This window comes from Quercus robur, chromosome 4, assembly GCF_932294415.1.
Source record: "Quercus robur chromosome 4, dhQueRobu3.1, whole genome shotgun sequence".
In the NCBI taxonomy this organism is placed as follows: Eukaryota; Viridiplantae; Streptophyta; class Magnoliopsida; order Fagales; family Fagaceae; genus Quercus; species Quercus robur.
The window spans coordinates 36,696,811-36,768,899 of record NC_065537.1 but is presented as its reverse complement, the minus strand read 5'-3'; the positions used below and the strand labels follow the sequence as shown (position 1 = coordinate 36,768,899).

Below are 72,089 nucleotides of genomic sequence, written 5' to 3'. Positions count from 1 at the left end.
TCCAGCCCAGAATCCTCTTCATTCCGGTGCTTCTTCTTTGTCTAATCCTACTCTATCTCATATCCGGTTCCGTGATGATGATGCCTTTAAGGCATTTTCAGAGAACTTTTCTAGACGAGGCATTCATTTGGAATGCCAAGTCATTTTGACGAATTTTGCAAACACCAACCTTCCCTCTGTCATTCACAGTAGGGGATAGGAGTCACTGTGTGACATCCCAGTCACCTATCCTCTCGTGCTTATCCAGGAGTTCTACTCCAACATGCAAGGGATTGATCGGTTAGTACCTCTTTTCTTTACACACGTTCGAGGTACGCACATTCCTATCACATCGTAGTTGGTTGCAGATATGCTTCGGGTCCCTAGGATAGAGTTTCCTGACTATCCTAGTTGTGAGCGTCTGAGGACTGTGTCTAGGGATGAGCTCATGTCCGCTTTTTGTGAGCGCCCTACTGCTTGGGGTGAGCATCTTTTTACACCATGTCAACTTTTTGCTAAAGGTCCTAGATTCATGAACATGGTGATAACTTTTGTTTTGCATCCACTCTCTCACTATAACTCGATCACAGAGCCTCGTGCTCGATTTTTGTTATCACTTCTTGAGCATCTTACCATAGATTTTCCTTCTCATTTCATTTTTTCTATTATAAATGTTCATCTAGATTCGGCGTCCCGTGATAAGCTCATCTTTCCTTCCGCTATCACGAGGATCTTACGCCATTTTTTCATTCCTTTTCCCTCTTCCGACCATTTTACAGTTATGTGTGCCATAGATTGCGCTACCGTTAAACGTAGCGAGGCCTAGCTTCAATCGTGGTAGTCGGATTCAGTAGCTCCTCCCTCCCATTCAGCTCCATCCCGTTCGGCTCCATTCACATCGGTTCCTCCTTCTTCTTCGGGCGATGTGTCTCTAGGAGACATCATGGCGCAGCTGCAACGCATGGATGCTCGCCTCGATACACTCTCTACAGAGTTGTATCAGGTGAACGTTCATGTCGATCGTATTGCACGACGACAGGCGTCCATGGGTGGTTTTGCTCCTGAGGCTACTCCTTCACCACCTTCTCCCATGGCTTCTGATTCTGAGGATAAGGATGATGATGATGGTGATGACGATGATGCTTCGGATGATGCTAATGGAGATACTAGCTCTACCGATGAGATGTCTACTTGACACTTTTACCCTTTGTCATTCGTGACAAAAGGGGGAGTAGTTTTGGTATAAGAGTAGACCATCTTAGGGGGAGAGTTAGTATAGGACCATTTTGTTAGGGAGAGTGTTGATACATTTTGAGAGATATAGTGAGGATAGTATGTATCTTTTCTTTTCTGTCTTTTTAGATACATCACTCTTGTACATGAGGTCTTATGACCATTTATAGACATACATTGTACTTATCTCTTTCTTTATATTGATGTATGTTTTTCTTTCACCTACCCTTTCATGTGTTATTTCATTTCTCCCTTAAAACACATGTTTCTTATACTTGTATACAATCTATTATTTTTGTTTCACACAAAGATACCTTGATGAGTTTTGTTTAAAGTGTTTCAGAAATACAGGTTGTCAAAGTCTACTTGCCATAAACTCTCTTCTTGCAAAGTTTTTCAAGAGTTTGTATTAGGATAGATTTTATTGTATTCAACAAGTGAATATGAGTTGAGTGATTTATGACTTGTCTCATATGTTCATTTGTTTGTTGTGGTTTTGTCACGGATTGCCAAAGGGAGAGATTGTTAGGACATATGTGTTTCACATGTTAAGAACATATGTTATGATTTTATGTAATTGGCTTATCCTTTGACAAAACATACTTTACTTGTATTTGGGTAGATTTAGGATGTCTTTAAATACTTCAAGAAACCTTGTTTCAAGATCAAGTATTAAAGTCTTCAAGTCTGTTCAAGAAAACAAGTTCAGAGTGCAAAATCATTAAAACTCGACAGCTGCATCTATCAAGCTTAAGGAAGCTGTTCTACATTCGGTGTGCTCGATACCTGCTATCTGTCGAGATTTAAGATTCTCAGAATTCCAATCTGATTTTCTTGGGATCCGTGAATGTGTCTTTGTGCTTTCTTTTCTCCTAACCCTAGACATATAAAAGGATCAGTTTAAAGGCCGTCAAAATGTTCACAAGTTGCACAAACTTTGAGCAAACTCTATTCAAGCAAATTGTGACCGGAGACGAAGTTCTTGCCCTAGTTCATCTCTTTCTCTTGAAGAAGTTGCTGTGTATGTGCACCATAGGGTTTTGTGACCAAGCATCTTCTTGATCTTCATCGTGTGGATGAACTGAAGAACTTCGCAACCAACAATCTTCTTAGTTGGTAATTGAAGTCGCGTACTGGGATCCGCGCAATTGGTTAATCACGTACTGGGAGTCGTGCATTTGAAAGAGGAACTGTCACTATAGAACAAGTCCAATTGGGTATTGGGGTAAGGGTTCAACTGTAAGTTGGTAAGGTACTTGGATTCCTTTACTTGTAACCGCTTATTGTGATAATAGTGAAGTTTCGGGAGTGGTGACCTGAAAATCAACCGGTGGGGTTTTTGCCGTTAGGTTTTCCCCATTTGTAAACAAATCACTGTGTTATTTATTTTCTGTTGCATAAGTTTGTTGGTGATTTGTTTGTGCTACAACGCGTTTGCATGATAAATTGATTAATTAATAACTTAGCTAATTAATTAATTAAATTCTATCACAAGGGATCACTCAGTTTGTGGCCTATCAAAGAGGTCATCTCTATTTATAGGAGAAGGGATGACTTAGCTTTAAAGCTAAGTTATTAGCTTTCTTCTAAAGCTAAGGGAGGAGATAACCTGTTTAAATGAGCTGGAACGGATTTGGTGTTGATCCTTATTCAAATTTTGAAATGATGCTGCACCTGCTTTGTATTTTGGCTCTAATTTTCCACTCAAAATTCCAATTGATTCAAAATGGTTTTTTTTTTTAAAGGAAAATCAATTATCTACAACTTTTTCAGAAATAGACAAAGCCAAATTTCAACGTTATCCATGCCAAAAATGTGTTTCAAATTGTTGCTGAAAATAGTAACGTCTTTTGAGCATTTTTGAATTTTTTCACAGGATGTATCTGTTTCTTTATCCAATTTAGTTTTCAAAAATATTTCTTCTGAAGGAAAGGGAAAGGATAAGTCTATTAGATAGCCTTGAACAGATTTGAGGTTGATCCCCATTTGAAATTTTGAGAGAAAATTGAAGATAATGCTGAATTTGTGTTATCTTCTGCACCTGTTTCATATTTTGACCATAACTTTCTGCTCAAAATTCCAATTGATTTAGGATTTATGTTTTTTGAAATTAAATTTAATTCTCTACAACTTTTATGGAAATAGAGAAATCCAAATTTCAACGTTTTTCTGACCAAAAATGCGATTCAAGTTGCTGCTGAAGATAATGATGTTTTTTGAGCTTTTTTTTTTTTTTTTTTTTTCAATTTTTCACGGATCATAACTCCAAATTTTTTTAAAAAGAACAAATAAGATGCCATAAAGAAAAACATTTTTTTATTATTTCTTTAAAAAAATGAAATAAAATGAAATCCAATCAAAAAATCACACTTAATTAATTTTAAATTAGTTCTTGTGAGAACCAATCAAAATTAAGTGTTTAGAATAGGATGTGATCAGGCCCATCGTATAGGCGAGCCATGATCATTGAAAATTGTTTGTATGATAACTTTTGATCAAGTGGTCCGATCAAAACCCATGACATACCATTATGATCATTAGAACATCATGATTTGTTTTGTATCACAAATCTAAAGATCTACCGGTTGGTTAAATGCAAGTTGTAAAATTGGGTGTTTACAAAATGCCCCTCATTGACAGAGCTTGAAAAGCGAATGTCAATGTAAAAGAAAGACATCAAATTTTGCAACTTGAAATTTAACCGATGTGTGATGAAAATTTGTTAAAGCTTTGGAAACTACTTGGTTTCCGAAAATTTTTGATCCAAAATGTGTTGGCATTTTCTCAAAAAAAAAAAACTTGTTATTATTTTTTTTTTTGGTCGAAAATTTTGAACCTGTAAATTTTTTTTTTTAAAACCTTGTCATTTTTTTTTTATTTGAAAATTCTGTTGGGTTTTCTTGTAAAGATCTTGGCAAATTTTCTAAAAACTTGTCTCTCTTTTTTTGAAAATTTTTGAACCTGAAACTTGTTGAAAATCTTGTTGAATTTTTTCTTGAAAATTTTAATATTCTTATCAAAATTTGTATTTGTGAAAACATGTTGGGCATTCTTGAAATGATCATGTCTTTTGGAAATTTGATGAAAACCTTGTTGGGTTTTCTTATGGAGATCTTGGCAAATTTTCTAAAAACTTGTCTGTTTTTTGAAAATCTTGTTGAATTTTCTCTTGAAAATTTTGATATTCTTATCAAATTTTGCATTTGTGAAAACATGTTGGGCATTCTTCGAATGAATTTTTCATGTCTTTCGGAAATTTGATAAAAAACTTGTTGAGTTTTTTGTGAAAACTGTGTAACATTGTCAAGCGTTCTTTTTTTGAGAGATGTTCGAAGATCTTGTAGGATTTTCCTTGACTTTTGAAAAAGATGCTAAAACTTTCTGAAAATCTTTTTTGATTTTTCGAGAAAGTCATGAAAACCTTGTTTTGAAAAATTGTTGACAAACCTTGTTGGGTTTTTTGAAAATTTTGTTCACAAACCTTGTTGGGTTTTGAGAATTTTATTAGAAAACCTTGTCTGGTTTTTTGAGATAGATGCTAAAATTTTCTGAAAATCGTGTTTGTTTTTTCAAGAAATTCATGAAAACCTTGTTTTGAAAAATTGTTGACAAACCTTGTTGGGTTTTTTGAAAATTTTGTTCACAAACCATGTCGGGTTTTGAGAACTTTATTAGAAAACCTTGTCTGGTTTTTTGAGACAAATGCTAAAATTTTCTGAAAATCTTGTTTGTTTTTTTGAGAAATTCATGAAAACCTTGTTTTGAGAAATTGTTGACAAACCTTGTTAGGTTTTTTGAAGATTTTGTTCACAAACCTTGTTGAGATTTGAGAATTTTTTTTTTTTTTGAAAATTTGTTAAATAAAGTATGAAAAACTTGACGGGTTTTTGTTGAAAATTTGTAAGAATTTTGAAAAACTTTCAGTTTTCCTTGAAAAAAGTTATGAATTTTCTGAAAATCTTATTGGATTTTTTTTGAAAACTTTTTTGTGACTTTCAAGAAAAAAAAACCTTGTCAACCCCTAGAGCCTGAGATGTTGGACAATACTATTCAACTTCAATGAATGCAAGAGACACCTTAGTTGAGCCTTGTGTGATGTGGGAGACTTCTTAGTTGATCCATGTGAGATGTGAGACTTCTTAGCTGATTTGGTGATCTGGACTTGAAGCTATTATTGAATGCTGAAATGAATGAGAGATTTTTGCTTAATTCCTGCAATGATGAAAATTTTCCTTTCTCAAGCTTGTTAGAAACCAGTTAATTTGAACCAATGCCCCTAGTATAAAAATAGATGAAAAGCTTGCATATGAAAACTAATGTGCCAATGCTCATAATTTAGGCATGCTTAATATAGATAAAAAAGAAAATGGGCAAATGCCCCTAGTTTAAAGCTATTTGCAAACAACTTTGGGTCATTGTCTTGATTTGGTGCCTATTGTTTACAGAGCCTTTAACAGGTTGCCTACGCACCTTTCTTCAGGAGGACCAGGTTAGACATAGTTCAAGTCTGTAGGGAAGACATCTAGTCCACCCAAAAAATGATCATGGCTTCCAACCAAACCTTGCATTGCATTTTCAAAATGGACTTGATCATGAAAAATTTTGTTTTTGAAAGAAATTGATTTTCTTCTTGAAAAACCATTTGGCGAATAGTGGTGCCTTTTGAGAAAATTCCTTTTCTTTCCCAAATGATCATGAGATAATCCTTTCAACAACTATTTTAGCATATCATACTGTTTAAGAGTCAAGTCAATCTTTTTGACTGAAAGGGATCAAAGTCATTGAATGCATGTAATCAAATTTGCTTCTTCTTTTTAAACAATGTTGGATTAGGTCTTCAAGGACAATCGAAGAAATGAAATGTAGAGATGTTTGAGAGTCATGTGATTTTTTTTTTTTTTTTTTTTTGAGTGCTTCAAGTTTGGGGGACACTTTTTTTTGGGGGGGGATAGAAACAAAGAGGAGTGCCCCAAATTTGGGAGTCACATTTGTTGGAAACAAACAAAAAGGGAGTGCCCTCCATTAGAGAATTCTTTCAAGTCATTTGAGAATTTAAGAAACTATATAATGGATATTACTTGCCAGTGGGGCTTGATAACCTCAAGCATTTTTCCTTTTTAATCCAAGAGAAAATATTGTCAGAGTTAAGGGTGTGCCTATGACTTGCAAAACTTCAAGGAGGTCTTTATGCATGGGTTGTAATGTAGGCTAGGTTCGGGTTATGAAAGAAATGGTATAAAAAGGCTCAAAATCCCCTGTAGATATTCCCCTCAAGTGTGCAATATTGAAAAGTTAGGCATTAGAAGGATTTTCTTGTTTCTCCCTTTCTTAACATTGCGCTGAAATTTTCATCATTCTTGTCATCTGCTCACTGGTCATCATGGATCATTTGTATCAATGTTATATCATGCTTGTTTGCCTGTATTCCTCTTAGGCAACTCTTTTTTGAGCTTTCAAATTTTTCTTCTTTGATTTGAATTTGTGCTGAGGTCTTTGTTGTGATTGAATTTTTCTGCCTTTCTCTTCATTGATTTATTGTATGAATGTGCTTTCATGCTTGTTTTTCAAACCTCTAGAATTTCATCTTAACAAATCTTTCCTCTTCTTTCGGAACTTGTGACTAGGCCGCCTTTTCAGTTTTCGACCTTCTTTGTTCTTCTTTTTTCTCTTCTTTTGAAACCTATGACAAGGTTGCCTTTTCTTCTTCTTTTGGCAATTGTGACTAGGCCGCCTCTTCGATTTTCGATCAATTGGACTTCTTTTGTTCTTTTTTATTCCTCTTTCTTTGATAGCAAGTGAATTTTTTTTTTTTTTTTTTGATATGACCGTGCTTGAAAAAGCTGCCTGCGTACCTCTTTTAAAAGAAGGATCAGGTCATCCATAGTTCGAAATAATTTTTTGTGCCTTAATTTTTGCCTAGACTGCCCTTTCGGGTTTTCAATCTAGCAAGCTCTCTCACACTCGATTTTTTTTTTTTTTTTTTTTTTTTGTCTTTCCTTTTATGTAGACCGCCCTTTCAGGTTTTCAATCTACCATTGTTTTTTTTTTTTTTCTTTATTTTTTTTTAAATTTTTTTATCCCTAATTTATGCCTAGACTGTCCTTTCAGGTTTTCAATCTAGCAGGATTTTTTTTTTTTGCTTCATGCTTTCTGACTTGATGAGCTCTCATCTCTTTCCGTATGATGGAATCTCTTAGCTTTCAACTTGATGAACTCTTGTCTTCTCACCTTGATGGAGTATTATCATCTGCATTCTCAAATGTGATCTTCATTGTTTCTTCTAATTTTGATGGACTCTGCTTTTCTTGACGTCTTCATTGAAGCTATGAGATTGTCCTCCATAGCATAAAATTTGAGTATGCACACTCGAATTTTCCCACCCTAGGTTTAGGTTGTTATGGGTTCATGAAAAAAAGGCTAACTGTTTAATAGCTCAAATGGGCTAGCAATGGATAATATTTGTAATGGGTGTCAAGGAATAATGTGGCTAAACCAAAGATGGCCTCCTATCCCTAGTAAGGCTTGTTTATAGGCACAGTAACTCGAACTCTTTTAGTAACTTCCTCTTGGAATAAAAATTATGAATGCTCCAATATTGTGACACAAAAAATGTTCTAAGATTTGGATTGAGTGTACATTGTTTGAGAATTTCTAATCGGTGGAATCTCTTTTTGTTGGATTTTCTAATAACTAGATTTTCTTTGATTGCCTTTTAGGACCTTCTCTTCTTATGTTCTAAGTGATTCAGCAAAGATCCTTACATGAATCAGATGAAATTAATTCTCTCTTGGTGCACATTGATTGGTTGGCCCATTAAGCATTATGATTTGCAAAAGCTTTGCCAAAGGAATTCTCACGTAGTACTTGAGGAAAATAACATTTGAAAATTTTGACCTCTCACACTCTTTCCAAGCAAACTGGGCTTTGATGAGAGGTTAAACCTTACATGATTTTTGAAAATCCACTAAAGGGCCCAATGCCCCTGGTTGGAAGATTTTTTTTTTTTTTGGAAAGTTTTCCTTGATTTTTTTTTCTTTATGAAGAAAAGCATTTTTGTAAATTTTGAAGGATTATCATGAACAAGTCCATTTTGACATAAACTGTAGGCCTCAAGGAAACCATTTTCAATTGGGCTTTGAAGGGAGTTGGAAATATCACTAAAGATCCCAATGCCCCTAGTCCCAAGTTTTCTTTAATTTTTATTTTTTTTGAGTGTTTAAATTTTTATTTAAAAAAAAAATTGCATCAAACAAAGCATGAACAACAAAATGCATCAAACAAGAAATGAAGATAAGAGAAAAATGGAAACAAGTAAAGAACAAACAAAGTTTGTAAAAGAAAAGTTCTTGAAAAACCCATTATGGCTTAGCAACTCATGAAGTAGAGTTGGATTGATTGGTAGATGCTAGTGCAGCAATGATTCGTTGGTCCATGAGATCTTGGATAATCCCACCGTTATTGATGGCATCTTCAATTTGGGTTCCAACAGTAATTAGGGTCTTGAAGTTGGGAAAGTATCAAGCAAATAGATACTTGTTGTAGGTCAGGAGGAGATTCTTCACAATCATGTTCAATTGTTCTTCCTTATTGGGCCTAATGGTCATCTAGGTTGCTTTTGTCCTCCACCTTGTGATGAATGCATGAAAAGATTCACTGGAATCTTGCTTGGTTGTCTTAAGGTCTCGCCAAGTGATGTCCACCTCAGTATTGTACTTGTATTGCTTGTAAAATTCATGGCACATATCTTCCCAAGTCCGAGTTCGAGAATCCTCCAAATTTAGGAACCAACGTAGGGCAGCTCCGAAGAGTGTATTTTGAAACATTTGGGCCAGTAACTCTTCATCAGCTCCCAAAGGTTGCAATGCTCTTATGTACATTTTTAGATGGGCTTTAGGGCAGCTCATTCCATCAAACTTGTCCAATGTTGGCATCTTAAACTTTGGTAGGCTTGAGGAAAGAGTGAAAGTGAATGCAAATCCATAGCTTCTTCAACCCTTCTAGATCTCATTAGGAGCTTTTCCATTTGGTCCATTCGTTCAACCATCTTCTTCTCATTTTTAGTCAACACCAAGCCATGGCTTTCTTTAGAATTTCTGGGTCCATTATCATTTTGGGCCCGAGAGGATTCATGATCGTTCTTGTTCCCCATCTATTGGATCAATGCTTGGATGTCCTTTTGGAATTGGGCTTGACCTGCTACCAAAGTGTTGAGTAAATCTTGAGTGGTGAGAGGCGGTTGTTCCCTATGATCATTCATGTGTCGATCTTCTTGGTTGTTGGCTATTTCTTAATTGGAAGCCTTGGTTTTGATGTTTGCTTGGGCCTTGCACTTTAAGATTGGTGGCTTTAATCTTGATGTCTTTAAGCTTGATGATCTTGAGCTTTTAGATATGCTTTGAACTTGGTGGGCTTGAACCCTGATTGAGATTCTTTGGTCTCAACCAAAATGCATAAGTTAGATTTTATTTTTTTTAAGAAATCTTAAACAATTATGATGGGCCTAAGCATGACTAAGGCACATCATGGATCAAACAACGGCCAAACACATTCATGTGATGCAATGTATTTTATGGGATTGACCTAAAGATTAGTTCTATGGCTTCTTACATGAAGGTAAAAGGTAGGCTAATAGGTTCCCCAAAAGCTAGGACGTTGTACCTCCCAACTTGTGATGTACGAAAGCCACGTTAGTCCAAACAGTAGAGTTTGTTCTTTACGAAATGCAAGAAAGATCAAGCGAGTCTTAGGCAATGGGGTGGTAGGTTCACCACTGGGTACACGAATCCAGGAGGACCGCGATCCATGGCTACAATTACCATGGTTTCCGGGCAAAAAACACAATTCATATCCAATTCCAATTATGCAAATGATGTTATGGCAAGCAAATATGACATATTATTAAAATCAATAAACAAACAAATGACATGGTTGGCCGCCATAACCTAAACTAGAGTCTAGCCTTCAACATCCCCAATGGAGTTGCCACTGTAAAAATGTGCTCTCCCCTAGATCGAGAGTTTTACATGGAGTCACCACTTATTTAATTTAAAATGAAAAATAAGAAAACCTTTAATGAAAAATACTTCTATTGTATTAATGTATATGACAATTTACATCGAATTTTGTAACAAAAATTTACAATGCTTTTTTGTCCTAGATACAATCTAAGAAAAGTAAATTACATTGCTTAATTTCCTAGTTACATTCTAAAAAAAATGTAAAATTGTATATACAAGAGTATAGTCTAGAACCCTTGATCTTGGTTCGAAGGCTAATTTACGAGATGAGAAGGGATTAAGCACCCATCTCGCCCGGTAAAACCGATCTCCTAGGTTAAGGTGGCCAATGTCATGTCATGTCAAACAAATACAAAGAACATGTCATATAAACATGTGATTTGTAGGAATTGTAAATAAATATGTGTTAGGGGAATTTGACATAAAGAGAAAAAAAAAAAACCTGTTAGATAACAATTTTAATGTAGAAAAAAATGAAGGTAATGGCATGTTCATCCAAGAGATCAATATAATAAAGAATTCCTAGCCTAGACATGTTCATCTAAGCATGTGAAGGAAAAACAAAATTGTCATGTTATTTGTCATCAACATAATTGCAAAGAGAAACAAATAAAAATAAAACCTTTAATCATATTTGATCATCCAAGCAATTATGAAGAAAAGTAAAGGAAAAACCCTAGACATGTTTATCTAGACAAAATCAAAATACTTTGACATGTTTGTTCAAGCATTTAAAAAAGTAAAACAACTACCTAGACATGTTCATCTAAGTATTAAAGAGAAAGTTGTGTTTTAGCCTAGAAGTGCTTATCTAAGCATTCAAAAGAAAATTGTGTATTAGCCTAGAAGTGTTCATCTAAGCATTCAAGAGAAAATTATGTATTACTTAGAAATGTTCATCTAAGCATGTAAGAGAAAATCAATAAGACATATAGGCATGCTCATCCAAGCATAGCATAAAAGAAGTGAATAATGATTTGTAAGCATTTATTCTAGCATGTATAAAGAATTAAAAAAAAAAACACACACACAATTAACTACTTACTAGCATAAATTAAAAGGGGGAAGTGATCACTTAAAGGGCTAGGGAGAAAGCAAGGAAGTACTAAACTACAACCAAAGTAAGAACAATGGTTGCTCAACAGCTTTTCTTTTCTACTTTCTCACTAGCTCTCTAGAGGGAATTCGGGGTCCAGAAAATGGAAGAGGTCTTCTCTATTTATAGGGGAAGGGATGGCTTAGCTTTAAAGCTAAGTTAATAGCTTTCTTCTGAAGCTAAGGGAGGAGATAGCCTGTTTAAATGAGCTGGAACGGATTTGGTGTTGATCCCCATTCAAATTTTGATATGATGCTGCACCTGCTTCGTATTTTGGCTCTAATTTTCCGCTCAAAATTCCAATTGATTCAAGATGGGTGTTTTTTGAAAGGAAATTCAATTTTCTACAACTTTTTTCAGAAATAGAGAGCCAAATTTCAACGTTATCCATGCCAAAAATGTGTTTCAAATTGCTGCTGAAAATAGTAACGTCTTTTGAGCATTTTTGAATTTTTTCACAGGATGTATTTGTTTCTTTATCCAATTTATTTTTCAAAAATCTTTCTTCTGAAGGAAAGGGAAAGGATAAGTCTATTAGATAGGCTTGAACAGATTTGATGTTGATCCCCATTTGAAATTTTGAGAGAAAATTGAAGATAATGCTGAATTTGTGTTATCTTCTGCACCTGTTTCATATTTTGGCCATAACTTGCTGCTCAAAATTCCAATTGATTCATAATTGAATGTTTTTGAAAGTAAATTTAATTCTCTACAACCTTTATAGAAATAGAGAAATCCAAATTTCAACTTTTTTCTGACCAAAAATGCGATTCAAGTTGCTGCTGAAGATAATGACGTTTTTTGAGCATTTTTCTTTCTTTCGTTTTTTTTTTTTTTTTTTGAATTTTTCAAGGATCATACCTCCAAAAATTTTTTAAAAGAGCAGATAAGATGCCATAAAGAAATTTTTTTTTATTATTTCTTTAAAAAAATGAAATAAAATGAAATCCAATCAAAAAATCACACTTAATTAATTTTAAATTAGTTCTTGTGAGAACCAATCAAAATTAAGTGTTTAGAATAGGATGTGATCAGGCCCATTGTATAGGCGAGCCATGATCATTGAAAATTGTTTGTATGATAACTTTTGATCAAATGGTCCGATCAAAACTCATGACATACCATTATGATCGTTAGAACATCATGATTTGTTTTGTATCACAATTCTAAAGATCTACTGGTTGATTAAATGCAAGTTATAAAATTGGGTGTCTACACTTCCACATATCATTAGCGTGTGAAGGCCATTTGGAGGAACAAGCAAGTAGTCATTGAGGCCACCAAGATGCCTTTTGATAGAGCAAAACTTTATTTTGCTGAGGCAGATTTATATCAAGAGTATGAACCTGAAGGCAAGAATAGAATTCTTTTGTTCAATCCTATTGCTTTGCAAGTAGAAGAAGAAGATGATGGCGAAGTGGTAGAACCAGAAAGACCTTCCAAGGTAAGAAAGGTTACTGGGCCTGATGGCCAGGTGATATATGAATTCTGACGGTTAATGGAAGGGGATGAGGAGGATGGCAAGCCTAATTCCCTTAATCTGACACAACAGCCAGAGGAAGTTCATATAGCTGAGGAGTTTGTGAATGAAGCCCCTGAGTGTATGAATGATGGTGTTAAGAATGTGTAAGAAAAACTAGTTGAGGTCAATCTAGGTGATAGAGAACAAGGTGAAAAAATGGTAAAGATTTGCAAGAATCTGTCCGAAAAAGAGAGATGAAAGCCAGTAGCTTTGTTGAAAGAATACAAGGATCTTTTTGCTTGGAGTTATCAAGAAATGCCAAGTTTAAGTCCAAACTTGGTAACACACAAGTTAAAGGTGGATCCTAATGCCAAGCCTGTGAAGTAGCTGCCAAGGAAATATTGTTTCAATGTGGATGAAAAGATAAGGCTTGAGGTGCAAAAGCTTTTAAAGGTAGGATTCATTGAAGAGATTGAATGCCCGAACTGGTTAGCTAACATAGTTTCGGTAAAGAAGAAAAATGGTCAGATAAGAATCTGTGTGGATTTTCGGGATCTCAATAAAGCTTGTCAAAGGATGAATTCCCACTTCCTAATGTTGATATCCTAGTAGATGCAGCGGCTGGTCATGAGCATTTCTCTTCTATGGATGGTTATAGTAGGTATAATCAAATCATTATGGACCTAGCAGATGCTCCAAAAATTGCCTTTAGAACACCCTTTGGAAACTATTTCTATAGGGTGATGCCTTTCGGATTGAAGAATGTAGGTGCAACATACCAAAGAACTATGACTTTGATCTTTGGTGATATGCTTCATAAGCAGGTGGAGGATTATGTTGATGATCTTGTGGTGAAGGCAAAGAATCCTTTTGAACACTTAGAGCATTTGAGACAAGTCTTTGAAAGATGTAGAGAGCATAATTTGAGGATGAATCCTTCCAAATGTGCCTTCAGGGTATCTTTAGGGAAGTTTTTAGGATTTCTTGTTCATCATAGAGGGATTGATTTGGACCCTACAAAGGCTAAAGCAATAACTACTCTCAGTCCTCCTACAAATCTAAAGGAGTTGAGAAGATTTGTGGGAAAGGTTTCTTATTTAAGAAGATTCATTCTAGGCCTAGCTGAGATTTTAAAGCCTTTCGTGGAGCAGACAAAGAAAGGAGTAACTTTTGTATGGTGTGATCAATGCCAAAAGGCATTCAAGAATATTCAGATGATATTGGCAGATCCCCACACCATGGTGGCCCCTGAACCTAGCAAACCCTTGCTTTTGTACATAACTAATACGGAGCAATCCTTAGGAGCATTGTTAGCTCAAGAGCAGGAAAGGGTAGAGAAGCCAGTGTATTATATTAGCAGGCTTATGAAGGGACCAAAGTTAAGATAATCAATTGCTAAGAAAGTATGTTTTTCTTTAGGTTTTGTCGTGACGAAGTTCAATCATTACTTTCTAGGATATCGTGTACAGCTAGTGACTAAAAGCAATCCCGTGAAGCATCTCTTGACACGTCCTCAATTATTAGGAAGAATGGTGCAATGGGCCATCTTGACATCATGCCTTGATATAGAATGCATGCGGCCAACCGCTATCAAAGGCCAGGCAATGGTTGATCTGTTGGCTAATTTTCCTGGGACAAGTGATTTTTCACCCCCCTCAACAAGAAATTATGGTGACAGAGTAGCAGGAGTGGTCAATGTATTTTAATGGGTCATCTATAGTTCAAGGAGGAGGGATAATAATAGTCTTAAAGTTACCAGGGGAAGAGCATACAATTGCCTATAAGCTACATTTCCCTTGCTCTAACAACGAAGCAGAATATGAAGCCTTGTTGGTAGGGCTGAAGGCTGCTAGAAGATTAGGCATAAAAAGGTTGAAAGTATTTGGTGACTCTGAGTTGGTAATAAAACAGGTTGAGGGAACTTATGAAGTAAAGAATCTTAACTTGGCTGCTTATAGAGTTGCAGTACAGAGGATTATGGAACACTTTAATTTCTTAGATACAAGGTGGTTAATAGAGGTGAAAATAAGCTTGCTGACTTGTTAGCTACTTTAGCCACTAAGTTTGTATTAAAGAAAGAAAAGATGACACTCCGAGTTGAGAACCAACCTGGTTTATTTTAGAATGAGCTATGTTTCCCTCTAGATTAGCAAGAACCCTTGTTAAAAGCAATGACTCAAGGGAAGTATGTTGGGTCAGAGTTACCAGCAAATATGAAAGATTTCCTCAGGATCAATGGAGATTTATTTCTCAAGGGTGCAGAGGGTTTGTTGATGAAGTGTATCTCAAGGCAAGAGGGACTGACCATGTTGCACAAATTGCACTATGATATTTGTGGTGTAAATATTGATGTCAACCTCTATAGAAGATTGCAAAGGCTAGGGGTCTTCTAGCGAGAAATGGCCAATGATGCTAAAGAAGAACAACGGAATTGTAAGACTTGTTTTGTTATCCCTCCGGATCAAGCAGAAGTACTTAATGGCGAATTGTTGAAAGAAGATAAGCACGATCCATACTTTAGATATCTTTTACAAGGTATATTACTTGCTGATCGAGTACAAAGATAAAAATTCAAGAAATAAGTGACTAGGTTTAAAGTGGTAGATGAGAAATTATTTAAAAGAAGTTTCCAAGGGAGATGGATGGTATGCATTTCTGCTAAGGAAGTCGATGGTGTTCTTTTAGACCTGCATGAGGGAGAACCAATAGGACACCCTGGTGGGAGGAAGCTGTGGCAAATGGCTTTGCACTAAGGATATTATTGGCCTACAATGCAAAAGGATGCTCAAGACTTTGGAATGAAGTGTCAAGAATGCCAAAAGCAGGGATACGAAAAACATACTAGCCATCAAAGTCTTCATCCAATTATGGCCTTATATCCATTCCACAGTTGGGGGCTGGATTTTAAAGGACCTATAAACCCCCCCCCCCCCCTTCACTCTGAAGGATGTACATGATACTGGTAGCCACTGAGCTATTTACTAAGTGGGTAGAAGTTGTGGCTATGAAGAAAGCAACGGGTAGCTCAATGGCTAATTTCTTAAGGGAGAATATAATATGCCATTTTGGGGTATCCAACAAAATTATTTCTGACAATGGCACACCATTCCTGAACAAGGATGTGCGTCGTTTAACAGAATGGTACTCCATTTCTTACACGACATCGACACCTATCACAAAGGAAATGGCCAAGCTAAGGCCTCTAACAAAAGATTACTAAAGATATTGGGAAAAATGACTAAGGAGAATGGAAAGGGGTGGAAGAAGAAGCTTCCTACGATTCTGTGGGCTCATAGAACAGCCAAATCACAAGCTATAGGAGCTTTACCATTTTCTCTAGTCTATGGCACAGAGGCTATTATCCCAATAGATTTAGTAAGGCCAGCAGTGAAACTGGTAGAGATTGCAGGAATACCCAGAGAAGACACTTTAGAAATTAATACTGCCTCTCATAACTGCCTTTACTAGGCTAGCATGAAGGCCAAGTTAAAGAAAGAAAGTTTCAAGAGGGAGAACTTGTTTGGAAAGCTGCTCCGCATGTACGAGGAGTTGCTAGAGCTATTAAACATAAGTTTTCTTTAAAATGGGAAGGACCAGACATAGTAGAGGAAGCACATGCAATAGGACATTATTGGCTAAAGGATCAAGTAGGTATAAAGGCGTATAGCCCCATTAGCAGAGCTCATCTTAAAAAATATCATGCTTAACCCTGTAAAAATATTTTTTGTGGCTATCATGTCAAAATGATTTTGAATTTTGCAAAACTCATACTATTATTTAGGTAAACATGGATATTGTGTTATCCTAAAAGACAATGTTGTAATAAAGATGGGTAAAGTGTTTATATGTTCTGACAATATTGTTGATGGTCTCTATATTTTAACTCCTAATAAGCATGAATTATATAATTCTAAATTAGATAATAATTCACGTGTGAAATTAGATAAGCATATCTTTGGCATTTACGTTTGGGTCATATTAATTCAAACAAGATTCAAAGACTGATCAAAGACTCTTAGAGCCATTGGATATTGATGAATTTCCAGTTTGTGAATCTTGTTTGGAGGGCAAAATGACTAAAAGACCTTTTAATGCAAAAGGTAGAAGAGCCCAATATTTGCTAGAACTAGTACATTCAAATATATGTGGTCCTATGTCAACTCAAGTAAGAGGTGAGTATGAGTATTTCATTACTTTCACTGATGATTACTCTAGATTTGGTTGTGTACCTAATGGAACGGAAGTCCGAAGCCTTTGAAAAGTTCAAAGTGTTTAGGGCTGAAGTTAAGAATCAATTAGCTAAATGCATAAAGGCCATTCGATCTAATCAAGGTGACGAATACCTTCTTAGAGATTTCAAGGATTACTTAACTGAAAATGGGATTATATCCCAATTGACAGCACTTGGACTCCACAACAAAATGGTGTAGCAGAAAGAAGGAATAGGACTCTTTTAGATATGGTTAGATCCATGATGAGTTATTCAACTTTACCAATTTCTTTTTGGGGATATGTCTTAAATACTGCAATGTATCTTTTGAATTTAGTACCTTCGAAGTCTATTCCTAAAACACCTGTAGAATTGTGGATTGGGCGTAAGCCTAGTATGAGACATCTCCATATTTGGGGTTGTCCAGCACATGTTAAAAGGAAAGTCTGACAAGTTACAGTCTAAAATAGAAGTGATTTTCTTTGTAGGGTATCCAAAAGGAACTGTTGCAGGTTTATTCTATAGTCATAAAGATAATAAAGTGTTTGTTAGTACAAATGCCAAATTTTTGGAAAATGACTATATGAATGATTATACTCCTAAAAGTAGAGTTGTTTTGGCTAAAATAAATGAACCTGTAATTGAACAATCAATGGATGAAACTAAGGATGATGTGGTTGTATCGGATATACCACAAGATATTACTCATGAGATGACTAGTACAGAGGAGCCTCACCATAGTGGGAGGATTGTTAGGCCACCTATAAGATTTCTAGGTTTGGGAGAAACTTACGAAACTATCTCAAAAGATGCTGAAACTGATCCTTACACTTATGAAGAGGCAATGAATGATATAAATACACATCATTGGGTCAAAGCTATGAAATCTAAATTAGATTCAATGTATTCCAATAAAAAAGTTTGGGATCTTATAAAGATGCCTAACGGTATTAAACTTGTTGGTTGCAAATGGGTTTACAAAAAGAAGAGAGGGATAGATGGAAAGGTTGAAACCTTTAAAGCAAGGCTAGTGGCGAAAGGATATACACAAAAAGAAGGTATTGATTATGAATAAACCTTTTCACCAGTAGCAATGCTTAAATCTATCAGAATTCTCTTATCTATTGCTGCTCATTATGATTATGAGATTTGACAAATGGATGTCAAGATTACATTTCTAAATGGTAGTCTTGAAGAAGAGATCTATATGATGCAACCGGAAGGTTTCATAGCAAAGAACCAAGAGCATATGGTATGCAAGTTGAAAATATCCATTTATGGACTTAAGCAAGCATCTACGTCATGGAACATTAGATTTGATCAAGCAATCAAGTCATTTGGTTTTGAACAAAATCTTGATGAACCATTTGTAAACAAAAGACGTTGAGATAAAGTAGTAATGTTCCTAGTGCTTTATGTTAATGATATTTTACTCATTGGAAATAATGTAGGGGTAATGTCATCAGTAAAGGTTTGGTTGTCAAGCCAATTTGATATGAAGGACTTGGGTGAAGCTAAATTTATTCTAGGGATCAAGCTTTGGCAAGATCGCAAGAATAGAATGTTAGGCTTGTCACAGGCTGGATATATAGATAAGGTTCTAGAATGGTTTAGCATGCAAAACTCCAATAAATGATTACTTCCTTTCAAACATGGAATTCTTTTATCTGATGACCAAAGGCCTAAGACTCTTGAAGAAGAAAATATGATTAGACAAGTTCCTTATACTTCTGTAGTGGGAAGTCTCATGTATGTCATACTTTGTATTAGACCAGATATCTGTTATTCAATTGGTATGGTCAACCGATATTAATCAAATCCAGGACCAAAACATTGGCAAGCTATAAAGTATATTCTTAGGTATCTACAGAGAATGGGAGATTATATGCTTCTTTACTAATGTGAGGATTTGATACCTATTGGCTATACAGATTCAGATTTTTAATTAGATCTTGATTTCAGAAAGTCCACTTCAGGTTATGTATTCACCTTGGGAGGTGGAGCCATATGTAGGAGGAGTGTTAAGCAATCTTGTATTGCTGACTCCACCATGGAAGCTGAATATGTTGATGCTTGTGAAGCGGCAAAGGAAGCTATTTGGCTCAAGAAAGTCCTTTCTAATCTTGGTGTTGTGAGAATGGAGCAATTTCCTATCACATTGTTTTGTGACAATAGTGGAGCGGTTGCACAATCCAAAGATCCAAGGAATCACATGAAAGGAAAGCACATTGAAAAAAAATACCACATCATTCGAGACATTGTCACTCGAGGAGATGTAGTAGTAGCAAAGATAGATAGTGCAAATAATCTAGCAGATCCCTTTATCAAAGCCTTGCCCCAAAGGACCATTGAGTCACATTTGGAAGGAATGGGAGTTAGATTAATGCATAATAGTCTTTAGGGCAAGTGGGAAATTGTTAGGATTAGTGCCTTTAAATCTTATTGTATGATGCTATGTATGACATTATATATGACTTAATGTTGTAATTAATAAAGTTGTTTTATTATTATCTAAAATAATGGTAACATGAATATTTGGACATTATCATTTAGTCCATGAGATGCATAGTATGTGATTTATGTGATTTAGTCACAGAAGATATAAATCACAAGTTTTTTGTAAACTCAGAATTTTAGTTCGTAGTCGGTGATGAAATTGGGCATTTCATTTGCGAAAACTATAACATATCAACTAAGATGATTTGTCTTGATCATGGAAGTGGAGACTTCTAGTTGGTATGTTGATATGTTTTAAGAGTTAAAACATATTGAACTAGACCGTTGTCAGATTTACTATTCTCCTAACGACTGTCAAATGAATAATAAATCTCACGACTTCTATTTACAAGAACTCTTAATCCTAAAAGAATAATGGACCTGATCATGAAGTGTAGGTTGGTTTCATATATCAGGAGTGAGATCTAAAGTCACGATCAAAACTTCAGTTTGTTGGGTAGCCACATTTAGTGTTGATGGAACATATATTCTCAAGATGGAATTCATAATATTTTAATGGAGATATAAAATATTCCTTTGAGATAAGTTTAATCGATTTGGTTATTCAGAGTGTTAGGCTTAACCACTTTAGTAAGGAGTTACTAAAAGTATATATTTATGAAATTGAATTTCATATATGTATGATGAATAACTTAAAGGATTAAACCAGGTACTCAAAGATTAAGATGTAATAATCTTCAAAGTGGCAGTCTACATTTATGATTTTGTATTACTACGAATATTTTATGAAATGGTTGAATGTATAATAAAGTCTTGGGATATAATTTATTAATAAGGTCTAGAGTGCAATTATATTTATAGAGTGGTATTAAATATAATTAATGACAACTTTGGACTTGTCAAGAGTTGACAGAAAAACCTAAGGACCCATTGGAGCTAGAGTCTTATTTGTTCCCTTTTGGTCCCACTCCAAGCCACATACTAAAGCCCAATTGAAATGGCCCAATAGGCTAGTCCAATTAGATAATCAGTTATAAGGAGAGAAACATATAGAATTTTGTAATAGAATGAAATGGTTTGTATGTGAGTGTAGGACACTTTACTATTCTTCCTTGAACACATACATATAAACTGATTAAAAGACCACACTTCTTGAGCACAAGTGGAATTGGAGTGAAGATTAAAAGTGTTCCCAAGTACTTCTAATCTTTGGTTTTGAATTTCACTGCACCAAGGTACACTATCTTGTTCTTATATTCTGAAATTTACATAGTACAAATTATCAATTGCGAATGAAGTAAATCCATTAATTTTCTGCTGCATATATTTTGTATGCAATACAAACATGCATTTTTCCAACAATTGACGCCTCATGGCCGTTCGACCACCCATCGTGGCAACGCTCGCAAGGAGAGCTGCCTCTGGGAGCCTTTGCGGGTGCTTGTTATGGATACAACAGATTGAGTCACCACCTAGTTTTTGCAATCGTCTAGGAACCATATATATAGTGTCCTCTCGAGGAAGGACCTTTTCATCTTACTACCAGATATGAGTTCAGAGTTAAGATACGGTCTTAGGAAGGTGTTAGGCACCCAAAACCACCTAACTCTAAGGTTGACTTCCCTTCATTATATCTTATGTCTTAACCCTATTAAAGGCATACTCAATATTGCATCTATACTCACACATACACTTGCACACAACATGACATCAATCACCTCTAACCATTAATCTATCAAACAAAGCCTAAACATTCATCTAGTATGGCATACCTTAACATACATCTAGCATACATGTTAAACAACCTAACATTCATCTATTCATGGCACATTATCACATCCCATACTCTAGCATACATCTAATCATGGCATTTCCTATCATATTACATCATCTAAGGAAGCAAGCATATCACAATACGGTAGCATCAACAAGGCATTAACATCAAGCATATCCCAAACATCCAAGCATAGCATCATGGTATTAACCAAGCATATTCATCATGTTCATCAGTCAAGAAATCTCAACATGCGCATTAACCAAATCAAATGCATGTTCATGTAATCATGCATAACTTACCTCACTTACCTCATAACACCACAGCACCTACGCATCAATGCATGTTCATGTGATTCAACCAAAATATAAACCCTAATTATTAATTCGACAATCAAAGCATGTGAAGCATGTTATTTTACTAGCCCTAGACCTAAATATGTGAAAACTAAACTTAACAAGATCTAAACATGTGATTAAAACTAACCATAACAAACAAAAAAGCAAGAACCCTAAATCTAGGTTTCTAGGCATGAGGATGCATATGCATACTGCCCAGAAACATGATTTTAAAGCAAGCAACAAACAACAATCAAACAAAACCTAGCATGCTTCTAATATATAACCAAAAAACCTAAACTAACAACAAAGATATCAAAGATTAAGAAAAATAGAGAAAAACAAAACAAAATCTATTCCTAAACATGCATTGGATCTAACAACAAATAGAAGCAACATTTAGCACATCAAAACATGTTCATCAATATATCCAATCATATCAACTTTCCAATCAAAACATGATGAGACAAAACAAAATGAAATCAAACAAAACAAAACATATTTCTAAGCATGAATAACATATAAATTAACTAAGAACAACAAAAACACAAATTATAAAATAACCAAATCAAGGAAAAGTCATGAAGAGAGACTCACCTTACTATGGAATACAAACTTGATTGATATTTAACCAGCCCTTTAGTGCCTACACAACAAGATTCAATGAGATATCAAGGTAAAAGAAGATTTCAATAGTTTATAGGTAATTACAATCTCAAAAACAAGATTAGTTTTGAAAAGGTTTCGAGAAAATAGTTTCTGCTTTAAAACTAACTAAAGAGAGGTTTTTAATTTGTAAAAAACGTGCAAAGGTGTTGTGTTAGGGTTGTCAAAAGAGAAAATAGGGTTTTTGAGAAGATGGAGGCCAAAAAAATCCCTCTCTCTAGCTAGGGTTTGAGTGTGGTGGAATAAGAATATATTTATATGTTTAAACTAGGGTTTTCAGGCTTATTTTTAGGGTTTTGGACGTTTCAAAGGGTCTAGGTCTAGGCCCCATCAAAGAGGGAGGCTTTGGGACCTAAAAAATGAAATTCTCAGGTTCTGGAATGAGCCCTACATACACAGGTTTATGTATGCATACGTAGGTTTGTGCATGCGTACGCATGAAGTTTCATGCATACACATAGCTCTGATGGCTTGACTTCAAATGGTCATAACTATCTCAATTTAAGTCCAAATTAGGCAAAATATGTGTTCAAATTTAAGCCTAGGATGTCTACTATCCAATGCAACAAAACTCACTCAAATATTCTTTGTAGAGCAAAAGTTATGGTCAAAACAATCAGCAAAGGTCATTTTTCAACATCGTTTTCAAAGTTATTTGAGCACATTTAAGTTATGATTACTTTCAAACTATCAAAATTACTTCAATTACCTTTTGTAGATATGTCAAGCTTATCATTGGAACTGGGGACTAAAGTCTATTAATCGGCTACAAAATGAGGTGTCTACAAATGCCCATCTTTTGGCTATATTTGCTCCACAAGTGTAGTCAAAGCCTGAAAAGACAAACCATTTTGTAGGTTAATAAAATTTAAGTCCACACACACAAAAAACACAAACACGCAAACATAGGACCTGGGTGCAAAATCCAATCACTAAATTCTGCGAGTCCCTATTCTCCTTGGTTCATTATTTAGAACCTTAGGTAAAGGGGAAAACAAACAAAAGCAGCTACTATCTCAAGCCAAAAAGAAAACTCATCACATCATCATACCATGTTATCATCACATCAACGACTCATCATGAACACAACAAGAATGGTAACTATCCTAAGCCAACAGAAACACATCAACACATCATAAACACAACATCAATGACTACTATCCTAAGCCAAAATCACACATCACACATCATGATCAATTCATCATCACAACAAAGAGTCTAAGTTTGCTATCATGAACTTAGATTCAAAGGCACACAACAAGAATGGCTACTATCCTAAACCAAACTCATACATCACATATCATGTTATCAAAACATCAACACAACACAACATCATAAACATACGCACATCATCATAAGCACATCAACACGACATCATATTATCATCAAATGTTCGAGAGACTCAACATCACACATCAAAGAACCCATCATTCAAGATCCACATCATTTCGTTCCAGAAAAATTTATTATTTAAGGAAATCAAAATCATTTAAGAAATTCATCATTCAAATCCATCCATTTTTGAAAATTTTCTTCCATTTTTAAAATCTCTCTGGGATTTTTGAAACATGAAATCTATTCTTTTGAAATTCTTCTTCGACTTTCGAAATTCTTGATTTTCTTCTTAAATGCCAATCTCTCTCTTGAATTATTGAATTCATTTTTGAATTTTGAAACTTTCTTGAATCTTTTAGATTTGACACAACAATTAAGTCATATCAACACAACGGATCACATCAGGTTTGGTCCAAACATATTAGGACAAAACTAAGGCACAATGGGTCACATCAGGTTTGATCTAAACACGAAGGTTTCATCATGGAGGACACTGATTATGTCACTTGGTTTCTATAGTCCTCAGTTGGACCTATCATGGATGATTGCCCTATGAGTGGTGGCAAAGTGCCTAGCTTAGCATGCAAAACTCTAAGAATGATAGGTTTGTCACAAGCTGGATATATAGATAAGGTTCTAGAACGGTTTAGCATGCAAAACTCCAAGAAAGGAATGCTTCCTTTCAGACATGGAGTTCCTTTGTCTGATGGCCAATGGCCTAAGACACTTGAGGAAGAAAATATGATGAGACAAATTCCCTATGCTTTTGTAGTGGGAAGTCTTATGTATACCATGCTTTGTATTAGACTAGATATCTGTTATTCAGTTGGCATGGTCAGCCAATATCAATCAAATCTAGGACCAAAACATTGGTAAGCTGTAAAGCATATTCTCAGGTATCTACGGAGAATGAGAGATTATATGCTTGTTTACCGGTGTGAGGAATTGATACCTATTGGCTATATAGATTCATATTTTCAATCAGATCTTGATTTCAGAAAGTCCACTTCAGGTTGTGTATTCACATTGGGATGTGGAGCCATAAGTTGGAGGAGTGTTAAGCAATCTTATATTGCTGACTCTACCATGGAAGCTGAATATGTTGCTGCTTGTGAAGCGGCAAAGGAAGCTGTTTGGCTCAAGAAATTCCTTTCTGATCCTGGTGTTGTGAGAATGGAGCAAGTTCCTATCACATTGTTTTGTGACAATAGTAGAGCGGTTGCACAATCCAAAGATCCAAGGAATCACAAGAAAGAAAAGCACATTGAAAGAAAGTACCATATTATTCAAGACATTGTTGCTTGAAGAGATGTAGTAGTAGTAAAGATAGATAGTGTAAATAATCTGGCAGATCCATTTACCAAAACCTTGCCCTAAAGGACTTTTGAGTCACATTTGGAGGGTATGGAAGTTAGATTAGTGCACAATAGTCTTTAGGGCAAGTGGGAGATTGTTAGGATATGTGCCCTTTAAATCCTATTGTATGATGTCATATATGACATTATGGTATAATTAATAAAGTTGTTTTATTATTATCTAAAATAATAGTAACATGAATATTTGGACATTATCATATTGTCCATGAGATGCATAGTATGTGATTTAGTCACAAAAGATATAAGTCACAAATTCTTTGTAAAATCAAAATTTTAGTTTGTAGACGGTGCTGAAATTGGGCATTTTATCAGCGAAAACTATAACATGTCAACTAAGATGATTTGTCTTGATCATGGAAGTGCAACTTTTAGTTGATATGTAGATATGTTTTAAGTGTTAAGACATATTGAACTGGACCGCTGTGAGATTTATTATTCTACCAACGACTGTCAAATAAATAATAAATCTCACGACTTCTATTTACATCAATTCTTAATCCTAAGAAAATAATGAACTTGATCATAAAGTGTAGGTTGATTTAATATATTAGGAGTGAGATCTAAAATCATGATCAAAACCTCAGTATATTGGGCAGTCACATTTAGTGTTGAGGGAACATATATTCTCAAGATGGAATTCATAATCTCTTAACGAAGATATAAAATATTCCCTTGAGATAAGTTTAATGGATTTGGTAATTTAGAGTGTTAGGCCTAACCACTTTAGTAAGGAGTTACTAAAGTATATATTTATGAAATTGGATTTCATAAATATATAATAAATAACTTAAAGGATCAAACCAGATACTCAAAAATTGAGATGTAGTAATCTTCAAAGTGGTAGTCAACATTCATGACTTTGTATTACTACGAATATTTTATGAAGGGGTTGTATGTATAACAAAGTCCTGGAATATAATTTATTAATAAGGCCTAGAGTGCAATTATATTTATATAGTGGTATTAAATATAATTAATGGTAATTTTGGGTTTGTCAAGAGTTGACAGAAAAGCCCAAAACCCATTAGCTAGTGTCTTATTTGTTCCCTTTTGGTCCCATTCCAAGCCACATACTAAAGCCCAATTGGAATAGCCCAAAAGGCTAGCCCAATTAGATAATCAGTTAAAAGAAGATAAACATACAGAATTTTGTAAAAATAATGAAATGGTGTGTATGTGAGTGTAAGCCACTCTCTTAGAGACCACACTTCTTGGGCACAAGTGGAATTGGAGTGAAGATTAATAGTGTTCCCGAGTACTTCTAATCTTTGGTTTTGAATTTCACCGTACCAAGGTACACTCGCTTGTTCTTATATTCTAAAATTTACATAGTACATGTTATCAATTGGGAATGAAGTAGATCCGTTAAATTTCCGCTGTGTATGTTTTGAATGCAATACAAACTATGTTTTTCCAACATCATATTCCTGGCAAAGATCCTCATATTCATCGACATGAGTTCGAGCATATGCCTGGTCTTTCCGGACCAGCCGGTAGTTAGGGATTTGCCCCCTTGGATGATTGGGCACAAGGTCCTATACCAGATCAAACACCATTTTAGGCTTTAGGGTATGCCCTAGGTTCTTCGGTGGATTGAGCCGGTCCTTCTAAAGGTCCCACTGCGGGTGATGAAGCCGATGATGGCAGTGCTTGGCATTTTGCTAATGATGTTGTTAGAGATTATGATTCCCCTTAGGCCAGCTATATATGTTGTATCATTATGATGATGTAGCCTTTGGGTGGGCATGTTTTTTTTTTTTTTTTTTTCCTTGTATTTTGTAGACATTACCTCTTGGTGGGCCAGACATGTATATATTAGATTGCCTATTGGTAGGCCTGGACTATATTTTTTATATTGCCTCTTGGCAAGCTTTAGACATGTATTTATTATATTGCCCCATAGTGGGCCCTAATGTATGATATTGCCTCTCGGTAAGCTCCTAATTTATGTATGGACATTGCCTCTTGGTAGGCCTTATATGTATGTTTCTAGATTTTGCCTGTTGGTAGGCCCCTGTGTATGATTTGGCATTGCCCCTGTGTATGATTTGGCATTGCCTATATGATTTTGGGTGTCGCCTATTGGTGATGATTGGACATTGCCTCTTGGTAGCCCTTACATGTATGTTTTTTATTGCCTCATATGTTTGGATGTGTTTAGGAGAGAAATTAGAAAGAGAAGAGGGAGAATCTACCCAGAAACTAACCAAAATATTCTTCTTCTTCTTTTTTGAAAAAAGAGGGATCTGGGGGCATTTATATCGGAAAACTGACCTTTCGACTTCCAACGCACCTTCTAGGGCCGCCGGCCACCTTGCTGACACCAACAGTTTCAGCTTTTCTTGGTCCAGCTTTGGATGCATATTTGAAGGTCTTACTAGACTCAAATTGAGCTGACCTTGGTGTTCTTGGAATGCTATAGATGTCTAGTTTCCAGAACACCAAAGAAATTGAAAATCCAATAGTTGGATCAAAAGTTATGGCCACGGGAATCGTGCTAACACACTTTGCACGGTTTTTTGGATATCTCAACTGTTTTAACTCTGATTTCGACCCATGAATAGTCGTTGGAAATGGAATTTGATAATATTCATGGAGCTAGTCCCAACCCGTTCTGATGGTTAGATCAAAATTAGGGTTTCTAGTGCCCTTAGGAGTCAACCTCAGGTCAAAACTTGGTCAAAGTTGACAAAAGTCACCGAGTAGCTCGGGTTTCATGTAGAAACATGAAAAATGTTATTTTGGGATGAGTTTGACCAACTTAGATTTTCGGTCAACCTAGGGTTGACCAGGGGCATTTTGGTCAATTTGACCTCAAATGGCACTTCGAGTGCTCTAATGCCCAAACAAGTTGCACCACATCAATCTAGATGTTTCTATGGCTCCATGGAGGGAAGATAATATTTTTGGAATTTTCAGAGTCCGGCACGCAAATCAAAGGCGGTCAAAATATGGTGTCTACAAATCAACCTCAAGGATTCTCCATTAAGGGTAAGGAATACTTATCTTGAAAGCTTAAAAAGTCAATATACGAACTTAAACAAGCTTCCTGAAAATGGTATCTTAAGTTTAATGATACCAGTAAAGCTTTTGGATTTAAGGAAAACACTATTGATTGGTGTATTTATCTAAAGGTTAGTGGGAGTAAGTTTATAATTTTAATTTTGCATGTTGACGATATTTTGCATACTAGTAATGATCTTGGTTTATTGCGTGAAACCAAGAAGATTCTCTCTAAGAACTTTAAAATGAAAGATATGGGTGAGTTTTGACATAAGTTATCATATGGGCCAAGTGGGAGAATGTAAGACTAAATTGTCTCATTGGTTAACGTATCCATTTGATAACTTCATGTATGTTATGGTTTGATAAGAAGTTACAAGTCCTTAAAATATTGGTTAATGGAGAAGTAAGTTTCTTAAGTAACTCCAATTTTAACGAGCACGTGGAAGTTATATGTACAAGGAATTTGGTCCTTTCTCTACCTATAAAAGAGTCATTCAGCTACCCCATCATACACATTGAATAGTAAAAAAGAAAACAATCAAGAGAAAGAAACCTTTCCTTAGTTTCCTATCAGTATTAAGTACTTTTCATACTAAGACTTCATCTTAAGAAAATTTCGACAAATGGATCAAGGTAAGCATTATAGTTATTATTTTGTGTAGATGTGAAATCATAGTAATTCAAGATCCTAGAATTTATATGATAGTTGTTTATAATCTAACAACATAAAGAAAACATTTACATTTACCTCTACTTTAGTTGACAAAATTGTTCAATGCCTAAACAAATAAATAGCCTGCAATTCTTATTCAATGCTTAGACAAATGATTTCTTTCAACAAGGCTCTAGATAAGAAAACTGTAAAGAATATTGAAACAATTGAACAAAAGAAGTAGTAGGCTTTCCTATATATATAAATATATATATATATATATAAGTTGATGTATAAAATTTATTGTTACTACAAACCTATTGAGCCACATTATAACCTATTTTCAACACACACACACACTCTCTCTCTCTCTCTCTCTCCAAGAAAAACGGGCTATTACGATGGGTTTTTTGCAACGATGTAAAAAACTGCCGCTATACATGAGATATTTTGCAATGTACTATTAGATTGCCGCAATAGATATAGTCTTTTGCGGTACTCTACAGCGGCAGTAAAAAAAACCGCCACAATATTGTAGACACCGCATTTTGTACCCCTTACAATTCGAGCCCCCATTCCCAAATAATGCTAAATTCTAAGACCCAAGATTTGTTTATGGCCCAATCAGATGTTAAATTGACTTGAGAAATGTTAAAATGAAAAATGTAACTTTTAATGAGTAAATAAATATATTTTTGGAAAAGTAAAGCCAAAGAAACCCTTGCTTTACGCACACAAGAATCGGTATGTGCACACAGCTTTCTGCATGCGCACGTAGGCACGATCTTGTGCATGCATAGCAGATTCCAGAAACATAAATAAGGCAAGTTTTCTGCATTAATGCTGAGGTTTGGAACGAATCCCACATCGTCTGGGAGTCATTCCAAACCCCTATTTTTACACTATGATATATTTTCAAAAACACAGAGAAATCTCATGGAAAAACACTAAGATTCATTAGAAATAGTAAATCAAAGAGGCAATTTTTTCACAAAACATCCTCAAGTCAATTTTCTTTTGATTAGGGCATTTTTTGGCCTTGACCTTTGAGTTTAAGATTACTAATCACATTTTTATTGAATTTTGAATAGATTTGACTAAGGAAACGGTCAAAAATCAAGCTTGAAGAGCTTTTGTTTAAGGTATCTAGTCTAAATTTTTCTTTTTCTTTTCTTTTCCTTTCTCCACTTTAATCTTTCTATTGTTTTAGTTGTTTGTTATTTTATGCTTTAATATGTTTATATAGCTTAGGTTTATGTAGTTGTATGTTTTAAAAGCATGTTAGGTTGTTAGAATTCGTGTTTTGAAGTCTTGCCCTGTTTGCTGTGTTTCTAGGGTTTCTGGGCAGAAACCCACGTGCGCATAATCTTACCTGAAAATACATGATGCTTGCAGGTTAAATATGATTTAGGCTTTGAAATTTTCAGTTGACTTGATTTTGATTTAGGGTTACGTTTGGGTATATATATCTTTTTGAATGATTGGCAGAGGTAGTGGGTTTTGATCTCACTTTAGCATGTACTAATTTGATTGGGTGCATTGCTCTCTCTTTCGTATTTCAATAATTCAATCAAAACTGCATCTCCTAACTGTATCCTTTTGCAAGAATATAACCTGGTGTTTATAACTCATAAATCACCAGTGTTTCTTTTTCTCTATCTTTCTTTCTTTTCTTTTTTATATTAAGGTAGTTTTTTATTTGTGGTTGAGATTTTCTTTCTTTAAGTTTGGATGAAAAGGGGGAAGGAGGGGAGTAGTTTTGGCTTAATCTTCTTCTGTTCGATTTAGAATTGGTTTTCTTTCGAGTATTTGGCTTAATCTCCATATTTTTATTGACAACTGTTTTTGTGGGATTGCATAATCTGGTGTATTCTTCTCCATTGCCCAAATTCTATGTAAGAAATCAACAAAGCAAAGCAAATTCTGTGGAAATATTTCTTTGATATTGTATATGGAAGATGTAGTGCATCTATTTTTAGGTTGAAAATTTTCTACTTATTGTTGGGTATTGTACATGGTAGATGAAGTGCATCTATTTTTGGTAAAAAATCAAAGCTGGAAGAGGAAAGCATGGTGGAGAAAAGAAATTAGATTGCTTTTAAAAGATTGAACAAATATGGATGTGATAAATATGTTCACAACCTATGTAATTTTGACCATGTTAATTTCCTCTCAAATATATTTTTTTTCTTTTATGATTTGATAGATAATGGTAACTTGGCAAAGAAGTGATCTACTAAGAACATCTTTGTCCTCCACAAGCTTGATCAGTTTGGAGTAAGTGCTGATTGGTGTATTACTTATTACTATTTTTTTAATTAGAAAGGGACTACTCTTTATTATTTGAAATTTCCTTTGTGGTTTTATATTTCAAAAAGTGATCTACCTACAAGTTCCCACTCCATCCTCTACTTAATTGATCTTATATTTTCCCCTGTATTGATTGGTTCCTGTGATTGATTTAATATTATTATAGATTGAATTGTGGAATTGAACCTTTACTTAGCATTTATCAGATTTCAGTGAGACAAAATCTTATTAGAATTCACTCTAGGTCTCAAATGAAATTTATTTCATAACAATGATTTTGTTAGATTTTTATTCAATGGGACAACCAACTGTCTTCATAGATAATTTATAATATGATAAGTGGCCCTTGGTGTATCAGTGGGACCAATTTGATTATAAAAAAATAATATAACCCATCATAAATATATGATGAATGGTCCTTGGTGTAAATTATAATAAATTTGCTTGAATGGAGCTCCAAAAGTTGCTTAAAATTTTAGATGTTATTTAAAGTAGAATTAAAAGTTCTTATGCTTGATGCAAAGTGTCCTGCACTGTCATCTATTGGTTTATTTATTTATTTTCATTCTCAGGACATTGTTCCCAACATTAAAACCATGCAAAGAGATTATTTTTAAAAGTCCAAGTTCGTTCATTATTTATGATGTTTGTAGGTATTAGGTGAAGCATATCAATTTTTAAGTGATCCACTGCATCTTTTCAAAAAAAAAAAAAAAAGTGATCCATTACAAAAAAATGTGTATTATCAAGATGGAAAAATTTGCCTATCTAGTATGTTTTTATGCCTGCACTTATGGAAATATTGTAAGTTGTCATATACTCATATTACTGCTCATTTGTGTTTCATATTACTACTGTATTAAAGAACAATAAGGATTCTATTAGAAGAACAATATTTGAATTTCAATCCCATTTCCTCTACTTGAGTTACATGGAATGACTCTTTTTTTACACAAATTTTGGCTTCTTTTCTACAACATTTATTGTATTGTTAAACCAAACAAACCTCCTTATTTTAAAATTCCAGTTTTTTTTCCTTCTCAAAAATTTCTATAAGGGTTTGCATTTCTAAGTATTATGATTTTTATGTTTTATTTTCATCTACTAATTGAAGGTTTGTAGTTTTTTTGCAAGGGTTTGCATGTGTACGTGTTAGGATATTTATGATGGACAAGGATTAAAATTATAGTTGTCATTGATCTAAACATCGATTTGATATGAGTGGACGGAGTTTAACATTTTAGAAGTTTCACCATGGTCTGTTCATTCTTTTGCTTAGTCAAAGCCGTCTACAGTTACTTATAAATTATGATGGATAAGGATAAGAATTAGTTTAATTTTGTGGCTTCTACTTCTCTTCCATATCCTAATGAATTTTAGTCACCTCCATTGATTGACCAAAGAAAGATTCTTTTCTTAAGTTTCTCAATTGGTTGAGTTTTTTCAATTATAATCTGAATACAAACAATAATTAAAATATCTCCATTTTAGGAACCATGGAATTGGAAGTAAATGAAAGAATATAAAATTTAAATCTTTCTTCTCATTGTTTCAGATGGGTGGTAAAGGAAGGAATGTGCATACCAATTGCAAGTCTTCATTAACAGGAGAAAATATATATTGATTCCTTTAAAGTGAATTATTGTTTAAATAAGAATCTTATTATTTTGCAGATAATATTTTAAAGTGTAGATTAGGAGCAATACACTGAAGAATTCTGTTCTGCCATTGTATATAAAGACAAACCATACCATTGTTAATGACAACAGTAAGTGAAAATAACATAATATCTTTCAAAAGGTCAACACAACATGTAATGGTGTAACCCATCATGCCTTGGATCAGTGAGAATCTTATTTCCTTGGGAATTTCTAGATATTTCTGTGAAAGCTATTTTGGTGGTTGTTGTTTCTCTATTAACTGCTGCTTGAATAACAGCTTTTGTTGTATCTCTATTTACTTCTGCTTTGAATAACAGCTTCTGTAATTTATGAGGGAGGGGGTGTTTATAACTTATGTGGATGAATATAGCAATAAAATTATCTCTAAAAATAGTTAAATCGTTGTTCATCAAAAAAAAAAAAAAAAAAGTTAAATCATTAAATTATTATCCCTAGCATTTATAATGAGTTTCTCCCTTTATATTTAGGAGACAAATTGTATCCTCTTGATATGTTTTTCCCCTTTGGCTCTTATATTTTAACTTTGTTGTGCTCATGTAGAATGAGTATCATCTTCTATTCTAGATCACAGATGAAAAATAATATATACTTTTTTAAATCCGTAAAAGAATGAACTAACAAAAAAGAATTAAATGATTGTTTCAATCAATCTACAATTTTTGCAATAATTGATATATATTTGTTTAGTTCTCATTGCAAATATAATTATACTTTTATAGAATGCTTTGAGCCATAGTACGTAGAAGGTGAAGTCTTATTTGTTCCAAGTGATTATTTGTTTGAGCAAAGTAAATATACATAAATTCTCTAAAACTATGTTGTGCATTATACGGATTAGCAACGAGTTGACAAAAAAAGAAAAAAGAAAAAGAAAAAAAAGGAGTACTTTACCGCTTTCAAGTGCTGCTACCTTTTTCTCAAAAAAAAAAAATTGCTACTACCTTCTTTGCCATCGTTTGGATCTGTAGTATTGGAGCGCCTGCAGTTTTATAAGCCTGCCTGCACCAGGGATTCAGCATTCAAGCAATGATTGTAATCTATCAAATATATTGACCTTCCATATGAAAATGTATATATATTAACATTACAAGTTGCTGACCATCAATCAAATGAATGACGCTTGTGCTTGCATTTGGATGGGTTTATTTTCATAACCTTATTTTGTTTATCAAGCAAACATAAAGTTGTATGTACCTTAAAAAATGCCATGCTTTAAAAAGGCTGTATATTTTGTTTTAAGATAGAAATAAGGTCATTAAGCAATCCTTTTTTGCTTACATAATTTCATTATAAATTTGAAATTAGTTGAATAGCTATCAGTTAAGCTTGTTGTAAGTAATGACATCAATTTAGTTTTACGGAAATTATATTTTACCATCTTAAACTATATCTTATATTACACTTTGCACATTAAACTTTTCGAATGTACTTTTTGTATGCTAAACTATGACCATTGTTATACTTTGCACCTCGATGTTAAGTTTTTTGTTAACTTGGATAAAATTCAAAGTTTAGGGTGCAAAGTGTAATAAGGAGTATAATTTAGAATAGTAAAGTGTAATTTATCTTTTGTTTTTAAAGCATTGAGAAGATGGGCAATTAGGTTTTTTCACGTGGTGTTATATTTTTCCATTCAAGTTAACAACAAACTTAATATCGGGTGCAAAGTGTAATATGAGTCATAGTATAAGGTGCAAAAAGCATATTCGAAAAATTTAGGGTGCAAAGTGTAAAATCATGTATAGTTTAAAGTGGTAAAGTATAATTTTCGCTTCATATTATTCTCATATTCATATATTCCAGTAACAGAATTGTAATAGACCTACCAATCCATTAGGTTCTTTTTTGTTTTTATTTAGGATGAGGATATCTTGTTGTGCTCTTAAAAAACGAGACTATTCTCCCGGGTTTAGACAATTCCTTCTACTCAGGAATAATAGAGGTTCCACTTCCATCAAAATTGTAGTAACACCTAACCTAAGAACTTTGGTATATAATATAATCTGAGATACAAAGACACAAGTGGGCTAGCCTAAAACTGAGAAGAGCTTAACCACCCGGAAAATTTAATTATTTTATTTATTTTTAAAATTTTAGTTGTCCAAGCTTGTACAAAGCTCTGAACCCAAACAAGTGGAATCACAGTAGTCTGTGTATATATACATATATATTTGATTAACGGGTTAATTAATTGTAATCTCATATGGTAATATCTCGTAAACGAAAAGCCGGTTCTTGTACTATAGAAAAGAGGAGAGTATAGTACTGCAGACGGCATGTACTATATATATATATATATATATATGTTGCTTTATGGACATTTCTTTCTTTCTTTCTTAGCCACACATAACCGAAAGTGATCAAACTATCAACAGCCTCCCTCCTTGATCACCAAACCTCTCATCTTCACTTGCCACGTGCCATACAGCAACTGGTACAAAGCTCATCTCCCATGCCATGTCAGCACCTCCCTCCACTCAAAAAAAGTAAAAACAACCTGCCAAACCAAATTGTTTTTACCCACTGAAGCTAAGGTTAGGCTTGTCAGCCTAGAAGCAAAGAAACAAACTGTGTGTTTGTATGGTGGTTCAAGCTTTTCCATCACTAATTTGAGAGCCACAGAAAGTCTATGACATAGAAGAATTATGCCATGGAGGCCCTCAATGCAGCAAGCTTGATCCCCTTGTCTGTTCTTTGTGACAGAAACATAGAACCCAGAAAACTCTCATCACTACCTACAACTTTTCCACTTAAATTCTCTAATTCTGCTGTTTTGAGTACCAACCCACCAACTTTACAACAATGTTTATCAAGGAGTTTTCAAGGAAGTCTGGTCCTTGCATCTTCATTTCTTTATACTGGGATTGCTAGAGCTTTATCATATGAGGAAGCAGTTCAAAAGTCTGTGAATGCCTCATCATCTGGGGATTTTGATGCAAGTGGGGTTCTGGATAGTGTTATAAGTTTTGGGACAGAGAATCCTGTAGTTATAGCGGGTGGTGCCACCATTCTGGCGGTTTCTTTGGTTTTGTCTCAGATTCTGAAGCAGCCAAAGCCATGGGGTGTTGAGTCTGCCAAAAATGCTTATGCAAAAATAGGTGAAGAAGCCAATGCTCAGTTGCTTGATATAAGAGCACCAGTGGAATTTAGGCAAGTGGGTAGTCCAGATGTCCGGGGTTTGAGGAAGAAGCCAGTGTCTATTGTTTACAAAGGCGAGGATAAGCCCGGGTTCTTGAAGAAGCTTTCTTCAAAGTTTAAGGAACCAGAAAATACCACATTGTTCATTTTAGACAAGTAAGAATTTAAGACCAATTTTTATAATTTCTCCCTCATTTTGTTTTCTAAATTATACGGCATATCTTTTATTCAGTTCATATGGATAATTAAGAGAAAGATATAAGAAATTCACTAGAATAATGTTCTTTTTCTACATGCAGCACTTAGATTTTCCATTCTGAAATTTAGCTTTCTTAATACATAATGTTAGGATCCCTAGTATCAACAGTTCAAATATCATTGATTTTTGCCTTTTTTAATATATAAAATTGGACGATATTAAAGTGGAACCATATCTATGTCCAGAACTGAAATAACCTAATTATGTACATGCTCAGAATTTTTCAATCTATTTATTTCAATTGATTCTGCACTAAAATAAAATGACTTACAACATCTACTTGAATTGTGTATATTTATGGATATTCTATAACACTCCTAAGTGAGGATTCCAAACTGTTCCTTGCACATGTTTCTTATTTGTTTCTCCTGGTGGGGGTGTTTATTGAAGCTGACAGAGCTGATTAAAACAAAATTAACCAAAAATTGGTGTGAGTGAGAATCTACATGTGTGATATTCATTGCCCAATCATGCAGGTTTCATTATTGAATTAGCGATTAAATAAAAGTAAAACTATTTTTTCCTCTTCAAGGATTGTTGTTCTTGGGTTGATAACTGCAGCCTGCATCATAATTACTTTTTAACTAATTCTGACAGTTAAATAACCATAACTTTAGTTAAATTCTAAATTTCAGATCAATCAATCATCTCTTTCCCTCTTTATTGTTCACATGCTTTCTGATTGTCTCAAAAAACAGTCAATTTCTGACTTTATGTTTGTTAATCTAAGGGCTAATATATGGAAGTAATGTTTTTGAATTTGTGATGAAGCCAGATTTGATGGAAATTCCGAACTGGTTGCAGAGTTGGTCACTGTAAATGGATTCAAAGCTGCATATGCAATAAAAGATGGTGCAGAAGGACCCCGAGGATGGATGGTCTTCCCTATCTTCTTATGCTGTTTACATTGAATACATTGTTATTGAAATCCATATCTTAGTGTGTTTGACACAAAAACTTTGACGTGACTTGTAATTTTGCAGAATAGTGGCCTTCCTTGGATACCACCAAGGAAAGCATTGAGTCTTGATTTTAGCAATTTGACAGATGCTATTGACGGTGCAGTTGGAGTATGTTTCTAAGCTTTTAGTTATATGTTCCTAGACTCTTGCAATTTTTGTATTTGATTTCTTAACCCTTGTTCACTCCCTGTGTATTAGGGTGTTCCTTTTTGTTATCAATATAACTTATTACTTATCAAAAAACAAAAAAAAACAAAAAATCAAAATTACTGTGTAACTGAAAAACTTGTCTTGTGAACTTTTGGATGCCCCTTTGACCTTTGATTCTGTAGCCTTTTCTTTCTTTTTGGTTCTTAATCTATCATAATTTCAAAAAAGTGAAGTTTTATTGTAGCTGATGTGTTGATCAATGATGGCATTTTTAGGAGTATGAACTTTTTTGAAATTAAAAGGTTTGTTCTGTTGAGTTGATGTGTTAAACAGCTATCCTAAACATATTATTTTATATCTGGTTCATTCAGAACAGGGAAATCATCTTTCACATTAGTTTTTGAACCATAAATACTAATACTATAAGCTTGCTAAACTTGGGGAATAAAAGATAATTCTTTTATTTCAATGGCTATATGAATTGTTCTAATTCTGACGAGTTTCCTTTCTTCTTAATGTTGCTAGAATGCATTTATTTTTCATGTGGAGAATGACTGTCCTTTGGTCTAAAGTACTATTTTTTTAATTTACTGAAGAGTAAATATATTTCAACATCATTATATATATTATTCTGTTGCTCTCATAAAGTTATTGCATAAGCTGAAACATTAGGATATTCTACCATCAGCATTTTGTTTTCTTTGAAAAGTTTTTTACATGGTTTCTAAAATGAGCACTATAAGAGCATTCACATCAGCTCTTGCATAATTGTGTATAAATGTGTAAAATACACATTTTGACCGTTTTTACACATTTTGAAGCAAAAAACACACTACATCAGTCCAGCTAAAATCATGCATAATCATCTAAAATTTTCAACGAGCTACAGTATCCGTGTAAATTTACACGGGCACTGTAGCATGTGTATTTAGTTTTTTATTAATTTCCGTTTGCACCAATTTTTCTCTCTCTTCTCCGTGCACAATGACCTTAACGGAAAAACAAACAAACCCAAACGGAAAAAAAAAAAAAAAAAAAAAAAAAAAGAGACAGATCGGTGCTAAAAAAAAAAAAAAAAACCCAAACAGAAAAACAAACAAACCCAAATGGAAAAACAAAAAAGAGACAGATCGGTGCTTAAAAACCAACACAGAGATATACTTGCTAAAAAAAAAAAAAAAAACCCAAACGGAAAAACAAAAAAGAGACAAATCGGTGCTTATCGGAACGATCGGAGCTCGTGGGTCTTGCTTGGTCGGAGCTCGTGGGTATGGGTCTTGATCGGAGCTCGGAGCTATGGATCGGTGCTGCTGTGAATCGATGCTTGTGATCGGAGCTGTGGATCGGTGATCGGAGCTGTGGATCGATGCTTGTGATCGGAGCTGTGATCGGAGCTATGGATCGGTGATCAGAGCTGTGATGATGTGGATTGGTTTGTGACCGAGAGGGAGAGAGATGAGACAGAGAGATAGACCGAGAGGGAGAGACCGGGTATGGAGAGATAGAAGAGAGAGAGAGAAATCAGAAAATATGAGGTAGAGGGAGAGAGAGCGCGTATTAAAACGGGTGAGGTGAGAGAAATAATAAAATAATTAAGTAAATTGATTATTTAAATAAGAGGGATGATAGAATAGATGAACTGATGTGGGTGTTTTGTAAAAGTGATAGTGTAAAATAGAAAAAGTAGGTTTTTGGTGTAAAATAGATGGAATCTTTTAAACGAGCTAATGTGAATGCTCTAAGGTTTATGATGGCAATTAATGTGCAGGAGGGTTCAGATGCTCTTTCTCTCACCCTTGGGATTGCTGCAGCCACTGGATTAGGTTTATTGGCTTTTTCAGAGGTTGGGTTAATAATGCTTTGTTAATTGGTTTTTCTTAATTTTATATTCTTCTTATTTGATGTGAATTTCAATGCGACATATTTTTGTGATATGCATCTGCATTTTATGATTTTCCTCTATCTTTTTAGGTAGAAACAATACTCCAAGTTTTAGGCTCAGCTGCTCTTGTTCAGTTTGTGAGCAAGAAACTCCTATTTGCTGAGGTGAGTTGCCAAAACCTTTCTGTAAGTTTTTCTGTTATAATGTTTAATGAAGATACTTGTTACTGTAAATTATATTCTTACTACCTTTGAAGCTACCACGCATTGCCCAGATTTGGATGGCCAGCATTATTCTACAGCATGTGTTAGTGTCTTATGGTTGAGACTACATTGGTCTCACTGAGGTGGAATACATATCTTATGATAATTTCAATTTGTATGGCTCATCCAGCTTGCAAAATTTATTGATTTTTCTGATGATAGAGGCAGGTCATTGTGTGGTGTAGAGTTACAGAAATTTTTTATCAGTCAAATGATATAATTCTAGTCTAGATTGGAGCTTAGCTGAATTTCTTTGCATGACAGGATCGGAAGGAAACCCTACAAGAAGTTGATGAGTTTTTGAACACAAAGATTGCCCCTAAAGAGCTTGTTAATGAAATAAAGGTGTGTGATATTTGTGTGAAATCTGAGTTTCCATTACTTTTCCTGGAAAGTAAAAATGGACAATACGTTTGCAGAGTTGTATATATTAATATATGTTTATGGTATTAAAGCATACTTGCTAAATCACTATCTGTTGCTCTTTCATCTATTTAATAAGAATTATCCAAAAAATGAATCCTTTTAATATTATTCCTAATTGGGTTTTACTAACGTATGCCTTTAAAGTATACATTAATAAACTATTTTAGGAAACCTTTTATAGAAAAATGAAAAGTGACTAACTTTTTTTACAGCTTTTTCAATTGCTCATAAAAAATTTCATAAAATGGATTATTAATATATACCCTAAGGGGCATATGTTAACCGGACCCTTCATAATTATATCCTCTATCTATGCTGAATTGCCTGGAATTTCAGGAAATTGGAAAAGCTCTTCTACCAACAACTGTACCTAGAAATGCTCTTCCTGCACCTGCCGAGGCAAGCCTAGAGCCTGCTACAACTAATAATGCTGTACAAAAATCAGAAGGAGCTCCTGAGCCAAAAGTAGAAACAGCTGGACAACCTATTCCTGACATAAATTCAGTGCCAAAACCAGAAGTTAAAGCAGAATCACTTCCTGGATTTTCAAAATCACTTTCTCCATATCCATACGTAATTCTCACTTTCACTCCTCTATAACTCTATAATATAATGTTTCTGCTCCACTCTTTATGTGCTTAGGATTTGAAGCTCATAAACTACTCACTAGTGGCTAATTATTCTGCCACTTTTTGAAGTATGAGAACTGTTTAATTACTATCAGGGTAGCTTGGGTTTTGGGTAGGTCTTAATCAAGATTATATCTGGAATGTGGTAGGATTGGGTTTGTGTTACAGATATGAAAAACGAAAATATACTATATGCTCGTGTCCAGTGCCTGGTATGATGAGTGTAGGCTTAGACGCTTAGGAGGTTTGCTACAATGGGATGTTAATATATACATAATATATGTGTGTGAGAGAGAGAGAGAACTAATTAAATAACTAATCTATATATATATATATATATATATATATCTAAAAGTTGAAACGTAATATTTATTGTTGCTACGCTTCTGTTAAGCCACATTAGTGGCCACATCATCTACCTATTTCCAATAATTTCACTCCACTATTTCCAACCATAATATCCCTTTCACCGTTTCATACGCTAGGATCATAATATACCAGTTATGATCCTAGTGTCCCACATGGATTAAGTATAAGTATAATCGTGTTTATAAGCTTTTGAGCACCCTCCCTTACAAGCCGGTTTTCAAGGGTGAGTTCTACCCTATGGATTTGTAACATCCTACTAGACATAATTGTTTATGTAATGTTCACAACTATTGAGGTGGCATATATGATTAGTGAGCAATAAACATAATGTTAGTAGTGGGGCCATGTGATAGTGATATTACATACTTACATCACTACAAATTGACTCCTCAGCAAATGTTGTGTCTCTAGCATTGCTCTAACTGAAATTTTCTTCATATTGATTTGTCGCCTGAAGCAGACATTCTTTTTATTGAGTTATTTCTGCCGTATATTTACTGAACTAATTCTTGCTTCTACTTTTTATTCCTCTCTGGTTGCAGTATCCAGATTTGAAGCCTCCTACATCTCCTTCACCATCACAGCCCTAGAGTTGCGATTGCATTAAAATGTCTCCATGTGTTTCTGTAACAGGCAGCTGTTTGGCAGTGACTTGCAATGCTATATTGTGAGTTTTGCAATTTATGCCACTCTTTTAAACTTGAATTCAATTTAGGTGACATCTTGGAATGAATGCAAAATCAGTGTCATGAGTTATATAAAATAGAAGTCTGCTACAACCATCTTTTTGTGGTCATTATGCTACTTTGCGCAATCATTGTGTCTCTTCTAGATGGAATTTATGTATTAGCTCTATTCAGATGGGTATAATAAAGAGTTTTTGAGTAAGCAATAGAACATTTTATGTATATCCATGTGTGCCTGGATGTGTTTATTAAAGATGTGGTCATGTGAGTGCATGAAAACACTGGATTTTGTATTCCAAAATATGTACTCTAGTTGCAACAAAAGAACACAATTGTATATTTATTCTGTTAGTTGCATTTTCAAAATGTGATGCTGGTAATTGGAGACCACTTATTCTAATTTTCCTTAAAATGGCATCAAAGGAAGACACTTGCAGTTTTCGAGATTGCTATTAGATTACATTGGATTGGAGATCAGCACCCCTTAGGCTTTAATGAGAAAGAATAAGATGTAATTGTGCCCCAACTACATGAAAAAAAAAAAAAAAAAAAAAAAAAAAAAAAAACACTTTTTGAAGAAAGAAATCAGGCAGGTTTTTGAAGGCAAGGCTTCCAAGGGTCTCTCAAGTTCGGTTGTTGTGATTGCTGTTCATTTTTACATGAAACTTGTATTCGTGCTAACCAGAAGGGGTCTTCCTTGTACTGCCTGCCTCTTCTTTTTTTGGGTAAAAAAAAAATGAATACGTGGGGTAAGTTTTGTAGATTGAAGGAGTTTTAAAACTAACAATAAAGTGATCCTATTTTGTAGGGAGTTAGTGAATAGAAGTAGGAATTTAAATCAGCGTAGAAGTAGGTGTTTATTAGAAGCAGAAAGACATTTCAACGTAGAAGTAGGAATCTATTATTTTTGTGAATTTACTATTTTAACCAAATTTTTGAAGTTTTAGGTAGGGGTATTTTTTATAGTAAAAAAAGCAATAACTAATTTTCTTTTGCCAACTTACTATTTTAACCCCATTTTTAAGTTGTTGATTAATTAATTTAGGAATATTTTTGATAAGAAAAAAAGCAATAACTAACTTTCTGAATCCTCTTAATATATACCGATATACAGATAATTTGCTTTATTTGACATGTGAGGTGATGTAGCCCGTAGATGTGCTGGAATTTACACATTAATTTACGACATAGCATTTCTATAAATAAATAAAAAAACCTTTGTGGGTGCCTTTTTTGTGTTGTTTGTAGACTCGGACTAAGGCGGACTAAGGCTTTTCAAGTTTGAGGGAGTTGGGTATGGTTCTCTCTGCAGGACGGGCCTTGTGAATTAATGTGTGCACAAACAGCACACTCCAAAACGAACAAAGAACAATATAAAGATAGCCCAATAATTGTTAGTTCAAAAACCGTTAGCCCACATATTCAAAAAAGCAAATGAATATATAATTAGTCAATCACATAATCTTTCTAAAAAAAAAAAGGTTAATTACATATTGTAGATATTGTATTTTGTTTGCTTTTGATTTGCGTGTCAAACTCAGAAAATCTCAAAAATATAAACTTTCTTCCATGGGGTTGTGGAAACATCTAGATTGACATGGCGTAACTCGTTCGAGCATCGAACCACTTAAAGTGTCATTTCAAGTCAAGTTGACCAAAATGCCTCTAATCAATCCTGTGTTGACCGAAAGTCAAAACTAGTCAAAATCATCTTAAAACAACATTTTCATGTTTCTGCATTAAACTCGAGCTACTCGGTGATTTTCATCAACTTTGACCAAGTTTGACCCAAGGTTGACTTCCAAGAGGCCCCAAAAATCCTAATTTTGATCCGACCTCCGAAACGGATTAGAACCAACATCATTGTGAAGATTATTGAATTCCTTTTCCAACAACTATTCATGGGTCGAAATCAAAGTTAAAATGGTTGAGATATCCTGAAAACTGTGCAAACCGTGTCAGCTTGCTTCCTAAGCCATTACTTTTGATCTGATTGTCAGAATTTCGATTTCTTTTAAAGGTTAAAAAAAAAAAAAAAAAAAAAAAAAAAAAAAAAAAAAAAAAAAACTTTAACTTAGATTAACGTTAAGACTAAATAAATAAATAAAACTTATTTCCATTTTTTTTTAACCCTTATTAAAAAAACTATAAATCGAATCCCACATAGAATTATACAAATGATAAATATAAATAGAATTATACAAATGATAAATATAAATAGAATTATACAAATGATAAATATAATTTTTTTTACAACAATTTCTTAGATAACAACCACTTCATGTGAGGTTTGAATCATACAATAATTCTTGTAAAATCTCTCACCTGAACTTATCTAATATTCCATTCCAATATGTTTTGAATGCAATTTGAGAAATTTGTGCGCATATATCAACTTGAGAGAGAAAAGAGATAAATCTAAGATTATCATTATTTTGAATAAATCAAGTATTTTAAAATTAAAAAGAAAAAAAGAAAAAAAGAAAAAAAAGAAGAGCAAACTTTATAAATGGAATGACGTTGAATGACTTTTTTTTTTTTTTTTTTTTTTTGATAACCACGTTGAATGACCTTGAATGACTTTTTTTTGGTTCACAAACATGTTGAATGACTTTGAATTAATCAACAATGATGGGAAAGTGGTTCACAAACACGTTGAAGGTTTTTTTTTTTTTTTTTTTTTTAAGGTTATCATTATTAAAAAAAGAAGAAGCAAAGCATAATTATATTGGCAAACCAAAGTAGCGTAAAATTCCTATTAAAAAAAAAAAAAAACTAAAAAAGAGTTAATATTTCGAGCGAAAAGTTTGTACTTAAAAAATAAATCCAATGTTAATCATTTAAAAAATAAAGAACGAATTCATTATAAAAAAAATAAAAAATAAAAAGCAAATATTTGGAAACACGTTGGTGCAAACTACAAATAGAAATAGTTCTTACTAGTATCCTTTCTCAAGTAGCTAGTTCAAGCACAAACCCTCCTTATTGAAATTTTTAAGTCAGCCACAAATAATAAGCAAGCATCAAAACAACCTCAAATTCCTTTAAAAATCACATTCACCCATGGGTAAGTACTTTTTCAAACTCTGAATACTTGACAGCCATGGCAAGTAAGATGTAATACCTGGAAAAAAAAAAAAGATTTTAAAAGAGGGGTATTTAAGTAAATCATTTTGCGAGGTCAATTTTTATAATTAATATTATTAAGGGAGTTTTTAGAAAATTAGGTTGAAACCCTAACTATATATAAGTTAATTAAGTTAGAGTATAATGATACATATTTTGGAGGAAGACTTTTGAGTTTGTTCAAGTAGTGAAAAATTGACGACATACTTGACGTAAGACCTAAGAAATCTCGTTCTTTGTCAAAATTAGGCTTTATATGGAATTGAAAATTTTTTTATATGAGTATTTTGGCCGATTGTGAGACTGTTTATATGTCCAATGAGATTAGCAACGTAAACGAATAAGGCATTTGATTTATTTGCGTTAAGTGTAAAAGAAGGCTCTTGGGTCCGGTTTTGCACAGGTTTACTGAATTGGGGTTTTGCCGTTTTGGCAAATTGCAAAAGGTAATGGTGTCTTTGTGTAGGCTTGATTTTGTATGATATAGAATATAGTACCTTTTTCCTAGTTTTGTCCTCATCTCAAAGAGAACTAGGGGTGAATGGGGATTAATATGTATATATATATATATATATATATTTATATGTATGTATGAGCGCACGTATGGAAGATTACGTGGTGTACTTTTGACCCTATATGGCTATGGTGTATCTATAGGCTTAATCTCTAGGTACTGTAAGTGGCAGAAAGTGGAGGAAATATAAATATATATATATATATATTTATTTATTTATTTATATTATGAATACGTGGATTTTTAACTATGAGATAATAGTGGAAAATTATTGGATATTTTTAACCGTGTCTCTTTTGGCCGGGTATTCATATAAGTTTTATTTAAAAATATTAGATTATTGAGTAAATGATATTTGAAAAATTATTTAGGTGATATCTAAGGATTTTAGAGGAAGTGTTATGGAGAAGTTCCTTTTGATATGGTTTTTAGAGGTAAGTAACCTTATCCTAATTGGTTTTATTTTGCTTATATTAATGTATTTTTTTACCATTGAAAATTGTTTATAATTATTAGAATTTTATTTCTATTGTTTTACTGATTTCAAGTAAAGGATTATTACAAATATATCTTAATACTGAGTATATGATTGTTATATACATGCTTGAATAAGATATATTTTTGTTAGAAACTATGATTTTATATATATAATTATGGACAATCTGACTATGAATTGATTTTGATACCCAACTAATGGGGGTTATTCATTGGTATTTTGATACTCAACCAATGTGGGTTATTCATTGGTATTCTGATACCTAAACCAATGGGGGTTATTCATTGGTACTCTGATACCCAGCCAATGGGGGTTATTCATTGGTACTCTGATGTCCAGTCACGAGGATATAGCATGACTATAGTCATAAGATTGTTAAAAATATGAAATACATTTTAATGCTTGAACTATTTTGAGTCATTAAAACTACATATATGATTTTGGAAATGTTTGAGTATTTGAACTATTTTGAGTCATTTGAACTATTTTGAGTCACTTAAACTGCTTATGTATTTTTGGAACTTATTATAAGTTATAGCTTTTGATATATGGAAAACTGACTACTTTCTAAATCATTTATGATATATTTGTAAGATTAAAGTATGTGATCTATTTGCAACTTATTATTTTGAGACTATGAAACTTCTTTAGTTATTTTTGAAAACCCATAGTGATGAGAATCACAAAGCATTCAAGGATCCATTGCATGTTCTAGTTGGGCCTATTACTAAAGCAAGATCCAAGAAGATCAAAGAAGCACTTAATGGGCTGATTCAAGAGATTTAGGCTGATTCTAACGCAGGACATTCCAAGCTTGACCCAAAGGAAGATGAAGGTGTAATAAATTTAATTCAAGCTATTGAGGGCTGATCTGCTTTGATTGGGCGTGATTTATAGCGTGGATTAATGGTTGATTGACTTTCCAGCCCCATATTAGTTAATAGCCATTTTTCCTATTCTGGAACTTATTATTTTAGACCAAATCTACCTTAATTTTAGGCTTTTATTATTTAGAACGTTTTTTAGCTATTTTCCTACTTTGGATATGCTAATTTCAGACCAAATCAACTTTTATTTAGGGTTTTATTATTTACTATGTTTTTCATATTTTCTATTTTTCAGTCATGCCTTATAAGTAGCATGCACTCATTGTAATAGGGATTTTTTATTGAATAAAAATTAGAAAAGGTGAGGCTTTGCTCTTCTTTTGGTTCTTTAAGAACTATGAACTTATTAGGGATTCTTCCTTGTGGCGTTCAAACTTTATACATTTGGTTCGTGATTCAATTATAATCATTGGGTCAAGGTGTTACTTATACCTTTGGTTCGCGTTTCACTTATAAACGTTGGGTCAGGGTTTTCTATCAAAATCTGAATTTTAGCTTTCTTGGGCAAGTATTCCAATATTTTTGTTGGGTCTCAAAGCGTGTCTATTAAGGTTCGCATCACATAGTATATTATAACTTCTGAAAACTCATATTACATCTTATTACTTTACAGATCTATTGCTTGATAGAACTTATTAGGATGTTGGTTACTTATTGAGTTGTCAACTCACCCTTTTTTCCCCCTCTAGTTTCAGATTGTGAAGAATAGCAGGTTTTGGGAGTTTTGATGTTGTGTTGTGAGCAGGAAAAGAAGTTTAGTGATTTTGGGATTGGATAGTCTTCTAATAGTTTTATATTTATTGGTCAATTGGGATTATGTACATAAGGTTTGGATTTGTTCCTATTAAATTATTGGAGACCTATTCATAAAGAAATTGTTGAGGTGTTTTGGATTTATTTGATTTAATTTTTGAGGATAAATTTTAGTTGCTAAGAAGGCATTGCACACTTGTAGGTGCTTACTTTATAAGCGTGCGGCGGTTGTCACGTGCCTATCTTTATAGTTGGGTTCGGGACGTGACATAAGAACTCAAATGAAATCAATGATAAAGAAAAGAAAAAAAAGAAAGAAAAAGAAAGAAATAGGAACTTGCAAAAGATAGAATCTGAAAAGTTGTTGGAGCCTCTTACAATATCTATTTAAATTGTTTAGAAACCAAATCTAAAAGTATAAGGAGCCTCTGACAAAGTCTGTTTAAATTGTTTAGAAAACAAATCTGAAAGTAGAAGAAGAAGAAGAAAGAAGAGGATGTAGAGTTAAACTGAATATCTTCAATATGAAGAAGAATTGAGAGAAATGGGCAAAGTGTGTTTGAGTTTGTGGGTCTTAAAGTGTAGGAGTTTTGTAAGTGAGTACAATGAGGGTATTTTAGGCATCAAAATTGAGGAACCCAAACAGAGAAAGCTCTTTAAATTGTAGTATAGATAAAGTAAATAATAATAAGGGTGTGTTTGGCTCAATGTAAATTGTTTTCCGAGTGTAAAATATTTTCAGGTGAAAATATTTTTAAGAAAGGAAAACATTTTCAGGTGTTTGGTTGCATTCCAAAAAATTATTGAAAATGCTATAGAAAACACATTTTTATCAGGTTTCTCACATTTTCCCAAGATCCAAACAAATATTATTATAGAAAATCTCAATATATAAACACAAAAAGAAACAAAAATTAGAACAAAAAAAATTTGCCCTTCCTCAGATGGGACATTAATCGTCCAAGGGGTGGAGAGAGATAGCTTGAGAGGAAGAGATGGGTAATGGCAGTGGCAAGATCGTGAGAAACGATATCAAGCTTGGGGCTTTGGGCGACGAGATCAGTGGTTCGATTTAGAGGCGGTAGCGATGGTGGGGGTTGGTGGCAGGTTGTAGATCGATGACATACAGTTGAAGATTCGGCCCTGGTTGGTCAAAGGGAAAGAGAGAGAAAGAGGGAGGAAGAGAAGAGGAAGAGGGAGGAAGAGAAGAGGAAGAGAGACGATGAGAGGCAAAAGACAGAGGGACAGTGGACGGTTTGCACGGCAGTCTGATTCTTCTGGTGCTCTCTCTCTTCGGGTTGTTGAGTCGTAAGTGAGGGTAGAAATTCATTGAAGGTAAAAAAACTATGTAATTAGTTTTATAGAGTTAGGGACTCTATTTTACGGTTAACTGAATATTTTTTTCAATTTGACCGTATTTTCATGTGTACCCAAACACCCTTAAAGATGTAAAATGTTTTCCCAATTTCCTTTACAGCCGGAACAAATGCAGCCTAAATCGAAGAGACAAAGGTGTTAAACTAAAGTGGAGGCAAGAAAATTCAATTTAGTAGTTACAGTAGGGATAAAAGAAATGAAAAGAGAAATGCGAGAGGTACGGGGATCGATACCCCGCATCTCTACCACGTTTTTTGTGATTAAAAATCAAAAATCTGAGCGTAGCGGGAAATGAAATTTTCTAGTCCTTTTGATATTTTTATCTTCTTCTAAAAAGAAAATAAATTATATAACATACTCTGTCTCTGTTTCTCTCAATACTCAAAAAAAACTCACAAGACAACGTTCCACTTATTACTATGAACTGAGAGAGAGAGAGAGAGAGAGAGAGAGAGAGAGAGAGCGAGTGCTCTCCCAGTTTCTTCTCACCCCAAAAATCACAATCACATGGCGAGGGTTAAACACCCTGCTCATAAAAATCCAAATCGAAAAAAATTATCTGGTTCTCTCTCTCTCTCTCTTTCTACTATATATGTCTGTGTGTATCAATTTCTTCTTAGGGTTTTGATTTGTTTTGTTTCAGATCGCACCGGAGGAGGGGCCTCAACATCTTCTCCAAGAACGGTAACTTCACATTTTCCTTTCCTCTCAAAATGTTCTAACTTTAAAAGAAATAAAATAAAATTTGTGTTCTTGTAGAAAGAAAGTTGAGCTGAGCGGTAACACACACTAGTTGAATATTTTCTTTCATCTGCTTTACCAAACAAACAAACACTGCCTCCTTCCTATGGCTACATTAGGGTTTCTAATTCTTTTTATTCCAATTTTTATATTGAAGTCTCCTAGTGGAAGGTCGAGCCAAACCAACAGGGAGAATCCAAAATGTAAGGTTGTTGGGTCAAATCAAATTCCGATAAATTTTAATATGTTTATGTTGGCTTATTTAACCAACTTGTTTGATGATATTTTTTGTAGCTCCAGGAACTCAGCGGAAGAAGCGACGTTATAGGCCAGGAACAGTGGCCCTTCGTGAGATTCGCCACTTTCAGAAGACTTGGAATCTGGTCATTCCAGCTGCTCCTTTCATTAGAGTTGTGAGTTCATTCTTTATTTTTTTATTTATTTTATGCTTCAACATTACACGCATACAAGGATGAACGAACATTTGGATATTATGTATGTATGTATGTATAGAGCTTCCGAGGACTATTGGTAAATGAAATAACTGGTAACGAAATTACTCAAGTAAGCATTGATTTTTGTGAAATTGGGTTTGCTTTTATGAATGCTCTTCAACTTATTGAAGTCACAAGGAGAGCTGGTTGTGTTCAGTTGATGTTAGTGGTGCTTATGGTGTGAGCGTGTGGGAGGTTTATTTCAAAGAATGTGAAGCATTCACTTTTGTCATGATATGAAACTGCAACTGATAAGCAGGCTACTATTGCTGAGAACGTGTAAAAGTGGAAGTTGTTGTTCAAGAGAATAATGTATTTCTACACCTTTATTTTACTGGTGGTGAAAATCCTTTGTGCAATTGTACTCTAGTTCTTTGTGTTGCTCCCAAATGATTGGCTAAAACCTCAATTTGCAACAAGTTGCTGTGTTAGGAATTTTAAAATTGTTGTATGCTCTCATAATCAAATTTGGACTGTTAGTTGTGTCAATTCTATGTTCACAAAAGCAGAAATTTTATTTTGGATACCCATTTGGGGGAACCCTGTTTTGTGTGTTCACTTTGACCATGCTATCTCCCACTTGGAGCAAACGTTGGCAAGTATATTGATGTTTGGAATTGTGGAATCCTTTATGCTCTTACTGTCAAGATTGCACTGTTAATCTGAGATTCTTGTAAATTCTCTGATATAGTCATAAAACACATTTTGAATGTCAGTATATATTTATATATGTTCCTGTATTTGGAAATTTTGTAATTCCATTCTCTTTTAAGATATTCCATTGAATCTTTTTTTAGTATTTTTGTGACCAATTTGATTAACACATCTCTGCAAAACAGTGCAAGATAGGCTTTGTTAGAATTGGGTTGTGGAGAAGTATTATCCTCTTAGTTGATGTTTCTCTTTTCATTGACTTTTGTACAGTAGGTTTGGTAGTGAGGTATGATCTCATTGGCACATAATCCTCGTCATTTGTTGTAGGTAAAACAATTATCACTGCAATTCTCTCCAGAGATTAGTCGTTGGGCAGCAGAAGCTTTAGTAGCACTCCAGGAGGTACATAACTATTTCTTATGTTTTTAAATTTTTTTCTTATTTATTTGAGACTGGGGCTAGTCGCTTGTCTGCCTGCATGTCTTGGGAATGGTAGTCTGGATAAATTTTTTTTTTTGGTTGATTTGAAATTGCATGTATGTACTTAAATTTTTTTTTAATCAACTTTCCTGCATGTCTTGGGCTGAGCATGTAAAATTTTTTAATGTATATTCATTTTGAGCATGGCATGCTCAAGAGTATGATATTTTCCATAGATGATATCGCTTGTTGAATCGGTGACTCAGTGTTGTGAGCAAGACTTGTTTGTTCAGTTCTCTGCATATATACATTTTATTTGTTAGTTCTCATGACTTTGTACTCTGAATCTCTGATTGAGAGAGCAACATTGTTTGTTTTCCACTCTATATTAGTCCAGAAGTATTAACCAATTCTGAGTGGAAATTAACAAATAAGATGTATTAGAATGAGCAAATAGGATCACTAAACCTGACCCAAAATAGGTAGCCTATGGTTGATTAGTAACAGATGGAAACAAAAAATTCTTTATAATAACAATAACTTTTGTTCATTCTATTTTTTATGAGAAATTTTCCTAGAAAGAGAGTTCATTAATTCTCAAATGGTGTTGAAATTTTTTTCTCTCTTCTTCAATATCAGTACCTCAACATTGATGCAGCACAAAATTCTTGAAGGGATTTGCGGGAAACAAAAATAACAAGGAAAAAAAAAAGAAAACCTAAGAATCGACTTTGCCAAGTGGCTTACTGTTGGGGTTGGATTAAGGCTGATGCAAACGTGCCAGTTGTTAGTTGGAGGCTAAGGATTACTTGTTGTGTTACAGGTTTCAAAGTGCTTTGTACCTGCATAGTGATCACTTTGTAGTTTTAAACTGGGTGTATGCCTGATCTAAGATGGTGGCTCCATGGAAAATAAAACTTCTTCTTGACATCTTCATTGAGGCCTTTCCTACTCAAGGCCATTCTCTCATCTTTGACTACATTTCTCACCATCTAATTATCAAATTGTGCCACATTATTAGTAGTACACCTATTCCCTTGTCTTAGACTTTTCCACTGACCTAATTGGTTATGGCAGGTTGGTTACTCCTAGAAAAGACCTATTTGGTACTTTGCCAGAATGATTTAGCTCAATCTATGACCCTGACCTTATTGTTATCTATCAAGTTGTATCACTCAAAGTGGTCCATCTCACATATACAACAACCAGTGGAGGCCTTTATGTATAGGCGACCATCAAAAGTAAGCACTTCCACTTTGATATTTCTATCACCCTTTCATCAAGGCCTCTATGTTACCTACAGTCAAGATGATTTTGAAAACTGAAAATGTGTCCTAGACCTGAGTCTCTATAGGACTTGATTGTTGGTTTTGTTTAGGTGGCTCCATGCCCTCATTACTAGCATTGTGCCTGCCTCCCATGTGGGAAGTTTCTCCCTTGTGGCTACCAGTCATTCTTTGGAATGAAGCCTCCATTAAATCTATTCAGGCATGGGTCCCAGTGTGATTTGATTGATCTTTGCAGATAAGTCTTGGATTGCTTTCAATAGAGTTTTCAAGGTGTGTTTCAAAACAAATTGGGATTCAGAACCAGGGAGGGAAGAGACTATGTGACCACTATGCAAAAGCATGTAATGTGTGGTGATTGAGATTAGCAAGCAAGATTCTTCACAAATTAATTTTTCATGTAAAATAAAGGCTATAATAGGAAGTTAGTCAATAATTCAAATGGCTAAATTACAATCAAGTAGTATCAACATTCATGGTACTGAAGGTGACAAAGAAATAATTGTTGACAATTAATTAAAACCAGCAGTTAAAATAATGATGAATGAAACCAGAACAGCAAACATGCTTCCTGATGCTGGTAATTGTAAATTGATAATCATCACGTTATCCTAATCTCAGCTCATGCAGCCAGCATATTGATTGGGGTGGATGGGTTGAACTTTACTGTCCCCTAACTGAGAGACTTATGTTGTGCAATGCTTGCTTCTTCAGCATAATAAGGAAGCTATTCATCCTTTGGTTGTTTTTATGCTTATTACATATGCCAGAAATATACTGTTCAAGGGCTTGCTTCATTTTGTTGCAGCTGGAAATTGATTTTGATAACCATCAATGGTACTTCGTAAGCACCATTATCTGTGTGTTTTACATGTTCTACTTCATTCTCATATCTCTACTGGAAAATGCCTAATCGCCAAATTGTTTGGGTTTAGTTGCCGGGATATCATTATCCCTTGTGTAACATAGGCTGCCACATCTTTTCTAAAAGTCTTCTCACTTGTTCCTTTTGTTACATTTCCCCAAAACCACTCAGTGGTGTTATCACTGAAATCCACTGTTGCACACAATTAATCCATCTAAGATGACTTTCAAATGTTCAGTCACTGAGCTTAATTCTTCACTTCTGCTGGGATCATTTCGAATGCGATAGGTATTTGTTTGCTGATGGATATTCTTTAATCTTGATACACCATGGTCTCTTCTTTGAACTTATAATGGAATTGCAAAGGAGGTTTCATTACATAGGAGGTACTGTGGCTCTAGATATAATGGAATTACAAAACTTAGCGTTAACTGACCATGCAGGGTTAAAATGTGAAAGTTTACGAAGGAAATTGCATAGAAACTCTCTTTTGGTAACATTTGCATTCTTAATATATGGCAAAGATTTGTGTTTTGATTCAAATTTTGACTAGATAAGGAAAGACAGTGCTGTTCTGACTTGCTACAATTATTGACATAAAGACCTAACTCTTTGGTTTTTTATATTTCCAGGCAGCGGAGGATTTTTTGGTCCATTTATTTGAAGATGCAACGCTCTGTACAGTTCATGCGAAGCGTGTAACTCTGAGTAAGTTAAACTTGAGACTTAAAATTTACAGGTCATGAATCAATCTTTGGTAATAAAGTATGTAAAATTGATAAAGGCTTTTTTTCTCTATAATTGCAAAATTCAGATCACTTATAAACCAGTGGTTCTTGGGTACCTCAGAAGGACATAACTACCTTGAATTTATAAGCATGCTGACTCCAAGTTCTATGTCTTTTCTTAGTTAATTTTCTGCAAATCCTAGTTCTTTGGGCCTGGCTAGACTGATTGTACAGGACAAATAGTTTTGCTCATAGGAAATGGAATATGGTAGTTACTTCACTAAAAGAGAATATATATATATATATATATATCTATCTATATATCTATCTATCTATCTTTGTTTCAAATAAAACAATGAAACACTTTGGCATGACAATTTTATGTTCATATTTCTTCAGTCTGCATAGCCACAAACATGATGTACAACATATGCTAGCTTGAACATTATTCCTTTCGCCTATGTTGTGCTGGAAGGTAAATTACTCTGAATGCTAGGAGGGTGTTTGGTTCGATTTGTATTCATTTTCAGTTTTTTGTGGAACCCACCACAAAAAATTGGTTTGGTTTACAAATCTATACTCTGTTTTCATTTTCATTATCCAAAAAAAGTGGGTTTGAATACAAAAAATGAACAACTTTTGACTGTTTCATTTCTAGCAAAAATGAATATAATGACATTTTTGTAATAAACCCAAAATTGTGGCCTACACATTCAACTTTAATTATTTATTTTTTCTCCCCAACGTCTCTCTCTCTCTTTGGTCCCAAAACCATCAGCCCATGACAACAATTTCTCTCTTCTTTTATTCTCTCTGTCTCCAAGGTAAGACCCTTCATTCTCTCTCTCTTGGGCAAGCTCTATCGGTTGAGTTCAACAATGGTTTGGGGTTTTTTTTTTTGGGCACTAAGCCGGTTGAGTTTTGTGGTGGTGAATCTAGGTTGTGGCTGTGATTGTGGGTTTGGTGGTGGCCATGGTAGGTGTGGGTGTGGGTGTGGTGATGGTAGTGTGGGTTGGCCATGGGTTTGGCTATGGCTATGGTGATGGGTGTTGTTGTGGCTGTGGATATGGTTGTGGTTGGGTGTACCGGGGGAGGAAATGGTGGTGAGTGTGGGTTTGGCTGTAGCTGTGGTGATGTAGGTGGTTGTGGGTTGTGGTTGGGTGTATTGGTGGGGGAAATGGTGGTGGGTGGTTGTGTGGCTGTGCTTCTGTATGTTTGAATTTGGTGGTGGTGGTGAAGGAGTGGATTTTGATCAGTTGTGGTGGTTATGGAGGTGGGATTGTGGTGGTGATGGAGGTGGATGCTGGGTTTGGTTTTGGTTTGACCATTGTTGTGGTGAATTTTCAATTGAAAGATATATAGTGGAAAATTTGAAAAGTAAACAAAAACTAGATCAAAAAATTTATGCCGAACATGAAATGGGTTGGGTTGAGAAAATGAGTTCAGGATTTGAGAAATAGAAAATGAATTCAAAAATTGAAAAGAGAAAATGAATACACCCCCAAAGAGAACCAAACAGGGCCTAGATTTGCAGTGTTTGGATAAGCTTAAAATCTAGCTTATTTTCACTCCTGGTTTATGTATAGTTTTTTAAGTTTCACTTACCCAGTTTTATTTTAGGCAAAGTGGATGTCTTATGTAGATTTGACTTCTATTTTGCTTAACAGATTGGAAAACACATCTTAGCCAAATCAGTCCAGAAGACATGCTTTTTTTTTACACAGAAATAACAAACCAAATATAACAAGATATACAGAATGATTAGTAGCCTACTTCCCAATGTAATATTTTAGTATTTTGAGGCATGGATGGCAAGTGCTTTCCACCAAAAGCGATAAGTAGACAGGTGGCAATTGCGGCCCAATCTGCGGGTACTTGGCCTAGCTCGGCCCTAATGGGTCGGATTTTACCTGGCCTGATAAATAATGGGGTCGGTTTTTTTTTTTTTTTTAATAAAAAAACCGAAGCGGGACTGGGTCGGGTTTGGGTTTTTTTGTAAAACTCGGCCCGACCACTACTTGACCCGGTTACAAGTTAATAAAATTACAAAAAAACCCTACTTTATATACACTTCTAAACCCTAAAACTAATCCTCTCATTTCACAACACACACTCACCAGGCTCTAGCTGCCCACTCTCCTCTCCCACTATCACTCACTCTTAATCTCACTGTTGGCCCAAGCTTAAGCCGTCACCACCTTGCCTCAAGCATTCCCTCAACCGATTGAGCACCACGCAACCGGTAACTCACCCAAGCCACCACAGCCAAAACCAAGCCCAAAAAAATAGATCCAAGAAAATCCTTGTCGACAAGCCCAGCCACAATCAAGCGATCAAGCTCCTCGCTTGTTGCAGATCCATCGTGAACCACCCCTCACACATTACAGATCCACAATCGGTGTGGTTTGGGTTTTTTTTTTTTTTTTTTTCATGATTTTGTGAGCGAAATTTGGTTTTTTTTTTTTGTTTGTTTGTTTGTGAGCCAAATTTGTTGGGTTTTTTTGGTGTTTTGTTGTTGGGATTTTCAGATTTGCTAATTTTATTTCTAGGTATGCAAAATTTTTGGGATTTGTTGGATTTTTTGTACAGATTAGTTTGTTAGATCTTGGCATCCGTTTGGATGGCAAGAAAATTCCCAAGAAAATGCTATGATTGCCAAGAAAATTACATGTATATTATGTGATTTGTGATTTTGGGTTCGTACTAATTTCTAGGTTTATGATTTTGGGTTGGGGCCCATGGAGCCCGATGGGCCAGGTTTGGGTGCAACAAAAAAACCCGTTTATTAAACGGGCCGGATTCGGGTAATGGGTACAGGTCTGCAGGTTGGGTCCGGGCATAAAGAAACCCGATCCATTGCCATTCTTAAGTCTAGGAATCAACTACTCCAACAAACAATTGGGGGTAAGGCTGTATATTATGAGTTCATGACTTCAGCCAAATCTTGTTAAAGTGAGAGTTTTGTGCACTTAGTACAACCTTAGGCATGGATGGTCAAGGCTTATGTTTTTGGCTTTTGTCTTGAAAAAATTGTTGCTATCTTTTGAGAACAATATAATTCTCAATAAAAAAGAAATATTCTTCTGGATGCTAGTGGAAAATAAGAGTTGATGGATGAAAATAGGGGGAGCCTTTAGGGTGATATTGTTGATATTATCAGACTTGTTCGATTAGCCACCAATTAAAGCTAATGCCATTTATTTAATGAGTCATGCAATCTATGTCTTGGTCTATCAATAATGATTTTTAACATGGATGTTTAGTTAGTCTTTCTGACCGTCGTACTTACTATTCGAAATATTGAAACATGTTTCATTTGCTATTTCTGACAGTGAAGAAAGATTTTGAGTTGGCACGTCGGCTTGGAGGGAAAGGAAGGCCTTGGTGAGGGCACCAGCAACCAGAATTTGGAATTGTTCTTAAACTGACAGCAATTACCATTTTTTTTTTCTTTACTATTTAGTTATGTAGGAAGCAATCTCACTTTATGTGACATGATGTATTATCATCTAATGTAGTTGTCTGATCGTTCAACATATAGGATACTGGCATGTAAGGTTCTGACTTTAGATATTAAGGTGACGTGCGGAATGGATTGGAAAATGGAACCTAAAATATATTGAAGAAGATCCATGATCTCCATTGCAAAAAAATGCTAGTTATGCTTTTAAAGGGTTAATGCGAATTTCCCATTAGACTGAAGCCAGGGACCAGTGTTCAGCATTGGAACCTCTTTTATGAGCACATTGCAGTTCTCAGTGTTAAAGCACTAGCATCATGTATGCTAAATGTCAAATATTTGATATTTGGCACACCAAACACCAAAAAATACTCACATGAGATGTTTTAAATACCAAAAATTTCGGCATGGGTGAATTGTATTGTTCTGAATTTGGAACAGTACAGACACTAATGCTAAATTTTTTTTCTCTCCTCTCACATATCTATCTCATCACTCTTGTTTGCCTCTCCCTTTCTCTAAGTCCTCTCTCTATCTCAACCTCTCTCTCAAAGTGATCTTTGGCCCAAAGCTGACCTTGCCAAGTGCCTGCCTCTTTGCTTTTGCCTCTTGCCAAGTTGCTTGCCTCTGCTGAACCCTGCCTAATCTAACCATGCATCGAATCCTTTTTTTTTGTTTTTGTTTTGTTGCTTATGGTTGATTTTTGGGATTGGATTTGGTTTGAGAAGTGGGATTGTAGTTCTGTAGGTTTGGTGTTTTGAGGTGGTAGTGATTGGTGGTGGTTTTGGCTGGTGGTGTTAGGTTTATTTTGGCTGGTGATTGGTGGTGGTGGGTTCTAATCTCTCTCCTCCTTCACTTTTTCTTTGAGTTAGTGGTGGTTGGTAGTGGTTTTGGGTTAAGCTGTGCGTGGTGGGTGGTGGTGGTTTTGGTGTTCCGATCTAGTGGTTTATGATGGTGTTATAAAATACGCCAACTCCTAAGCTCGTCCATATGGCTCATCCTAAGGAAATGATGGATGGCATACGGCTTATCCGTCTAAGGTAAGTTTGTCCGTCCACAAAGGTGGTTGGACGAACTCCAGGCATCCTAAACATGTTAAAGTTACTTCTGTTTTCCTGTCAGGCTACAAACTGCTCCCCTAATAAACGGTTGTGGAAGATAGACCCCAAAAAATGTAACTTCCTTGGTGGTTATGGAAGTAAACTCTGAATCCTCCGAACGCCACAATGGTAGGAGAGGTAACTGCCTTAGACAAGCACTATATAAGGGCTCTTCTATGGGAAGGTAAGGCATTCAGACATTTTTCCATACAAATTAGAATTCCGAAAATACTATCTTTACCATTGGAGGATTCTTGGCCGGTCTTCCCTGGTCTCCTCTAGCTTTGTGTTAATCTTTTTAGGATATTCCAAGTATCACAGATCATCAGCGCTCGAGACATTCTGCCTTACTGATTTCCTTGTGTTCATCAGTTGGTGCCGTCTGTGGGAAAGTTTTGTTAGATTTTATCTGAGTTTTACAATTCCTTTCTCCGACAAAAAGGTTGCAATGGTTCGAACTAGATCGAGGGTTACTAGCCCAGGCCATCAAGAAAGTAGGGATGCTTCTAGCCATCCCCATCGTGATCGGCAATTTGCACCTGCCATGCAACCATTCTCTGTTCATTATCAATCCATGGCAGCTCCTATGGCAGAGTTAACTCGCCAGAACCAAGAACTGACAAGGGAGATTCATCTTAGGAGGCAACGACATGAGGCATATAGGGAAGAACAAGACCAGAGCCAGGGAGATGGAAGAAATGCTGTGCTTGAAAGTCAATCAAGGGGCACCACATCAAGAAGGGTGCCACACTTGGAGAGAGAGATCGACCAGATGAAGAAGGTTATGGATGAGATGAGGGAGAACATGAGAAGAACAAATTCTGTGGAGGATCTAGTTCACCGCACAGATTCCCCTTTCACGGCTTCCATCAATGGTCACCCCTTGCCTCCAAAATTCAAGATGCTTTCCTTGGATTTGTATGATGGAGCACGTGACCCATTTGATCAATTTGCTACTTTTAAGACTACAATGCACCTTCAGGGGGTCCCAGATGAAATTATGTGTAGAGCCTTTCCTACCACCCTCAAAGGTCCGGCATTAGTGTGGTTTAGTAAAATACCTCCAAATTCGGTAAGTTCTTTCGAAGAGTTGAGCAAGTTGTTCATCAATGGTCACCCCTTGCCTCCAAAATTCAAGATGCTTTCCTTGGATTCGTATGATGGAGCGCATGACCCATTTGATCAATTTGCTACTTTTAAGACTACAATGCACCTTCAGGGGGTCCCAGATGAAATTATGTGTAGAGCCTTTCCTACCACCCTCAAAGGTCCGGCATTAGTGTGGTTTAGTAAAATACCTCCAAATTCGGTAAGTTCTTTCGAAGAGTTGAGCAAGTTGTTCATTAATAACTTCATTAGGGGACAGAGACACAAGCGTTCTTCGTCCAGCCTGTTGACCATAGAACAGGGGGAGAATGAAAGCCTGCGGTCCTTTATCACTCGTTTCAACAGGGAAGCCTCATGTGGATGAGGTGGATAATAATCTACTATTGGCGGCCTTTCCCAACGGGGTTAATTCTGATTTATTCATCCACAAGCTTTATAAGGAGCCTCAATCCATGGCTGAACTCGTCCATTTAGCCTAGAACTTTATGAATGCAGAAGACACGATCATAGCCAAGAAGAGGAAGAGAGCTGAAAGAATGGAAGCAAACTCCATGCGCCACTCCGAGCAAGGCCCTCGTCCAAAAAAGGGACAGATGGAAGATAAAAAATATCGGGATGGTAAGAGGGCTGGTCCTTCAGCATGGAGTCAACAAAACACGCCACTGAACATATCGCTTGAGCAGGTCCTTATGCAAATCAAGGACGATCCTTCCTTGAAATGGCCGGAGAAAATGGAGGGAGATCCCAATAAGCGCAATAGAAACAAGTATTGCCGCTTCCATAGAGACTATAGGCACGGCACGGACGAATGTTACGATCTAAAATAGCAGATTGAAAATATTATAAGATAAGGAAAGTTGAGAAATTTCCTTGGACGAGAGCATTAGGATGAGAAGTTGAAAGGGAAGGTAGAAGAATCGTCGCGCCCCCCGCTTAGAGAGATAAGAGTTATTATAAGAGGAAGCTCAACCGGTCAGTCGCCCAAGTCCAGGAAGATGTATTTGAAAGTATTGCAGAATGTTTAACTCTCTGGACGATCTCCAAGGACGATGACCACGGACGAGCAAGCAATCACATTCACGGACGCGGATGCTGAAAGAGTTCACTACCCCCATGATGATGCTATCGTTATTATTTTGCTTATTGCCGGTTATACAACTAGAAGGGTGTTGGTGGACAATGGAAGTTCAGCAGATATTCTCTATTACCCTGCCTTTCAACAAATGAGGCTCAAACGAGACCAATTTCGTTCAGTAAACTCACCCTTGGTAGGATTCGGTGGAATGAAGGTGCAGCCTGTAGGCACTGTCATATTACCTGTCGTGGTAGGGGCATACCCACAACAGGTAGCCAGGGACATGTATTTCTTAGTGGTAGATTGTTCATTCTCCTACAATGCCATAATTGGAAGACCGACTTTAAATAGTTGGAAAGCAGTTACGTCTACTTATCACCGTCAGTCAAATTTCCAACAGAGCATGGGATAGGACAAGTGCAGGGAGATCAGCTGGCAGCGAAAGAATGCTACTTGGCCATAGATGAGCAAGTTCAGATGATGAATATTGAAGAAAAGAGAATGGTGGCTGAACCCATTGAAGTGTTGGAAGATATTTCTTTAGACGAGAAAAACCTTGAGAGGTGCACCAGGGTTGGAGCAGATTTAGAAGAGAAGACTAAGAAGGACCTCATCTGTTTCCTGAGGAAAAGTATTGATGTATTTGCTTGGAGTCATGAGGACATGCTGGGTATAGACCCTAGTGCCATTCCCCACCGTCTAAATGTGTATCCTTCTTCTAAGCCGGTGTGACAAAAGAAAAGGGTGTTTGCTCCTGAGAGAGACAATGCTATTAAAGAAGAGGTGCAGAAGTTGACGGTAGCGAAGTTCATTTGAGAAGTTTATTATCCAGACTGGTTGGCCAATGTAGTAATGGTCAAGAAGGCAAACGGTAAGTAGAGAATGTGTGTAGACTTCACCGATTTGAATAGGGCTTGCCCCAAGGACAGCTACCCGTTGCCTCGCATTGACCAATTGGTAGATTCCACTGCAGGTCACAAGCTGCTTAGCTTTATGGATGCTTTCTTCAGATACAATCAGATAAGGATGGATGACGCAGATCAAGAAAAGACATCCTTTGTTACAAGTCAAGACTTATTCTGTTATAAGGTGATGCCCTTCGGTTTGAAGAACGCTGGGGCAACATATCAGAGGTTGGTTAACCACATGTTTCGTCCACAAATTGGGCGGAATGTAGAAGTCTACGTAGATGACATGCTGGTGAAAAGTCAGGACGAGGGAAAGCATCTGGACGACCTGTAGGAAACGTTTGACACACTTAGGCAGTATAACATGAGGTTAAACCCCAGCAAGTGTGCTTTCGGAGTGTCATCTGGGAAATTCCTAGGATTTATGGTTTCACATAGGGGGATTGAAGCAAATCCAGACAAGATCCAGGCGATACTGAACATGGAACCTCCACGAAATATCAAAGAAGTCCAGTATCTTACCGGACGAGTTGCTGCCCTCAACAGGTTTGTCTCTAAAGTTACTAATAAATGTTTGCCATTTTTTAAGGTACTTAAAAAGGCATTTGAATGGAAAGACGAGTGTCAAAAAGCTTTTAAAGACTTGAAAGTCTATCTCACTATAGCTCCTTTACTAAGTCCATTCGTGCTAGGAGAGGAGTTGTATTTGTACTTAGCAATTACCCCATATGCCGTTAGTTCAGCATTGATAAGGGAGGAAGGAAGAGTGCAAAAGCCCGTATACTATATAAGTAGAGCATTAAGGGGAGTGGAAGGACGATATCCGCTAATAGAGAAGCTGGCTTTTGCATTGATAACGGCTTCCAAGAAGCTAAGGCATTACTTCCAAGCTCATGTTATCAATGTCATGACCGATCATCCACTCAAGAAAGTAATGAACAAGCTAGAAGCTATTGGATGACTGATCTAATGGGCTGTCGAGCTTAGTGAATTTGACATCAGATATCAACCAAGGCATGCAATAAAAGCTCAAGCCCTGGCAGATTTTATTGCAGAGTTCACTCCGAGTTATGAAAACTTAAGCGAGGTGGAGAATAGAAAGAAATGGATCGTCCATGTGGATGGATCATCTACACAGCATGCAGGAGGAATAGGAGTTGTTTTACTATCCCTGAAGGGAGATAAGTTGAAGTACAAGGTTCATCTGCAGTATCAAACAACCAACAATGAAGCTGAGTATGAAGCCTTTCTTAAAGAGTTAGAGTTGGCTAAATCTGTCGAAGCAGAATTGATACTCGTCTTGGGAGACTCTCAGCTAGTCATAGGCCCAGTAAATGGGACATGTGAAGCCAAAGAAGAACGAATGAAGAAGTACCTTAATAAGGTGGTACGCCTTGTAAAGAAGTTTAAGGAAGCTGATTTCATTCAGATCCCAAGAGAAGAAAATATGGAAGCAGATACTTTAGCAAAAGAAGCCTCAACGAGTAAAGTAATAGACAAGTTTGATGAAATTCAATACCTGCCCAGCATAGACTTTCCAGAGGTGCAGTAGATAGAGGGTGAAGAAAATTGGATGACTCCAATAGTATCATACTTGAAGGACGGAAAGCTTCCAGAAGGAAAAGATGAGGCTAGGAAGCTCAGAGTCAGATCAGCCAGATACGTCCCTATGAACAAGGTGTAATGAATTTATTCAACCATCTAATTGGCTTTATTCCGTGCCAAATTTGCTTGTAATTCAGCATTTAGTAACCCTGTATCTAGGTGGGTTTGTTGTAAGGGTAGTGAGTGAGATAGAGTGAAGATTGCTCAAGAGTGTGCAAGAAAACAGAGCGTCGCGGCTGGGACTCGCGGGTGGACTCGCGGCTGCAAGCCGCTAGAAGCTGCACACGTGCCAAGCATGCTGGAAGATGAACAGTCATGCTAGCTGGAGCACTACAGGACAAAACAGGACAACTGGCCATACGGTTAACTCGCGACTGGATCTCGCGACTTGGTCAAGCCGCGAGGTCAAGCCGCGAGGTCAAGCCGCGAGCCACCCCTGTTTTACCAAAACCTGACGTTTCACATTCCTCTCCCACTCCAGTATAAATACCCCTTTAACCCACGATTGAAAGAGAGCTTCTAGAGAGAATTTTGAGAGAGAAACCCTAAAGAAAAATCAGATTGCTTCACCCACAATCTATACCTTAGAGTCTCTTCAAATTCCCTTACTCTCTTCCTCTCCATTGTCAAATCCTTGAGAGGCATTATACCAAACCTGGTTCTCACCATTATCATCTCTGTGAGACAGTCGTTTGGAGTTCTGGGAAGCAGTTAGGAAGGAGCCAATCTTCATTGGTTGATGCTACGGTCTAGTAGCGGAATCCGGGAAGCTAGAAAAGAAAAAGGTTCGGCGCAACCTCGTTGGAGCAAGAAGCTTGGAGGGCTTAGGTGCACTGGGTAGATTCGGCTTGGAGGGTCTATTGCTGTCCTTGTATCCCAACTGTATTTTCTAGTGGATTGATTATCGCTTGGAGGGCGGCGGAGAGGTTTTTCGCCGAGGACTTCGGTTTCCTCTTCGATAACACATCGCGTGTTGTCTGTGTGTTTGCATCTTCCTTCCTCTCTATCTCTGCCTTTACATTATCTGCTGTGGTTTTATTTTGTTATGGCTTAGATAGTTTATAACCAATTTCATATTATAGCATGTGTTAAGTTTTCGCACACTAGTTGTTTGACATATTGCTTGAGTTGGTTAAGTTGTATTTTTGGGGGTCTAAACGTTCAAAGGTGTTTTGTACACGTTTTTGAACTTTCAATTGGTATCAGAGCGGGTACACTGCTGTTGGTTTCATTACCATTGTGTGATCCTTGACTCCCTTTTGAGATGGATAGGTCTCAATCCCTTAATGCACCTCCATATTTTGATGGTAGTAATTATGCTTTTTGGAAGGTTCGTATGAGAGCCTTTTTGTGTTCTATTGATGAATCCGTTTGGGATGCTGTTGAGATTGGTTGGACCAAACCTGAGGCAGTCAAATCCACATGGGATAAGACAGCACTTGCTGCATCTAATGCTAACAGTAAAGCACTCAATGCTATTTTCTGTGGTGTGTCTCCAGATGAATTTCACAGGATTTCTCATATTACCATTGCCAAAGAAGCATGGGAGATTCTGGAAACCACTTATGAAGGCACGAAGAAAGTGAAAGACACCAAGTTACAAATGCTGACCACTCGGTTTGAGGAGCTTAAAATGAGTGAGGATGAGTCTTTTGACTCTTTCTATGGGAAGCTAAATGAGGTGGTTGTCAGTAAGTTTAACTTGGGAGAGAAAACGGAGGACTCAAAGATTGTAAGGAAGATCCTTAGATCATTGCCGGAAAGTTTTCGTGCTAAAGTGACAGCCATTGAAGAGAGCAAGGATCTTGACGACATCAAAGTACAGGAGCTGGTTGGTTCTCTGCAGACTTATGAGATGTCGCTGCCCAATCAACGGAAGAGTAAATCCCTTGCTCTAAAGACCATTAATGAGAAGGTGGAAGATCAAGACTCATCGGGAGAAGATGTGGTTGACAAAGATGTAGCCTACCTTGTCAAAAATTTCAGAAAGTTTTTGAAATTAAAAAATAATGGCAAATTTGATGATAAAAGAAAATTCCAAAATTCTGGAAGGGAGAAGAGGGATTTCAAAAAGAAAGATGGAAAAGAATCCCAATTCACACAAGGTGTCACTTGTTTTGAATGTAACGGGCATGGACACTTTAAGAAGCAATGTCCGAATTATTTGAAATCGAAAGGCAAAGTGTATGCCACGACCCTGAGTGACTCAGACTCGTCTGACTCAGAATCTGAAGAAAGCTGTGATGGAGAGGGGAACTATTCAGCTTTTATGACTATTGCTCATGTTGAGTTTTCGGATGAGTTGAATTTGCTTGTACGAGACCTTGGAGAACATAGTGATGATGAATCACTAGGAATTGTTGAAGAATCAGAAGCTGAAGAAGAAGAAAGCACAGCAAATCTTCAAGAAAATTATAACTCACTCTTGGAGAAGTCGGGTGAATACACAAGGGTGGCCAAGGCTGCTGTGAGAAAAATGAAGAAGGCTGAGGAGGACTACAAAAGTCTCCTAATTAGATATAGGGAGGCCAAATGTGAGATAGAAACACTGAATGGTGAGTTGTCCGAAACCTACACAAAAGTGAGATTTCTTGAGAATGAGGTTGTGCAAGCGAATGTTAAAATAGAGAGGGTCACCACCAAGAAGCTAGATGATGTTATATCATCTCAAAAGAGCTTTTCAGACAAATCCGGACTGGGATATACCGGAGGAAGTAGTTCATCTGGAAATGTCACTAAAGAAGTGAAGTTTGTAAAGGCCAAAGATTCAGTTGTAGCTGACCTTACTGGTGTGAAGCTCGAGGTGGAGGAGAAGAAGAATGTGGTGGACCAACGGATGCTGAATCATCGTAATCAGTCTGTGGGCAGGTCTGAATCTCGTGCCAAGTCACGTCCACGACCACAAAGAGGTCCTAGAGGAACGTATGTGTGCCATTATTGCGGATTTCAAGGGCACACTCGACCAAATTGCCAAAAGCTGAGAGCAAAGAACAGTGCAACTCCTCAAAGGTCAGGAGGACCCAGAAATGATAGAAGAATTTGGGCAGGTGATCAATCTAGAGGTCAAAATGGAGATCTCGGAATGATGAACGTGATGAAGATGATTGGTGCATTCACCAACTGCTTGGAAAGCTTCTCACGAAGGTTTGAAAGCCCTAACTCTCGTACCCAATCCTATAAGGAAATCACCCCAAACGCAAGTGACGTGTGGGTGAATAAGGGTACTCATGCATAAGCATTACAACATGTCCATGCATTAATACTTCCTATGCTTTGTGACTATGTTTGTTTGGTAAGCTTGCTGTTTTTGATATTGGTTGTTTGCTTGTCTACTTGTGAATATTTTTAATTTTGTTTTATCAATCTTTTTGTGTCTTGAGTCAAAAATCCAAAAATCACATAAAAAATTAGATAATCAAAAAGCTTGATTGACTTTGTTGAGTTTTGTCTCAAAACTTGTTTTGCCTTGTACCTTTGTGCTAATGGCTATGTGCATTTTCGAGCATTGCTTGTTTTCATGCAGTCATATCACTGTGGAAAAAATCTTGAAATCTATGTGATTGTTGTAAATAGATCTTCAAACTTGTCATGAATGATTAGTGAATGGTTATGTTGATCTTGAGACATGCATAGACTTGTGTCTATATATCTTCCCACTTTTTATTTTTTATTTTGCTAAAAAGAGCTCACCAAATGAAAATCTCCAAATGAAAAGAGATATTGAGTTGCAAAAGCCTGTCGCACATTCTAGTATTTGACTAGGAAAAAGGGTAAGCGACCTTATACTAAAAGTGAATGTTCATTCAAAAAGGCCAAAGGCCTGTTCTTCAAAGAGAAATGTTATATATCTCTCTCACAATGAGAGATGATTGCCTCAAAAGATCAAAAAGATCAGTTGTTATGATTGAAAGTGGAGTCAAATGAAAAACTCCAAGTTATGTTATCAAATATGTGTGGGAGGTTATATATTCATATTTCTATAATTGAGATTGGTCACATGATCTAGTGCTAATTGTGTATGCCTTGGTTGAATTGATCATTGAAGCTTCACATTAGACAAAGGACTATCTCATTGTTGATATCCACACACAACACACAAGTTTATGTTCAAAAATGCCATATTCATTTGTGTGATTGTACTTGATAAAATGTGTTTTCACATGCTCAATATTTGTTAATTCAAGCATAAAAAGATTTTTGAGTGTTTTAGGTGTTTTTGGAAAGTATTTTGTTTGAAAAATCTGAAAATTTCAAAAAATACTGTTTTGCCCTGTTTTGGCGGCTCAGTCGCGGGTATGTCAAGTCGCGAGCCTCAGTCGCATCTTCGCTGGTCATTTTTAGCGACTTGTTCGCGAGTGGAAGGCCCAGTCGCGAGGTTCACTCAGAGATTTTCGCAGCTCAGCTCGCGACTCACTCGCGGGTAGACCTTCTAGTCGCGAAAACACTTAGAAAAATTTTTCAAAATTTTGTTCTTGTGTGCTTTGGCGGCTTGAGCTGGCGACTGTGTGGCGACTTAATCAAGTCGCGAAAATCACGTGTTTTGCAGAAACAGGAGCAGTTTTTAAAACTTTTTCAGTTTTCCCTCGAATTTTTGTGACTGTTCATCTTTTCTCTAAACTCTCTCCCTCCCAAACGCTCCGTGCTCCCTTTTCCAATCTCTAGTGTTGCACTCTTGTAGCTCAAAATCGTCAAGTTACAGGTATGGGTTTTCTGTTTTACACTCTTTTCTACTTGATTTTGTGCTTTTACCCTTTGATTTTTCGCATATGATTGTGTTTTTGAAATGGGTTTTTGTTTCGATTTCTGCTCCTTGTTCATGCTTAGCTTGTGGTTGCTGTTACTATAGTTTGTGGTGATGATTGTCATATCCTTATTACTCTTCATCTTGTGCTTAGCTGAGTGTTTCTTTTATTTTAAATCTGAACTTTGAGCTGTTGAGTTGTTTCTATTGGTTCATTTTGAGGTTGTGAGTTTTACTGTGCTAAATTTGCATGTTTTAGTGTGTTAATCTGTGGGAAGCTTCTGTTAGGCTCAATATACTGTTTGTGTGTCATATCATTTTTACATTATCTGTCTCAATGTCATTTATCTGCCTTTAGGATAGTTTCACCATGTTGTTCATGTGTTTCCTATCCTAGGCTTGGTTTATCCATGTGTTTGAACTAAGTAGCTTGTTGTTTAAGTTTTTAAAGTTCATTTGTATGGTTGATATCTCTTTGTTAATTACATGGTACTGACTGGTTATGCACATATATTGCTTTATGTTGTTGTGGCCTTTTCTGATTGTTCACAGATGGCTCCCTCACCTCAGAAGAAGAAATCTACTGCAAAGAAGGCTGGCAAAAGATTAAAGATGGATTCTAAACTGTTTAGGTCAGTTCACCACTTTGAGAGATATAAGGATAACTTCTTGAATGCAGGAATCATTCAAGAGAGATTTGTAGATTTGGAGGACTTAAGGCAAACATTTATTTCTAGCTGTTTTGAAGGAAGAGGATGGGAAAAGCTTCTGGGTGGTTTCCCTGTTGTGTGTGAACCCTTAATTAGGGAATTTTACTCAAATGCTGTGATAAAGGATAATGAATTAAGTTGCTGGGTGAGGGGTAAAGAATTTGTCTTGGATGCTCATGTCATAGATGATGCATTAGGGCTTGAAGGATTAGATGATGAAGAATTTATCAATTACAAGGATAGGAGTGTTTCTATTGAAACAATTCAACAAAGGATAGGTGGGCAGAGAGAAGGGAAATGTTTGAATACCACTGCCTTTCCAGTGGACATGAGGTGCCTTACAATAATTATGATGTTTAACCTCTATCCCATTAAGAAATTGACTACAATCAATTGTGCTAGAGCTGTCTTTCTGATGGATCTCAAAGAAAAGAACTTCATAGACATAAGTTCCCACATTTATGACACCATTGTGGATGAGACTAGAACAACCTCTAGGCCTAAATTGATCTTTCCCAGTTTGCTAATGAGGATTTTTAGAAGTAAGGGTGTTCCAATCCCTCAAGACATCAGTCCCATGTCCACACCCTCTGCAATCAACAAGCTTACCTGCAAAAGGATAAGTGTTAGGCTTCCAGGAGAAGAAGATGAAGGTGATGAAGGAGAGGCTGTCCCAATGGAGACTGAAGCAGAGGCAGCAGGGCTTGCATCAACCTCAACACCTAGGAGGAGTGGCAAAAGACACAGAGCTTCAACTTCTGCAGACACACCTCCAGATGCTTTCCTGATCATTCTGGAAAGGCTTGATGGGATCAGGGCAGTCCAAACTGAGCACTCTGACAGGATGAGAGCCATGCAAGACCAGATTGATGTCATGGCTGCTAAACTTGACAGCTTCACAACTCAGCATGACCAGTGACCCTTTGGCCATTCCTGTCAAAAAGGGGGAGAAGTTCATTGATGATTGAGAAGCAGAAAAGCAGCTCTTAAGGGGGAGTAATTAGTTGAGGGGGAGTAATGTGTTTATATATGTTTATGATTTGGGTATTTTAGTGTTTTTATGGTTTTGATACACTGTGTTTTGGTGTATAGCTGTTTCTAACTCTAAACTTATACTCTTGGTTTAAACTTTAATATATGTTGATGATGTTATTTAGGATGTTTTTGTGTTTGTACCCATGTGCTTTTGTAAGCTTTTAGGGTTAATGTTTTATGCATAGTTTGTAGGCTTTATGGTATGTACCTTGCTTAAGTGCAGCCTTTATGCTATGTTGAAATCAGTACTTTAATCTAAATGTTCTGCATTTTGGTTTTTATACTGTCACTCTTGTGCCCTTGTAGGATTGTTCCTAGATGCATATGCCTTGTGTGCTATGCATTGGTTGAGTGTTGAGCATACAAGTGTCTTGCCTTGTGCTTGTTAACTTGTATGTCCGTGTGTTCATTCCAAGTGTGAATGAGCACTGTGATCACTACCTTGTGGTGTTCACTTGGTTGATCAAGCCATGGTTTGTTTATTAACTCCATCTTTGCTTGATCACATATTGCCTGTTTCATATGCATTTATAATTTTCTGCTTACAATGATCATGGTGTATTGTTGTGTTTCAGGAGTTTATGCTCATATGATTCAAGTGCTTCACAGCTTCTAGAGTTAGGTGTGAGTGAGTTTTGTTTAATTGTTCCCAACTCACATGTTAAGTCTAGAGTCTGTTTTAGGGTTTTGTCACGGAATAGCCAAAGGGGGAGATTGTAAGGTTGAATTTATTCAACCATCTAATTGGCTTTATTCCGTGCCAAATTTGCTTGTAATTCAGCATTTAGTAACCCTGTATCTAGGTGGGTTTGTTGTAAGGGTAGTGAGTGAGATAGAGTGAAGATTGCTCAAGAGTGTGCAAGAAAACAGAGTGTCGCGGCTGGGACTCGCGGGTGGACTCGCGGCTGCAAGCCGCCAGAAGCTGTACACGTGCCAAGCATGCTGGAAGATGAACAGTCATGCTAGCTGGAGCACTACAGGACAAAACAGGACAACTGGCCATACGGTTAACTCGCGATTGGATCTCGCGACTTGGTCAAGCCGCGAGGTCAAGCCGCGAGCCACCCCTGTTTTGCCAAAACCTGACGTTTCACATTCCTCTCCCACTTCAGTATAAATACCCCTTTAACCCACGATTGAAAGAGAGCTTCCAGAGAGAATTTTGAGAGAGAAACCCTAAAGAAAAATCAGATTGCTTCACCCACAATCTATACCTTAGAGTCTCTTCAAATTCCCTTACTCTCTTCCTCTCCATTGTCAAATCCTTGAGAGGCATTATACCAAACCTGGTTCTCACCATTATCATCTCTGTGAGACAGTCGTTTGGAGTTCTGGGAAGCAGTTAGGAAGGAGCCAATCTTCATTGGTTGATGCTATGGTCTAGTAGCGGAATCCGGGAAGCTAGAAAAGAAAAAGGTTCGGCGCAACCTCGTTGGAGCAAGAAGCTTGGAGGGCTTAGGTGCACTGGGTAGATTAGGCTTGGAGGGTCTATTGCTGTCCTTGTATCCCAACTGTATTTTCTAGTGGATTGATTACCGCTTGGAGGGCGGCGGAGAGGTTTTTCGCCGAGGACTTCGGTTTCCTCTTCGATAACACATCGCGTGTTGTCTGTGTGTTTGCATCTTCCTTCCTCTCTATCTCTGCCTTTACATTATCTGCTGTGGTTTTATTTTGTTATGGCTTAGATAGTTTATAACCAATTTCATATTATAGCATGTGTTAAGTTTCCGCACACTAGTTGTTTGACATATTGCTTGAGTTGGTTAAGTTGTATTTTTGGGGGTCTAAACGTTCAAAGGTGTTTTGTACACGTTTTTAAACTTTCACAAGGTACTATACAAAAGGGGTTTTTCATAACCTTATCTGAGGTGTTTAGCTTTGGATGAGGCCAACTATGTATTGAGGGAGGTTCATGAAGGAGCATATGGCAACCACTCAGGAGCTAGATTACTTGTCCACAAAGTCGTCCGCATAGGCTACTTACTGGCCAAACTTGCAAGCTGATGCCAAGGCATATGTCAAGGTTTGTGATCAATGCCAATGATTTAGTAACGTCCCGAGACAACCATCAGAATATCTCACCCTGATGATGGGCCCATGGCCCTTTGCATAATGGGGGCTAGACATTTTGGGTTCCTTTCCACTTGGGATGATGCAGATGAAATTTTTGGTAGTGGGTATTGATTCTTTCACCAAGTGGGTAGAAGCAGAACCCTTAGCAAGTATCACATAACAAAATGCCAAGAGTTTCGTCTGGAAGAACATTGTGTGCAGGTTTGGGGTGCCCAGAGTATTAGTGTCTGACAACGGACGACAATTTGACAATGCACTTTTCAGGGACTTCTGTGAACACTTCGGAATTCAAAATCATTATACCTCGCCCGCCCATCTCCAAGCAAACGGTCAAGCCAAAGTTACAAACCGATCCTTGTTGAAAATCATCAAGACTTGGCTTGAGGGGGCAAAGGGGGTATGGCCAGGTGAATTACCAGGTGTTCTGTGGGCGTATAGAACTACAGTGAGAACCTCTACAGGGGAAACTCTTTTCAAGCTAGCTTATGGAAGCGAAGCAGTCATACTTGTAGAAGTGCACATGGCCAACCATAGGGTGACTATGTATTAGGATAAGGATAACGAGGAGCAACTCCGT

The 72,089-nt window shown here is 36.0% G+C and overlaps 2 protein-coding genes across 5 annotated transcripts; both read left to right on the top strand.

Annotated features, from left to right (window-relative positions):
• The first annotated feature begins 35,094 nt into the window (after positions 1-35,094).
• On the top strand, positions 35,095-41,723 carry LOC126721284 (rhodanese-like domain-containing protein 4, chloroplastic). 2 transcript variants are annotated; one of them, XM_050424337.1, is made up of 8 exons: positions 35,095-35,887; positions 36,766-36,868; positions 36,974-37,060; positions 38,871-38,945; positions 39,074-39,169; positions 39,512-39,592; positions 40,010-40,246; positions 41,214-41,723. In XM_050424337.1, the coding sequence occupies exons 1-8, from the start codon at positions 35,244-35,246 to the stop codon at positions 41,259-41,261; spliced, it is 1,371 nt and encodes a 456-aa protein (XP_050280294.1). In that variant the 5' UTR covers positions 35,095-35,243; the 3' UTR covers positions 41,262-41,723. The 2 variants fall into 2 exon arrangements, with proteins under 2 accessions (XP_050280294.1, XP_050280295.1); XM_050424338.1 differs by having other exon boundaries at positions 35,097-35,887; positions 39,074-39,148.
• A 7,019-nt stretch (positions 41,724-48,742) lies between these two features.
• Positions 48,743-57,402, top strand: LOC126721283 (histone H3-like centromeric protein CENH3). 3 transcript variants are annotated; one of them, XM_050424336.1, is made up of 8 exons: positions 48,748-49,072; positions 49,154-49,194; positions 49,409-49,454; positions 49,546-49,664; positions 50,727-50,801; positions 53,603-53,678; positions 54,098-54,173; positions 57,031-57,402. In XM_050424336.1, the coding sequence occupies exons 1-7, from the start codon at positions 49,018-49,020 to the stop codon at positions 54,133-54,135; spliced, it is 450 nt and encodes a 149-aa protein (XP_050280293.1). In that variant the 5' UTR covers positions 48,748-49,017; the 3' UTR covers positions 54,136-54,173; positions 57,031-57,402. The 3 variants fall into 3 exon arrangements, 2 of the variants coding, with proteins under 2 accessions (XP_050280293.1, XP_050280292.1); XR_007653880.1 differs by lacking the exons at positions 54,098-54,173; positions 57,031-57,402 and adding an exon at positions 51,897-52,060 and having other exon boundaries at positions 48,743-49,072; XM_050424335.1 differs by lacking the exon at positions 54,098-54,173 and having other exon boundaries at positions 48,767-49,072.
• Positions 57,403-72,089: the final 14,687 nt, after the last annotated feature.

Excerpts from the sequence above, each read along its gene's own strand:
- LOC126721283 (XM_050424335.1), top strand. The coding sequence starts at position 49,018 with ATGGCGAGGGTTAAACACCCTGCTCATAAAAATCCAAATCGAAAAAAA. Across the intron at positions 49,073-49,153 it reads AAATCGAAAAAAATTATCTG|ATCGCACCGGAGGAGGGGCC; the intron begins GTTCTCTCTCTC and ends GTTTTGTTTCAG. Across the intron at positions 49,455-49,545 it reads CAACAGGGAGAATCCAAAAT|CTCCAGGAACTCAGCGGAAG; the intron begins GTAAGGTTGTTG and ends TATTTTTTGTAG.
- LOC126721284 (XM_050424337.1), top strand. The coding sequence starts at position 35,244 with ATGGAGGCCCTCAATGCAGCAAGCTTGATCCCCTTGTCTGTTCTTTGT. Across the intron at positions 35,888-36,765 it reads ACATTGTTCATTTTAGACAA|ATTTGATGGAAATTCCGAAC; the intron begins GTAAGAATTTAA and ends TGATGAAGCCAG. Across the intron at positions 40,247-41,213 it reads CACTTTCTCCATATCCATAC|TATCCAGATTTGAAGCCTCC; the intron begins GTAATTCTCACT and ends CTCTGGTTGCAG.